The 72089-nt window shown below is 41.7% G+C and overlaps 4 protein-coding genes, 1 long non-coding RNA gene and 1 pseudogene across 5 annotated transcripts; 5 read left to right on the top strand and 1 right to left on the bottom strand.

The window, feature by feature from the left end:
* The first annotated feature begins 10396 nt into the window (after positions 1-10396).
* Positions 10397-16245, top strand: LOC129816018 (green-sensitive opsin-like; annotated as a pseudogene).
* Positions 16246-22543: 6298 nt separating this feature from the next.
* LOC129815286 (green-sensitive opsin-like) lies at positions 22544-37054 on the top strand. The gene is made up of 5 exons (XM_055868957.1): positions 22544-22965; positions 23349-23517; positions 34760-34925; positions 35111-35350; positions 35466-37054. The coding sequence occupies exons 1-5, from the start codon at positions 22602-22604 to the stop codon at positions 35568-35570; spliced, it is 1044 nt and encodes a 347-aa protein (XP_055724932.1). The 5' UTR covers positions 22544-22601; the 3' UTR covers positions 35571-37054.
* Positions 37055-41821: 4767 nt separating this feature from the next.
* LOC129815285 (green-sensitive opsin-like) lies at positions 41822-45823 on the top strand. Its single transcript, XM_055868956.1, has 5 exons — positions 41822-42243; positions 42639-42807; positions 43773-43938; positions 44124-44363; positions 44809-45823. The coding sequence occupies exons 1-5, from the start codon at positions 41880-41882 to the stop codon at positions 44911-44913; spliced, it is 1044 nt and encodes a 347-aa protein (XP_055724931.1). The 5' UTR covers positions 41822-41879; the 3' UTR covers positions 44914-45823.
* A 9973-nt stretch (positions 45824-55796) lies between these two features.
* Positions 55797-60488, top strand: LOC129815284 (green-sensitive opsin-4-like). Its single transcript, XM_055868955.1, has 6 exons — positions 55797-55815; positions 57479-57844; positions 58337-58505; positions 59676-59841; positions 59971-60210; positions 60387-60488. Exons 1-6 carry the CDS (start codon positions 55797-55799, stop codon positions 60486-60488), a joined length of 1062 nt encoding a protein of 353 aa, XP_055724930.1.
* A 1469-nt stretch (positions 60489-61957) lies between these two features.
* Positions 61958-63316, bottom strand: LOC129815974 (uncharacterized). Its single transcript, XR_008753501.1, has 2 exons — positions 62873-63316; positions 61958-62433 (listed from the first exon to the last, which is right to left on the bottom strand). It is a non-coding gene; the product is annotated as an uncharacterized LOC129815974 (long non-coding RNA).
* Positions 63317-67415: 4099 nt separating this feature from the next.
* LOC129815283 (green-sensitive opsin-2-like) lies at positions 67416-69012 on the top strand. The gene is made up of 5 exons (XM_055868954.1): positions 67416-67779; positions 67963-68131; positions 68276-68441; positions 68549-68788; positions 68911-69012. Exons 1-5 carry the CDS (start codon positions 67416-67418, stop codon positions 69010-69012), a joined length of 1041 nt encoding a protein of 346 aa, XP_055724929.1.
* Positions 69013-72089: the final 3077 nt, after the last annotated feature.

Raw genomic sequence — 72089 nt, 5'->3', positions numbered from 1 at the left:
GTCTTACAATTCGCTGGGTCTAATTACCAGCCTTGCTATTATCAATGTTCCTGAGAGGTCAATATTTCATTTGGGGCCAAGAGTAGAGAACCTAGACAAAGCTGTCTGGTATCTAACTCGTTTGACACTGTAACAATGGGAGATCAACTGATCTGCTGGTTTATTCTTGTGGGTTTTTGGTTTTAAGCAAGTTTGTTTTTACACTCTGGTCCATATACTCTTGTTTGTGCAAGTGTTAGTAATGTTGTGAAAATTCCAACACTAACCTGCAGCTGTGCATCAAGTTCTGCCTGTTGTTTGTAGTTGACCAATATAGTATAACCATGAGAGACTCTATGGGCTCTGGTGTAATACAGTAAGCCAACGTTATTCCTCTATGCAAGGTGGAAAACCTGTACCAGTAAAGATCTAAAGACTATACTGTACATAAGACATTTTCAAAAGCTAATCGTCTGGCCTCCTGTGTCTGACATTGTGCCAGCTAGTGACCACTGAACAACATGGAGAATCATTCCTGTGGAGGAAATTAACATGATACTATCATAATATCATTATGATCTGCAAAATCTTATATCACTGTAATAGTATATCATATGGCTTGCCCAATGAGCCTGAGCCATACAACTTTATTGCTGGGCCATCTAAATCCCATGAGATTAACAACACAAATTACAGTGCTTCACAGTGTTTACATTACCAATTAAAGTGCTTCACAGTCTTAACGACCAGACAATTAACAGCATTGGAGACTACCTTCACTAATCCAGTAATTGCAAAGTGTCAATAGGAGGCAAGGTAAAGCCTTTAGCTGATTAAACGTTCAAGCAAAGGGTTGGCAATCTAATGGTTCAATTAGACAGCCTTGCACTCTTTCCAAATCCAGACTTCTACTTCTGGGACAACAGTAATATCTTTAATATTTTGCTGACCATAACCAATTTTGTTGCATGACACCACTACAGAAAGAAAATAATAATAATTAAAGCTGCAAACAGCAATGCCGGGGTTCAAGCTGTTTGCACACTGTGCTACCATCAGGACAAATTGGACACATTGCCCTAGGATGAGATACTTCTGCACTTTAAAACGTATTCTTCTAAAGAAACGCTGGACCGATCAATACCAAATTTGGTGTATAACGTCTATGCATGCACATATTTTTCAAGACTCTTGCTCAAACAATATGGCCGCTATGAGCCAATTGTAACGGCAGATTTCCTCCTCTTCGTCTGAAGAGGAGGTGTAGCAGGGATCGGACCAAAGCGCAGCGTGGTTAGCGTTCATCATGATTTTAATTAAGACAATAAAGGTGAACACTACAAAATACGAAAACAACAAATGTGAAAAACCGAAACAGTCCTATCTGGTGCATAGACACAAAGACAGAAGACAACCACCCACAAAACCCAACACAAAACAGGCTACCTAAATATGGTTCCCAATCAGAGACAACACAAAACACCTGCCTCTGATTGAGAACCATATCAGGCCAAACACAGAAATAGGAAAACTAGACACACAACATAGAATGCCCACTCAGCTCACGTCCTGACCAACACTACATTTACATTTACATTTAAGTCATTTAGCAGACGCTCTTATCCAGAGCGACTTACAAATTGGTGCATTCACCTTATGATATCCAGTGGAACAACCACTTTACAATAGTGCATCTAACTCTTTTAAGGGGGGGGGGGGGGTTAGAAGGATTACTTTATCCTATCCTAGGTATTCCTTAAAGAGGTGGGGTTTCAGGTGTCTCCGGAAGGTGGTGATTGACTCCGCTGACCTGGCGTCGTGAGGGAGTTTGTTCCACCATTGGGGTGCCAGAGCAGCGAACAGTTTTGACTGGGCTGAGCGGGAACTGTACTTCCTCAGAGGTAGGGAGGCGAGCAGGCCAGAGGTGGATGAACGCAGTGCCCTTGTTTGGGTGTAGGGCCTGATCAGAGCCTGAAGGTACGGAGGTGCCGTTCCCCTCACAGCTCCGTAGGCAAGCACCATGGTCTTGTAGCGGATGCGAGCTTCAACTGGAAGCCAGTGGAGAGAGCGGAGGAGCGGGGTGACGTGAGAGAACTAAAACAATGAAAACACAAAAGAACTATGGTCAGAACATGACAGTACCCCCCCCCCAAGGTGCAGACTCCGGCCGCAAACCTGAACCTATAGGGGAGGGTCTGGGTGGGCATCTGTCCGCGGTGGCGGCTCTGGCGCATGACGTGGACCCCACTCCACCATAGTCTTTGTCCTCTTTAGTGTCCTCCTTTGAGCGGCGACCCTCGCCGCCGACCTTGGCCTGGGAACCCTACTAAATGGGCCCACAGGACTGAGGGACACTTCTGAACTGAAGAAGCAGCTCCGGACTGAGGGGCAGCTCATGACTGAGGGGTAGCTCATGACTGAGGGGTAGCTCATGACTGAGAGGTAGCTCAGAACTATGGTCAGAACGTGACACCAATGAGCTTACGTTATCACTTTGAGTCAAAATGTTATCACTTTGAGTCAAATAGACCAGGAGATATAAACATGTGGCTGTTATAGCGGCACCGTTTGGTGAACATAAATGTGCTCGCATATGTTCAGTCTTGATATTGTTTGGAACATGTGTACCAAGTTTTGTTAGAATACGAAAATCCATGCCAGACCACACCGACATGAATGTTTATTGGTCAGTAACAGCCATGTTGTTTGAGATGCTATCCTGCAAAAACATAATTTGAGAGAGCTTGGTCCATAGATACCATTTATCAAGTTTTTGCAGGTCGGTCATTCGGTGCCAGAGGAGTAGCACTTTAAGTGTTGTAAACAAAATTCTATATGGTGGAAAATCCATCATGGGTGTAACGGCAGCTTTCCCTCTCTTCACGAGAAGAGAGAGTGTAGCAGGGATCGGACGAACACGCAGCATAGCCAGTGCTCAACATGTTTAATTACGACAAATAAACGTGAACACTTACAAAATAAAATAACAAATGTGGCAAACCGATACAGTCCTTTCTGGTGCAGACAAAACACAAAGACAGGAAACAACCACCCACAAAATCCCAACACAAAACAAGCCACCTATATATGATTCTCAATCAGGGACAACGATTGACAGCTGCCTCTGATTGAGAACCATATTAGGCCGAACACAGAAACAGACAAACTAGACACACAACATAGAATGCCCACCCAGCTCACGTCCTGACCAACACTAAAACAAGCAAAACACATAAGAACTATGGTCAGGACGTGACAATGGGTCTTTAAGGCATATTGCTTCCTTGTGAGAAGAGTGATTTATGTACCGGATTTCAGGACTCAAACGGGTGAGGGGCATGAGAATTTCTAAATTATAATTTTCAATTGCTTGTTATAGCGCCACCATGTAGCCAATTGGCATGGCATTGCATGAGAGGGTGTGGCCCTTGGCCCTTTACCGTCATGCAAGATGGCAACCTCCTAGGCCTTACTATCTCACGGGAATTTGCATTTTTTTCAGCAATCGGCAGAAGAAGGTAAATAATAATAATCAACATCAACAAATACAATAGGGTTTCACCAGCTTCACTGTTGAACCCCTGTTAATATAATTGGAAGATAAAGCTCCTTCTCTAGGCCACCTGATATTCACAGGACCTGAAGAAACTGTATCACAAGACACCTATTGGAGTATTAACCCCTACTATTCTATAGTTCTGAGGACATTGCCAAACCATCAGAGTTGTCTACTGATTTCTTGAGCAATGTTATGGCAACAGGCGTTCCTTTGTTGAGACCCTCTCTGAGATAAAGATGAATTTTTGTTCAAAAAAACATTTTACCTTTATTTAACTAGGCAAGTCAGTTATTTTCAATGACGGCCTAAGAACAGTGGGTTAACTGCGTTGTTCAGGGGCAGAACGACAGATTTTTACCTTGTCATCTCGAGGATTCGATTAATGGCATACATGTATATGGTGATAACTTCTTCATTCCAATGTCCAACCAGAAATGTTACTTGTCAGGAATCGTTATGATTCCTGGGGTTCACAGTTCAGAACAAGAAAGTCCAACAACCTATCAACTTCCTGCTGGTCAACTTGGCCGTGGCTGGAATGCTTATGTTCTTTTTTCATTTCACAGTGGCCTATTATTTTTTTTTTTACATGTCTTTGGGATGTCAGGTTAATCAATCTGTGTATGTAGGTCCACCAGTAATCTTCACTTACAGCAAAGGAGCGTAGGAATGCAATGGACAATGCAGTCCAAAGGAAGAGATTAACCATTCCCTTTAGTGGAATGGCTGACAGATCTTAAATACTCTTAACCATGTAAGAATTCCTGCCTCTGTCTTGATTATATGTAAAGTGAGGTGGTCTTATATTCAGTAGAAAAATGACAGCACTCACTGTATAGTGTTGCAGCATTTACTTAGATTTGTTGTGTTTTCAGAAAGGTAGCATGTCCTTCTCAAGCACAACTGTCCTCAGCCAGATAACTGGTTATATTAAAAACAGGATACTGCCCTAATTAATGAAATTAAGCTAGTCTGGCTAGTAATTCACACAGAGCTAGTTAGCCAGATAGCCAAGACTACCTGAAGCTGTGTTGCCTACTGTCAATACGGGCACTGAGGCTGTGCTAGCTAGATCTGACTTCAATAATCCATTTAGTGAACCAGCCAGAAAACTGGTTATTTGAATATTAACTAACAGGATAGTGCCCTAATTTAATTAATTAATTAATTCAGTGGTCTTTAGTTGATTGGGTTGAGGCAATTAACACATTAATTAATTACAGGTCGTACCTGTCCCCGCAGCATCCTGTCGTCTCTGTCTGTTGGACAGTCAGACCGTCCCCCTATCAAACCTGTATAGACACAAGGCAGTTTCTAATATCTAATTGTACAGTTATTTTGCAGTTTCAATAGTTCAGGGAATTAAAAGAAAGTCTGTCTTATCACTTTATCACGTTTCCAATACTCAAAACGTTTACTTTTATGATCTTTAGATAGAAGAGAAGGAGCAGCCAACTCCCAGCACCAAAGCTTGCCCTTGCACATTGTGTGAGTGTTAGTTCCTGCAAATCTCAAATCTTACTCTGCATGAGTTGAAATGGATATCATATCACAGGTTATATGTGTAATCAACCTATTGAAATAGGTTTTGCCTCGCGCTTAATAGAAGACAGCAGATTGTTCAGACAACGTTCCAACATGTCCTAGACTATGGTAACATCATCTATATTCATCTACATGAATGCAGTTGCCACTTCATTAAAGCCGTTAGATGCTGTTTATCACATTGCTCTCCATTTTATCATGGGCGACAGGTATCGCACTAATCACTGCACTAATCACTGCATTCTCTATCAAAAAGTAGACTGGCCTGGTTGTGCAGATTATCATGGAATCATTCATCATTGAAATGTCATGTATACCATATACACTGAAAAACAATATAAATGCAACATGTAGAGTGTTAGTCCCATGTTTCAGGAGCTGAAATAAAAGATCCCAGTATTGTTCCATATGCACAATAAGCTTCTTTTTCTAACATTTTGTGCATAAATTTGTTTTCAAGTTAAATGTCACATGCACAAGCACAGTCAAATGCCTTTCTTGCAAACTCAAAACCCAACAATGCAATAATCAATAACAATGTATTACTAGAAAAAAGCACAATAAATAAAAATAAGAAATATGAAATACACAAAGTAAGTAAGCATACTATATACAAGAAATATTTTTAAAAAATGGTATAGTACTAATACCATATTTACATGTGCACTGATACTGGAGTGATGGAGGTAAAGATGTATAGGGGTAAGGTGACTAGGAAAAAGGATATAGGATAACTAGAGTAGCAGCAGCTTTCATGTGAGTGGGTGTGCGGGTGTGTAGAGTCAGTATCAACGTATGTGCATATTATGTGTGAGGGAGCAAATGATGGCGTTAGTGTTTGTGTGTGTGTGTGTGTGTGTGTGTGTGTGTGTGTGTGTGTGTGTGTGTGTGTGTGTGTGTGTGTGTGTGTGTGTGTGTGTGTGTGTGTGTGTGTGTTGGAGTCACAGTCAGTGTGTAGGGCCCTGTGAGTGTGAAAATACTGAAATAAAAGGTAAATAAAGATAATAAACTTGGTCTGTGTAGCTATTTTGTTAGCTTTTTATCAGTCGTATTGCTTGGGGGTAGAAGCTGTTCAAGAACCTGTTGGTGTCAGACTTGATGCACCGGTACCATTTGCCGTGCGGCAGCTGAGACAATAATCTATGGCTTGGGTGGTTGGGGTCTTTGACGATTTTCTGGGCCTTCTTTTCACACCGCGTGATATAGAAGTCCCTGTTAGTGAGCATTTCTCATTATGACTCACACCTGGACACCATTACCTTCATCTCCTCCCCTTTATACGTCACTCTCCTATGTTCACTAACCAGTTGGTATTGTTCTTGTGTATCGGCTTTCTGCCTTAAGTTAGTGTCGTGTTCTTGGTTTTGTTTTATTAAAACGTTGCACCTGCTTCCGACTCACCGCCCCATCATTACACAAATCAAGAAGCTGATTATACAGCATGATCATTACACAAATCAAATCAAATACAATTTTATTTGTCACAGACATGGTTAGCAGATGTTAATGCGAGTGTTGTGAAATGCTTGTGCTTCTAGTTCCGACTATGCAGTAATATCTAACAAGTAATCTAACCTAACAATTTCACAACAACTATCTTATACACATAAGTGTAAAGGAATGAATACGAATAGGTACATAAAATATATAAATGAGTGATGGCCGAACAGCATAGGCAAGATGCAGTAGATGGTATAGAGTACAGTATATACATATGAGATGAGTAATGTAGGGTATGAAAACATAATATAAAGTGGCATTGTTTAAAGTGGCTAGTGATACATTTAATTACATCAAGATGGCAAGATGCAGTAGATGGTATAGCGTCCAGTATATACATATGAGATGAGTAATGAGGGTATGTAAACATTATATAAAGTGGCATTGTTTAAAGTGGCTAATGATACATTTATTGCATAATTTTCCCCATTATTAAAGTGGCTAGAGTTGAGTCAGTATGTTGGCAGCAGCCACTCAATGTTAGGGATGGCTGTTTAACAGTCTGATGGCCTTGAGATAGAAGCTGTTTTTCAGTCTCTCGGTCCCCGCTTTGATGCACCTGTACTGACCTCGCCTTCTGGATGATAGCGGTGTGAAAAGGCAGTGGCTCGGGTGGTTGTTGTCCTTGATGATCTTTTTGGCCTTCCTGTGACATCGGGTGGTGTAGGTGTCCTGGAGGCCAGGTAGTTTGCACCCGGTGATGCGTTGTGCAGACCTCACTACCCTCTGGAGAGCCTTACGGTTGTGGGCGGAGCAGTTGCCGTACTAGGCGGTGATACGGCCCGACAGGATGCTCTCGATTGTGCATCGGTAGAAGTTTGTGAGTGTTTTTGGTGACAAGCCGAATTTTTTCAGCCTCCTGAGGTTGAAGAGGCGCTGCTGCGCCTTCTTCACCACGCTGTCTGTGTGGGTGGACCATTTCAGTTTGTCCGTGATGTGTACGCCGAGGATCTTAAAACTTTCCACTCTCTCCACTACTGTCCCGTCAATGTAGATAGGGGGCTGCTTCCTCTGCTGTTTCCTGAAGTCCACGATCATCTCTTTTGTTTTGTTGACAATGAGTGTGAGGTTATATTCCTGACACCACACTCCGAGGGCCCTCACCTCCTCCCTGTAGGCCGTCTCGTCGTTGTTGGTAATCAAGCCTACCAATGTAGTGTCGTCTGCAAACTTGATGATTGAGTTGGAAGCGTCCATGGCCACGCAGTCATGGGTGAACAGGGAGTACAGGAGAGGGCTGAGAACGCACCCTTGTGGGGACCCAGTGTTGAGGATCAGCGGCGCGAAGATATTGTTACCTACCCTCCCCACCTGGGGGCGGCCTGTCAGGAAGTCCAGGACCCAGTTGCACATGGCGGGGTCGAGACCCAGGGCCTTGAGCTTAATGACGAGTTTGGAGGGTGCTATGGTGTTAAATGCTGAGCTGTAATCGATGAACAGCATTGTTACATAGGTATTCCTCTTGTCCAGATGGGTTAGGGCAGTGTGCAGTGTGATGGCGATTGCGTCGTCAGTGGACCTATTGGGGCGGTAAGCAAATTGCAGTGGGTCTAGGGTGTCAGGTAGGGTGGAGGTGATATGGTCCTTGACTAGTCTCTCAAAGCACTTCATGTTGACGGATGTGAGTGCTACAGGGCGGTAGTCATTTAGCTCAGTTACCTTAGCTTTCTTGGTAACAGGAACAATGGTGGCCCTCTTGAAGCATGTGGGAACAGCAGACTGGGATAAGGATTGATTGAATATGTCCGTAAACACACCAGCTAGCTGGTCTGTGCATGCTCTGAGGACGCGGCCGGGGACGCTGTCTGCGCCTGCAGCCTTGCGAGGGTTAACTTGTTTAAATGTTTTACTCACGTTGGCTGCAGTGAAGGAGAGCCCGCAGGTTTTGGTAGCGGGCTGTGTCAGTGGCACTGTATTGTCCTCAAAGCGAGCAAAGAAGATTTTTAGTCTGTCTGGGAGCAAGACATCGTGGTCTGGTTGGTACAATAAATGCAGCCTCAGGATATGTGGTTTCCAGTTTACATAGAGTCGAATGAAGTTCTTTCAGGTCGGTCGATGTGTCTGCTTAGTGGGAAATATACACAACTGTGATTATGATCTTCTTACCAGAGAGATGCTTGTTTCTGTCGGCTCGATGTGGGAAGAAACCAGGTGGCTGTACCGACTCCGATATCGTGCCTCGAGTGAGCCATGTTTCCGTGAAACAAAGAACGTTACAGTCTCTGATGTCTCTCTGGAAGGCTACCCTTGCTCGAATTTCATCTACCTTGTTGTCAAGAGACTGGACATTGGCGAGTAGTATGCTCGGGAGCGGTGCGCGATGTGCCCGTCTACGGAGCCTGATCAGAAGACCGCTCCGTCTGCTCCTTCTACGGCGCCGTTGTTTTGGGTCGCCGGCTGGGATCTGATCCATTGTCCTGTGTGGTAGGCCAAACAGAGGATCCGCTTCGGGAAAGTCGTATTCCTGGTCGTAATGTTGGTGAGTTGACGTTGCTCTTATATCCAATAGTTCCTGCCGACTGTATGTAATAAAACCTAAGATTTCCTGGTGTAACATTGTAAGAAATAACACATAAAAAAACAAATACTGCATAGTTTCCTAGGAATGCGAAGCAAGGCGGCCATCTCTGTCGGCACCGGAAGTAAGTAAAGTGCACCTTGTGCTGTGGGACAATAAAAGGCCACTCTAAAATGTGTAGTTTTGTCACACAAATTTCTCAAGTTGAAGCAGCGTGCAATTGACATGCTAACTGCAGGAACGTCCACCAGAGCTGTTGCCAGAGAATGTAATGTTAATTTCTCTACCATAAGCCAACTCCAATGTTTTGGAGAATTTGGCAGTACGTCCAACCAGCCTCACAACCGCAGACCACGTGTAGCCATGCCAGTCCAGGACCTACACATTCGACTCGTGAGCGATTGTCTGAGACCAGCCAGCCGGACAGCTGATGAATCCATGGATTTGCACAACCGAAGAACTTCTGCACAAACAGTCTCAGGAAAGCTCATCTGCGTGCTCGTCGTCCTCACCAGGGTCTTAACCTGACTGCAGTAACCGACTTTAGTAGGAAAATGCCCATCTTCGATGGCCACTGGCACACTGGAGCAGTGTGCTCTTCACGGATGAATCCTGGTTTCAACTGTACCGGGTAGATTGCAGAATGTGTGTTTGGTGTTTTGTGTGTGAGTGAGTTGTTTGCTGATGTCAACATTGTGAACAGCATGCCCCATGGTAGCGGTGAGGTTATGGTATGGGCAGGCCTAAGCTATGGACAACAAACACAAGTGTATTTTATCAATCGCAATTTGAATGCACAGAGATTCCGTGATGAGATCCTGAGGCCCATTGTTGTGCCATTCATCCGCCACCATTCAGCACGGCCCCATGTCGCAAGGCTCTGTACACAATTCCTAGATCTGAAAATGTCCCAGTTCTTCCATAGTCTGCATACTTATCAGACATGTCACCCATTGAGCATGTTTTGGATGCTCTGGATCGACGTGTACGACAGCATGTTCCTATATATAGAACAGAACCCACTGAAACTGGATCCTAAATACTGTATATGTTTTGCAATAGGATCATGTAGGTGATTATGACAAGACCAACTATCCAAATTTCTCTCAATAAAATACCCCCCAACCGCCACGTGGTACCTTCCTTGATCGCCAGTTGATCGCTGATGAGTCTGCTTAGAAGGGTATATAGCCATACCTAAAGCATCCCTGACAACAATTGAGCCAGAAGACACTGCAGCTGGAGCAGATGGAGCAGATTCTCCACTTTTCATCTCAACCACTCCCTGGTTAAAGATGCAGAACGGCACTGAAGGAAACAACTTCTACATTCTCATGTCCAACATGACTGGACTTGTAAGAAGTCCCTTTGAATACCCTCAGTACTACTTGGCAGATCCATGGCAATTCTATCTGCTTGCTGTCTACATGTTTTTCCTGATCTGTTTTGGATTCCCCATCAACGGTCTGACCCTACCTTTTTTCCTGATATCCCCCACACACATCCAATACAAATATATTTTTTCCTACTAGCACAGACTTTTCTCATAACTTCTGTATTAAGGAAAACGTGTTTTCTAAGACTGTGATATGTGATTATCTCACTGGATAAAAGCTTATTTCTGTAATACAGCCAAACTAAATTAAATTATTTTTATTTTGTTGCTATATTTACATAATACCATTTATGTCTCAAGTAACCGACTAAAATAAGCAACCAATCCTGGTCTACAAAACGTTAATTGTTTGAGATACACACATTGATGGAGATGCTGGAAGCCAAATGGAAAACATGTTATAACTACTGTATTTCTCTCTTTCCTTGTCTCATTGAAGGTCAGGTTTCTCTGTGGTCTCTGGTGGTGTTGGCCATTGAGGGACACATTGTGGTCTGCAAGTCCATGGGAAGCTTCAAGTTCAGTACCACCCACCCTGGTGCCGGATATACATTCACCTGGGTCATGGCTATGACCTGTGCTGCCCCCCCCCCCCCCCCCCATTGGCTGGCTGGTCTAGGTCACTCAAAACTTTGATTAATAAGACGTCTCACAAATCTATACATTGCAAGGGGGTAACTGATGTTGAGCACCACAAATGTCAGTTTCTGTTATTTGCTAAAGAAACCATGCCACATCAGCCTTTATTGTGGAGAGGTGAGGAAGGATAATGCCAATTTTAGGCTAGAGATGATTGCATTGCAAGGATAGTATGAACATATTTCGAATTTAACCATGTCCAACCAGACCCAACCAGGCCCAATCTTGAGTAGTTTAGAAAATTATAGCCTTACCACGCTGCATTCCTTTTTTTGGCCAAGTATGTTTTGTCGAGGTAGTTCACTGAACCTTAGCTAAGACGTTGAGTTTGGGAAACCCTGGTCTGAGTTTGGGAAACCCTGTCTAATGTAGTCTTGAGGTGTGAGTACCACCAGGGATTGATACCTTGTTGATCACATTGGTGCAAATTCTAACTTCCATTTAAGTTTCACCTAGTCATTTTTTGATTTCAATGGGAGACTAATTGAACATTTTAGATAAGTGGAAATTAGGATTCATCCATAATGGATAGATAAATTACAAACTGTGCCAAATACCGAGTCTGATTAGTTAATTCATAATTGGATGAGAAGTAAATTATTGATATTGGTTTGGTACTGTATGTACACTGTAGAGAGGGCAGGCAAGCAATCTGCAGGCAATCTGCCACCCTTCCCCCATTTCAATAGATTTAGAGCTTAAGACTGGGAGAGTTTAAGTAGTTCTTTACTACAGTAATGTAGAGGAACTCTTGTCAGCCTCGGCCTCTCAGTTCTCTCAATTTGTTGTTTCAATGGTATTCATAAAACTTAACAGGCACAGTAAATTGACCACTTCCTCTTCCAAATAAGATGAAAATTGTATTTGGAATAATGAATTCCATTTACACCAGATATTTAAATCCTATCTGGTACTCCAAGATCCAATCATAGTGGCCAGGAATGTTTTGGTAAAGATTGTGTCCTGATTTGTTGAGACTACCCCCTGAGGTGGAAGTATACATATTGAGTTTGTGTTTTTAGGATGTTGACAATAGCCTCTCAACATTCTGCCCTTTGGGATTGGATTTGGCACTAAAACAGGGCAAAAACCATCTCATCTGCTAATACAGCATACATATAGTTAAACAGCATCTACGTCAATAATCTTATTAATACATTTGACAAATATAGTATTTATAGTAATGGCCCTTGAGAAAGAAGTTTAAAATGTAAAGACTTCATTCAAGGGATAACTGTGATAACCTTTTATACATTTTAAAGTAAAATATCTTAACAGGCTTATTTGTCTTTCCCACATAGATACATCCCGGAGGGCATGCAGTGTTCATGTGGACCTGACTACTACACAATGGCCAAAGGCTTCAACAATTAATCATATGTCTTGTACTTGTTCTCCTGCCACATCTGTGTTCCTGCCATCGCCATCGTCTTCACTTAAAAGGAAGCCTTGTCCTCACAGTCAATGCTATCAGACCTCAGGATAAGACCCAGATGCAGACAGTTTGAAGTAACAAAAGTTTATTACAAAAACAAGGGGCAGGCAAACGACAGGTCAAGGGCAGGCAGAGGTCAGTAATCTAGAGCAGAGTCCCAAAGGTACAGAACGGCAGGCAGGCTCACATTCAGGGCAGGCAGAGGTCAGTAATCTAGAGCAGAGTCCCAAAGGTACAGAACGGCAGGCAGGCTCACATTCAGGGCAGGCAGAGGTCAGTAATCCAGAGCAGAGTCCGAAAGGTACAGAACGGCAGGCAGGCTCACATTCAGGGCAGGCAGAGGTCAGTAATCCAGGGCAGTGTCACAAGGTACAGAATGGCAGGCAGGGTCAGGGCAGGCAGAATGGTAAAAAAAGGAAAACTAGAAAACGGGGACTAGAGAGAAAAACATGAGTACGGGAAAATGCTGGTAGGCTTGACGAGACAAGACGAACTGGCAACAGACAAACAGAAAACACAGGTATAAATGCACAGGGTATAATGGGGAAAATGGGCGACAAGCACAAGATAGGTGAAACAGATCAGGGTGTGACAAAAGCGGTAATTGTAGTACACTGCTCAAACACATCCACACAGACACACAGTATGTCTACCTTATTTTGCTACACATACCAAATCAATCAATCAGTATTTAGTGGTTGAAAGTAGTTTAAATACATTGAGTGTACAAAGTGCATGGGGGGGAGGGGTGGTCGAGGTGAGGAGGATTATTTAAGATAATGTTTGAAGAGGTAGGGTTTCAGATGTTTACAGAAGATAGACAGAGACCTGAAGTAGCAGAAGGGAGTGCTCAGTGTAGGGTTTGAGTATAGCTTGAAGGTAGGGAGTGGCAGTTCCTCTTGCTATTCTGTAGGTAAGCACCATGGTCTTGTAGTGGATGCGAGCTTCGACTGGAAAGCAGTGGAGTGTGCGGCGGAGCGGGGTGACATGAGAGAACTTGTTAAGGTTAAAAAACCAGGAGGGCTGCAGAATTCTGGAGAAGTTGCAGGGGTTTCATGGCTCAAGCGGGGAGCCCAGCCAATAGCGAGTTGCAGTAGTCCAGGTAGAGGACAAGTTCCTGGATTAGGACTTCCGCCTCTTCCTGTGTGAGATAGGACAGTACTCTACAATGGATGTTGTAGAGTATGAACCTGCAGTAGTGAGTCACTGCTTTGATGTTTGCAGCGAACGACAGGGTGTTGTCCAGGGTCACGCCAAGGTTCTTTTCACTCTGGGAGTGCGACACTGTGGAGTTGTCAACCGTGATGGAAAGGTCTTTGAGCGGGCAGGCCTTCCCCGGGAGGAAGAGCAGTTCTGTCTTGTTAAGGTTGAGCTTGGTATGGTGGGCTGAAATCCAAGTTGAGATATCTGCCAGGCACGCAGGGATGCGTGTTGCCACCTGGGTGTCAGAAGGGGGGAAGGTGGAAGGCAGTTGTAGAAGGGGAGAGAGTAGTGGGAGAGAGAGAGAGAATATTTCAATGGTGCATGACCATCTGGGTAGGGGCTGAGTGATTAGGGCTGGAGGATAGGGAGACAGAAAAGCAAACAATGTAATGATCAGAGACCTGGAGGAGGGTTACAGTGAGAATAATAGGCGAGCAGCCTGTAGTAAAGAGGAGGTCAAGCGTATTGCCTTTCTTGTGAGTTGTAGGAGACTTGGAAATGGTGAGATCAAAAGAGGAGAGGAGGGGAAAGAGAGAGTTGAAAATAAATTATTTGAAGACAGACATCGGGAGGTTGACGTCGTCAAGTACGAAGAGCCATCGTCAGGAAATGAGCTTATCAAGATGTCAAGCTCATTGAGGAACTCTTTAAGAGCACCTGGTGGGCGATAGATGACAATAATGTTAAGCTTGGGTAAACAAGTGACAGTGACAGTATGGAATTCAAATGAGGAGATGGACAGGTGAGAGAGAGAAAATAGAACATTTCCACTTAGGAGAAATGAGTAGACCTGTGACACCACCGCAATCACCAGATGCTCTCGGACAATGAGAGAAAACATAGCCAGAGGAAGAAAGAGTTGCTGGAGTAGCAGTGTTCTCTGAAGTGATTAATGTCTTAGTCAAGGCCAAAAAGTCAAGGGACAGAAGGACAGCATAGGCTGGGATGAACTCAGCGTTCTTGACTGCAGATCGGCAGTTCCAAACGCTGCCAGAGACCCTGCATTCCACATAGGATTTGTGTGCAGGGTACACTAAATTAGAAGGGTTGAAGCCAAGGGGTGGGGAGCGTATGTAATGCCTACCGGACAGAGGTGGGAACAAGTATAGAGAACACACACATAGTTGACAAAGCTGCAAAATCTGTAATCTGCAAACATCTAGGTGAGTGAGTCATGTCGCGCCTTCCTCTCATTCATTCCTCAAACAACTCGGCAGAATGTTTTGGCGATGGTCTTAGATTTGCAACAAAACCACCGCTGACACGACCACCACTTACACCTGTTGCTGAGAAACCAGGGGAGAATGAAGAACTAACACTAATTGTCTAGCAGAGGTGGAGTGTACACCTCCCTGTACTAATTGCTGATTGCTTAGGAGAGTTGAAACCACTTCCCCCAAATACAGCCACTGATTACCAAAACAAGTCACAAATTGCCCTGCCCCTTGATCCTGGTTGTGTCAACAACTATCTGCAAATTATGAGCAGCCAGCAGTCAGCAGTCAGCAGTTCACACTCCACGTCGGCAACTGGGAAGACAGGCAGCACTTAGTGTAGATGACCCTAGCTATTAAAAATATAGTACTAGACCACAACAGATAAAGACAAAAAAACACCTAACAACGGTGTGCCCCGCACCTACTACCATGCCCGGTTCAAAGACACTTAAATCTTTGTCTTGCCCATTCACCCTTTGAATGGCACACATACATAATCCATGTCTAAATTGTCTCAATGCTAAAAAATCATTCTTTATCCTGTCTCCTCCCCTTCAGCTACACTGAACAAGTGACATCATAGCTTCAAGGAAAGAGAATGTGTTCCTAATGTTTTGTACGCTCAGTGTATACTGCCCATACATTTTTTCAAACAATTACTTAATTACCTGATTTCATGTGTCTTTCCTTGTTTGTTTTCAGGCTGCAGCTTCCCAGCAGGACTCAGCATCTACCCATACGTGACACGTATGAGGTTTGTTATGGCTTGTTTCCTGATTGCCTGGACCCCCTATGCCAGCTTTGCTGCCTGGATCTTCTTCAACAAAAGAGCTGCCTGTACAGCGATGGCGAAACATATCCTAGTGGTTAAGAGCGTTGGGTCAGGAACTGAAATATTGCTGGTTCAAATCCCTGAGTCGACTAGGTGAAAAATCGGTCGATGTTCCCTTGAGCAAGGCACATAACCCTAATTGCTCCTGTAAGTCGCTGTGGATAAGAGCATCTGCTAAATGACTCAAATATAAATGTAATTACACTGCACACTTCAAAGCACCTCTACTCTTTCACATATCTGAACTGACTGTAATTTATGTTAAGACAGTGACATGCATACCAAATTAGGACCATTTTCCATTGCTTCATACAAAACCTTCTAATTGCTTTTCATAGCTAAGGTAGTAAGAAACCTACTGTGAAATGATGACCTTGGGATGACATAGTGAACTACTCTCATGTTTTGTCTTGAAGGATTGAGATTTTATTGGTAGAAAGTGAGAACACATACACTGAGTGCACAAAACATAAAGAACACCTTCTTAATATTGAGCTGCACTTTTGGTCCTCATTCTTTCAGTTTCATACATGCTGGCCATGTTGTTTTGTGGAAAGAACTCAATGGGTGATGAGGGGGCTTCTTCTGTGTCAACAAGCAAGACAGGACTCTTCTCTTCTGGGCCAAGTCTTCTGTTGTCTTTTGGGACTCTGAATCCTCTCTTCATTCTATTCTAAGCTGCTCTTATGTGTCTGACAGTCACTGTTGGTGTCAGATATCGGTGATTGATTGTGCTGACAGTGACACTAAGCTCTGTGTTTAACCTATAGTGTCACCAAGGATTTTCTCAATCAGCTAATGTATACACGGACAGGCCATATTAACGTTTTACTGCAGTGGGCTAAATCAGGGTCACACACAGTGTTTCTTGTTAGTCTTAAAGAAATCTACTTTGAAACAAAAGTATACACCTCACACACATGGTTATTGGCTTACAAAAAATAACACACCTGTACCATGTCAGATATATAATTGAAATGCATTCAATTTTGAGTTTGTATTCCAATATTACACTTTATATACATCACAGAAGACTGAAAAATAACAAAAGTGTTTGACATAGAAACATTTTTTTTGTCATAAAAAACTAAAAAACATGTTTATTAATGATTAAATAATGAAAAATATGAATAACATTCCACCCATGAGGCCAATAGGTCATTTAACTACAGGAGAGGGTTTTTGCACCACTCTGTAACTGTATATAAGAAGGTACACCCCAGGCCAGAAGCGTTCTTTTTAACGCTCCTCTAAAGGGTTGCTCAAACGAGTTGTTTTTACTTGGTGGTAAGACATATGTGGAACTTTATTTAAATGAACTTGGACGCATTAATACCTTCTGAGAAACCATTGAATATATCTTTATATTTATGTACTGTAACTGTTAGGCCAGAATCTAATAATGTACGTACTTTATTATAAAACATACAAATGTAGGTCGGGACAAATAAATGGATGCTTAAATCATGCATTTATTCAAACTTTTTTTGAAATGTATTTTTTACTTTGCTATTTCAATTTGTTTAGCTGATCACTTTACAAACGATTCGTCAGTGAAATCATGAAATGTTGTATCTGGAAATACACCCAAATGAGGGATCAAAAGCATAGTAATGTTATGATACAATCTCACTGACTTTTGACCATTTTCTTTTATAAATGTCTTCAGTGGTGGAAAAAGTACCCAATTGTCATACTTGAGTAAAAGTAAAGATACCTTAATAGAAAATGACACATGTGAAAGTCACCCAGTAAAATACTACTTGAGTAAAAGTCTAAAAGTATTAGTTATTACATATACTTAAGTATCAAAAGTAAATTGAATTGCTAAAATATACTTAAGTATCAAAAGTAAAAGTATAAATCATTTTAAATTCCTTATATTAGGCAATCCAGATAGCCCCATTTGTATATGTATGGATAGTGAGGGTTACACTCCAACACTCAATTTACAAATTAAGCATTTGTGTTTAGTGAGTCCGCCGGATCAGAGGCAGTAGGGATGATATGGGATGTTCTCTTGATAAATGTGTGAATTGGACCATTTTCCTGTCTTGCTAAGCATTCAAAAAGTAAAAGATGTCAAAAATATAAATAGTAAAGTAAAGTACACATATCCCCAAAAAAAGACTAAAGTAGCACTTTCAAGTATTTTTACTTAAGTACTTTACACCACTGAATGCCTTATAACAAAAGCCTTTCTCCTGAGGTCTTCATCCTTAATTTCAGAGGTGGTTCGGAGAAATCTTGCCTGAAGAGTTGTCTTACCTCCCAAAACTAATGTATAGGCTTTAGCTCAAGGGACTTACGCTCTCTTGTGGCATGTAGGAGACCCGGGTTGAACCCCAGTTGGTCACATGTTAGTGGTCATATCCTGTGTCTGTATCTAGTACCTTGTTCACTGATTTTTGGTTCTCATTCTCTCCCTTAATTTCCGTAACTGCATGCTGTGATCACCTTGTTCTGTAGCAAGAACCCATTGTGTGATGAAGAAGCTTCTTCTATGTCAAATAGCATGACATAGGTGCCTTCTGTGGACCCTGCATAGAAACATACAGTATCCTCATATATGTCCTCATTGGTGTCTGGCAACCATTGGTTGTGTCTGGGATTTGTATTTGTGATTGACAGTACTGACACTAAACTCTGTATTAATTAAGCAAGGATGGATATTCTCATGAAGCTAAGATGTACACCTATAGGTCATAGAGGCCTTTCCTGCAGTCAATGACCGAAACCAGCCGCTTTGGCTTCATGGGTGGAATGTTATTCATCATTTTTATCTTCTTTTTTTTTAACAATGGAAATCTGTTGTTTATTTATCAAGACACTGTTTTATTTTTAGTCTCCTCTGATTTAAATATATAAAACATAATATTGGGATGCAAACTCAAAATGTAATATATTTCAACTCTTTATATCTGACATGGTACAGGTCTCTTATTTTTTTTCCTTTCTTTTTTGTCCAAAACTATGTGTGTACTTTTGTTTCAAAAAGGATTTGTTTTTTAAACTACCAAGAATCACTCCATGTGACACTGATTTAGCCCACTGCAGTAAAAGGTTACTTTCACCACAACACAATAACTGTAAATAAGACGGTAAAGCCCAGTCAATACTTCACGAAATGACTGCTCTCAACTAGTTATCTGAACTGAGTTGTTACTCTGTTGTGGAATACATGTGGTAGTTAAGTTAACCATCTGAGTTGTTACTCTGGTTGTGGAATACATGTGGTAGTTAAGTTAACCATCTGAGTTGTTACTCTGGTTGTGGAATACATGTGGTAGTTAAGTTAAACATCTGAGTTGTTACTCTGGTTGTGGAATACATGTGGTAGTTAAGTTAACCATCTGAGTTGTTACTCTGGTTGTGGAATACATGTGGTAGTTAAGTTAACCATCTGAGTTGTTACTCTGGTTGTGGAATACATGTGGTAGTTAAGTTAACCATCTGAGTTGTTACTCTGGTTGTGGAATACATGTGGTAGTTAAGTTAACCATCTGAGTTGTTACTCTGGTTGTGGAATACATGTGGTAGTTAAGTTAACCATCTGAGTTGTTACTCTGTTGTGGAATACATGTGGTAGTTAAGTTAACCATCTGAGTTGTTACTCTGGTTGTGGAATACATGTGGTAGTTAAGTTAACCATCTGAGTTGTTACTCTGGTTGTGGAATACATGTGGTAGTTAAGTCAACCATCTGAGTTGTTACTCTGGTTGTGGAATACATGTGGTAGTTAAGTTAACCATCTGAGTTGTTACTCTGGTTGTGGAATACATGTGGTAGTTAAGTTAACCATCTGAGTTGTTACTCTGGTTGTGGAATACATGTGGTAGTTAAGTTAACCATCTGAGTTGTTACTCTGTTGTGGAATACATGTGGTAGTTAAGTTAACCATCTGAGTTGTTACTCTGGTTGTGGAATACATGTGGTAGTTAAGTCAACCATCTGAGTTGTTACTCTGGTTGTGGAATACATGTGGTAGTTAAGTTAACCATCTGAGTTGTTACTCTGGTTGTGGAATACATGTGGTAGTTAAGTTAACCATCTGAGTTGTTACTCTGGTTGTGGAATACATGTGGTAGTTAAGTTAACCATCTGAGTTGTTACTCTGGTTGTGGAATACATGTGGTAGTTAAGTTAACCATCTGAGTTGTTACTCTGGTTGTGGAATACATGTGGTAGTTAAGTTAACCATCTGAGTTGTTACTCTGTTGTGGAATACATGTGGTAGTTAAGTTAACCATCTGAGTTGTTACTCTGGTTGTGGAATACATGTGGTAGTTAAGTCAACCATCTGAGTTGTTACTCTGGTTGTGGAATACATGTGGTAGTTAAGTTAACCATCTGAGTTGTTACTCTGGTTGTGGAATACATGTGGTAGTTAAGTTAACCATCTGAGTTGTTACTCTGGTTGTGGAATACATGTGGTAGTTAAGTTAACCATCTGAGTTGTTACTCTGGTTGTGGAATACATGTGGTAGTTAAGTCAACCATCTGAGTTGTTACTCTGGTTGTGGAATACATGTGGTAGTTAAGTTAACCATCTGAGTTGTTACTCTGGTTGTGGAATACATGTGGTAGTTAAGTTAACCATCTGAGTTGTTACTCTGGTTGTGGAATACATGTGGTAGTTAAGTTAAACATCTGAAGAATGGATGTCTCAGCCTTGAGTTTGTGATCTGCACGTGGAGGCGTTGAAGCATCCTGACAGACCTTTTCCAATCTATGGTGTTTTTGTCAACTTTTTGGGGCCTTGAATCAAATGCTGTAGATATTTTGTAAAATCATAAAAATGTACAACAAATAAAGGTATGCATAATAATGTGTTTGGTGGTTTCGTTTTTTGTTGTTTTGCTTTTTGTATTTGTTCAGCTGATCAGTTGGCAAAAATATAACTTTATTAGATTCCTCAGGTTGATCAAGACCATTGAAATTGTATGATACAAAATAACTGACCATTGGTTTCAAGAATTTCCTTTTGTATATGATATAAACAAGTAATAGACTATTCCAATCATGAATTGTTCATGGGAAAGCAGTCTACTATATAGCTAGCTAACCGACAGACGGTTAGCTTGCCAGCAACAGATCTATAACAGTGCCTTCTATTGGTAACATTATGCAAAGTGAATATAATCCAATATTCTATTTTCATTATAAATAATAGCCACACACAGTACATACTGTATAGATTGTGACAAGCAGCAAAAACTATTAGTTATATTCAGTTATTAAATAGCTGTAACGACTTTCCTCTTCTTCTGACGAGGAGTAAGAGATATCGGACCAATATGCAGCGTGGTAAGTGTCCATTTTAATATGTAAAACTGAACACTACAAAAATACAAAATAACAAAGTGAATGAACAAACGAAAATCGAAACAGTCCCGTATGGTGCAAACCCAGACACAGGAAACAACCACCCACAAAACACAAAGGAAAACAGGCTACCTAAATATGGCTCCCAATCAGAGACAACGACTGACACCTGCCTCTGATTGAGAACCATACTAGGCCAAACACATAGAAAATCAGCTACAGAACAAAACATAGAAAAACAACATAGAATGCCCACCCCAACTCACGCCCTGACCAAACTAAAAATAAAGACATTAAAAAGGAACTTAGGTCAGAACGTGACAATAGCTACATATTGCTTTACTGAATATACTGTATGTTGCTTCTTGCTAGCTAACCTGCAGCATACAATACTGGTCTTGAGATTATCATAGTATATACAACTATTAAACATTAAACATGCAATTTTTAAACATTCAATGTAAATGGGTGTTTATCATTCAAAATACATTATTGATTGAGATGACAAGCAAGAACCAGTCAGAAAGGAACTGATAGTTGTACCAGAAGCAAAAAAACATATTTTGGTTGATCCTGAAAGCTGCAATAAATATACATATATACATTTTAACTATAAACCTTACTTTGGCTCAACATACAAACACACAGCGTGTAATGAATATGCTTCAATTTTACTTCAGCATCAAATCATTTTGATATTCTGGTACTCCTTTTGAAAACCATTAAGAGATAAATGTGTCTCTGGCTGATTGAGATAAAGCATTAAGCCCCATTTTCTCATGTGAAAGGTGCTGATCTTGTAACAACGTACTATGGTATCCTACTCAAATGACTTAGAATTGCAGTTTTGTTGCAGATGTTGGCATGAGGTTAACTTTATTTTCAGGTAATACAAACAGCAGAGATATTATATATCTCAACATGTTTTTTCACACACACACACACACACACACACACACACACACACACACACACACACACACACACACACACACACACACACACACACACACACACACACACACACACACACACACACACACACACACACACACACACACACACACACACACACACACTCTCAGTAACAGACTGTGTGTTTGTGATGGTGACAAATCAACTGCATCAGCTCAATCTGTCAGGCTCTGTGAATAAAACTGGTTTCTATATATAGAACAGAACCCACTCTGAACTGGATCCTAAATATATATGTTGTTGTGATAAGATCATCTAGGTGTTTATGACAAGACCAATTATCCAAATCTTTCTCATTCAAATCCCCCCCACCCCCCACGTGGTATTCTCCTTGCTCACCAGTTGATCCCTGATGAGGCTGCTTAGAAGGGTATATAAACATACCCAGAGCATCCCAGATAATAAAGGAGCCAGAAGACACTAGACTGCAGCTAGAGCAGATTCTCCACTTTTCATCTCAACCACTCCCTGGTTAAAGATGCAGAACGGCACTGAAGGAAACAACTTCTACATCCCCATGTCCAACAGGACTGGACTTGTAAGAAGTCCCTATGAATACCCTCAGTTTTACTTGGCAGATCCATGGCAATTCTATCTGCTTGCTGTCTACATGTTTTTCCTGATCTGTTTTGGATTCCCCATCAACGGTCTGACCTTGTATGTCACAGCGACAAACAAGAAGCTCCAGCAACCCCTCAACTTCATTCTGGTCAACTTGGCTGCAGCTGGAATGATCATGGTAATGTTTGGATTCACCATTACCTTCATTACCGCCATCAAAGGCTACTTCGTCTTTGGACCTATGGGCTGTGCCATTGAGGGTTTCATGGCTACAATCGGAGGTAAGAGAACATACAGTCACATACACACACCCCCCACACGCAAGACAGTTTTGTATTTTCCTACTAGCACTGACTTTGTTCATAATTACTGGATTATGGGAAAATGTACTTTCTATGGCTGTGATATCTGGTTGTCTCACCTGGTCTCACTGGATAAAAGCGTATTTGTGTAATACAGCCAAACGAAGTCAAATTTTAGTTATTTTGTTGCTACATTTAAATAATACCTTTGTGTCTCAACTTACGACTGAAATAAGCAACCAATCCTGGTCTACGAAACATTAATTGTTTGAGATACACACATTGATGGAGATGCTGGAAGAAGTCTCAGCTACCAAATGGACAACAATATATAACTACTCACTTTCCTTGTCTCATTCTAGGTCAGGTTTCTCTGTGGTCTCTGGTGGTGTTGGCCATTGAGAGATACATTGTGGTCTGCAAGCCCATGGGCAGCTTCACGTTCACTACCACCCACGCTGGTGCCGGATGTGCATTCACCTGGGTCATGGCATTGGCCTGTGCTGCCCCCCCATTGGTTGGCTGGTCTAGGTAACTCAAAACTTTGATTACAGTTCTTTTTTACAATCACTAGGACCCATTTCTCAATACTTAGGTCACCTTTTCAAAACTCTTCAAACAGTGAGCACAACAGCAGTCTATGTGGGCTAAACTGTGGATACTTTTTCATTGCTTTGGCACAACATGCATTCAATGACTACATCTTTCAAATTTCATGAATCATTTTCTCAGACACAATCACCACCAAAACTCTGTTTAGTTTACATACTCTTTTCAAAACTGTTAAACTTAAGTAAAAAACCTAACATAACACAAAATTGAATAAGACAGCAATTTGCTACATTTCTACAGTAATACTGTATTGAAATATATTCCAAATCTAAAAAATGAAATACTTTCAAAACAATTAGACCAACTACAGCTGATTCCCATTGTGGCTGAACACCTACCCGGGTGTTAGTCTTTCAATTTCATTACCATCTATACAAAAGTGGACATCTTAGGAATAATGCTGTACTGTAATGTAAACATGGACCCAGCCAGAGATAGAGAAGTGGCTGACAGAGGAAGAAGAGTGGCTGGGAGAGGGAGAGGGAGAGGAGTACGTGTGCGTGGTGGAAGAAGACTGAGTGGAAGATCAAGAGCTGCAGTCTCAGATGAGATTAGGGCTACTATAAGTGATCATGTAATAAATCATGATCTATCAATGAGAGAGGCTGGTCTGAGAGTGCAGCCAAATCTGCAACGCTCAACAGTGGCATCTATTGTGAGAAATTTCCGGCAAAAAACAGGTAAGATATGCATTCTGCAAGGGCATCTGACTGAACTGCACATTACAGAAGTAAATTGAGCAAAGCCTCCAAATCCACTTGTGTGCAATTGTATTTGTATTTCTGCTTAGAACCCAACAGTTACCTCCCACAGGTGGGAGAGGTAGGATTTTCACTGCTGTGCAGGAAACTGCAATCGTTGATATGTTCATCAGAAACAATAGCATAAAACTCACAGATTTTCGCGACAGAGTGTTGGCAGACAACATTACATTTGGAAATATTCACAATGTAAGCATAACAAATATTTCTAGAGTCCTGAAACAACATCAAGTCAGGATGAAGCAGTTGTACACTGTCCCCTTTGAGAGGAACTCCGAACGAGTCAAGCAACTCAGAAACCAATATGTCCAGGTAAGATGACTGTAAAATATAGAACTGGTTTTGAACAAAACCAAACAGGGCAGAGGCACACAATGGCATGTTTTTAGGTATAATGTAAACTACCGTTACATTATTTTAGAAAGTCATGGAGATTGAAGCCAGGCAAACACCCCACATATTCATCTTTGTGGATGAGGCTGGTTTCACTTGGCCAAAACACGGCAGCGAGGAAAGAATGTGATGGAATGTGATTGGGAAAAGAGCCACAGTGGATGTCCCAGGCCATAGGGGTGACAACATCACAATGTGTGCAGAAATATCCTCTGATGGATTGCTGTTACACAAACCGCTAATTGGGCCATACAACACAGAGCGTCTCATTTCATTCCTGGACGACCTCTATGGAAGGGTTGTGCCAGGTGAGGAAAGAGTTGCAGTGAGGCGAAATCGGCTAACGTTTGTAATTGTATGGGACAATGTGGCATTTCACCACTCCCGTGCAGTCAGAGTGGTTTGCAGCCCATCCCAGGATGGTGTCATTTTTCCTCCCACCTTACTCGCCATTCCTCAACCCCATAGAGGAATTATTTTCCTCATGGAGGTGGAAGGTTTATGACCACCATCCACATGATCAAATGTCCCTCCTGGATGCAATGAATGCTGGATGCCTGGACATATCTGCAGAAGATTGCCAGGGATGGACCAGGCATGCCAAAATATTCTTTCCTAGGTGTATTGCCCAAGAGGACATCAGATGTAATGTGGATGAGAACCTGTGGCCAAATGCAGAAGGCAGGGTTGACTAGTATTGCTACTGTATCTGTATCGGTGGATGGTGTATATTTAAATTATTGTATTTTGGAATGACTCAATGCCAAGAAATGAGAGAAAACATATTGAAGCATATTGCATCATGTCTGATTCATTCCTGTAACATACACTGCAGTAGATTCTAAACAGTAGAGAGGTGTCATTCTTGTTTTGTAAAGACATTTTACAAAAGAAAACATTGTGTAATGCTACGTGTTGTTAGTTTTTTTTAGGTCATTGTTTTATGAGTGACAAAGTGTGTTTTTTGGGTGACAACCTTTGCTAGTGTTATGGAAGAATGAGTTGATTTGAGACATGTTGTCACGATCGTGTTGACGTGAAAGAGAGGACCAAGGCGCAACATGACTTGAATACATCTTTTTATTTCAACGACGAAGATGAACACGTAACACTTATACAAACTAACAAAAACAACAAACGATCGTGAAACTTAAAACGCAAGTGCACACACAAACTACTTACGTACGACATATACAATGACCCACAAACAGCTAAAGCCTATGATCGCCTTAAATATGGTTCCCAATTAGAGACAACAGAAACCAGCTGTCTCTAATTGAGAACCCATTCAGGCAACCATAGACTCTCCTAGAAAACTCCACACAACATAGACACAGCTAGATACATACACTCAACACAAACCCATACACTACCACCAACACCCCCTCTACCATATAATACCCCAAACACACACATACCCCATGTCACACCCTGACCTAACTAAAATAATAAAGAAAACAAATAATACTAAGGCCAGGGCGTGACATAACCCCCCCCCTTAAGGTGCGAACTCCGGGCGCACCAACCCATAGTCTAGGGGAGGGTCTGGGTGGGCGTCCTTCCACGGCGGCGGCTCCGGCACTGGTCGTGGTCCCCACCCCACCTTAGTCACTACCCGCTTACGTAGCCTCCCCCAAATGACCACCCTCCACATTAACCCCACTGGATTAAGGGGCAGCACCGGACCAAGGGGCAGCACCGGACTAAGGGGCAGCACCGGACTAAGGGGCAGCACCAGGACAAGGGGCAGCACCAGGACAAGGGGCAGCAGCAGGATAAGGGGCAGCACCAGGATATGTGGCAGATCCAGGCTGGATGACGGCTCATGGCTGGCTGACGGATCTGGCTGCTCATGGCTAGCTGACGGATCCGGCTTCTCATGGCTGGCTGACGGATCTGGACGCTCATGGCTGGCTGAAGGCTCATGGCTAGCTTACGGCTCTGGCAGATCCTGTCTGGTTGGCGGCTCTGGCAGATCCTGTCTGGTTGGCGGCTCTGGCAGATCCTGTCTGGTTGGCGGCTCTGGCAGATCCTGTCTGGTTGGCGGCTCTGGCAGATCCTGTCTGGTTGGCGGCTCTGGCAGATCCTGTCTGGTTGGCGGCTCTGGCAGATCCTGTCTGGTTGGCGGCTCTGGCAAATCCTGTCTGGTTGGCGGCTCTGGCAAATCCTGTCTGGTTGGCGGCTCTGGCAGATCCTGTCTGGTTGGCGGCTCTAGCGGCTCCTGACTGACTAACGGCTCTAGCGGCTCCTGACTGACTAACGGCTCTGACGGCTCGGGACAGACGGGCGGCTCTAATGGCTCTGGACAGACGGATGGCTCAGACGGCGCTGGGGAGACGGATGGCTCAGACGGCGCTGGGGAGACGGATGGTTCAGACGGCGCTGGGGAGACGGATGGCTCAGACGGCGCTGGGGAGACGGATGGCTCAGACGGCGCTGGGGAGACGGATGGCTCTGGCCGGATGAGGCGCACTGTAGGCCTGGTGCGTGGTGCCGGAACTGGAGGCACCGGGCTAAAGGCACGCACTTTCAGGCTAGTGCGGGGAGAAGGAACAGTGCATACTGGACCCTGGGGACGCACATTAGGCCTAGTGCGTGTGGCCGGAACTGGTGGTACCGGACTGGGGACACGCATCTCAGGGCTAGTGCGGGGAGCAGCAACAGGATGCACAGGACTCTGGAGACGCACAGGAGGCTTAATGCGTGGTGCCGGAATTGGTGGTACCGGGCTGGAGACCCGCACCATAGGACGAGTGCGTGGAGGAGGAACAGGGCTCTGGAGACACACTGGAAGCCTGTTACGTGGTGTAGGCACTGGTGGAACTGAACTGGGGCGGGGAGGTGGCGCCGGAAATACCGGACCGTGCAGGCGTACTGGTTCCCTTGAACACCGAGCCTGCCCAACCTTACCTGGTTGAATGCTCCCCGTCGCCCGACCAGTGCGGGGAGGTGGAATAACCCGCACCGGGCTATGTAGGCGAGCCCTGGACACCATGCGTAAGGCTGGTGCCATGTATACCGGCCCGAGGAGACGCACTGGAGACCAGACGCGTTGAGCCGGCATCATGGCACCTGGCTCAATGCCCAATCTAGCCCTACCAGTGCGGGGAGGTGGAATAACCCGCACCGGGCTATGAACATGTACAGGAGACACCGTGCACTCTACTGCGTAATACGGTGTCCGCCCGTACTCCCGCTCTCCACGGTTAGCCTGGGAAGTGGGTGCAGGTCTCCTACCTGCCCTCGGCCCACTACCTCTTAGCCACCCCCCCAATACATTTTTGGGTAGTGCTCGCGGGCCTCCAGCCTTGCCTCCGTGCTGCCTCCTCATATCGCCTCCTCTCGGCTTTCGCTGCCTCCAGCTCTTCACGAGGGAGGCGATATTCTCCCGGTTGTGCCCAAGGTCCCTTACCATCTAAAATCTCCTCCCATGTCCATGAATCCTTAATGCCTTGATCCTGTTGCCGCTGGTCATGTTGCTTGATCCGGATTTGGTGGGTCATTCTGTCACGATCGTGTTGACGTGAAAGAGAGGACCAAGGCGCAACATGACTTGAATACATCTTCTTTTTATTTCAACGACGAAGATGAACACGTAACACTTATACAAACTAACAAAAACAACAAACGATCGTGAAACTTAAAACGCAAGTGCACACACAAACTACTTACGTACGACATATACAATGACCCACAAACAGCTAAAGCCTATGATCGCCTTAAATATGGTTCCCAATTAGAGACAACAGAAACCAGCTGTCTCTAATTGAGAACCCATTCAGGCAACCATAGACTCTCCTAGAAAACTCCACACAACATAGACACAGCTAGATACATACACTCAACACAAACCCATACACTACCACCAACACCCCCTCTACCATATAATACCCCAAACACACACATACCCCATGTCACACCCTGACCTAACTAAAATAATAAAGAAAACAAATAATACTAAGGCCAGGGCGTGACACATGTATGAAGTGTTTTGGTAGTTTTACTGCATTTTGGATGTGAAATGAATTACTGTGCCAGGCTGAAAGTTGGTTAGGAGAACTGATTGAAGAGTTTTTTAAAAGTGACCTAAGTATTGAGAAATGGGTCCTAGCGATGGTACAAACCTGTAATAAGAGGTCTCACAGAACTATACATTGCAAGGGGGTAACTCATCTTGCTCACCACAAATGGCCTTTTCTGGTTTTGTTCAGGAAACCTTGCCACATCAGCATTTTTAGTGGAGAGGTGAAGAGGGATAATGCCAATTTTAGGCTAGAAATGATTGCATTGCAAGGATAGTGTGAACAGATTTGAAATTTAACCATGTCCAACCAGACCTAATGAGGCCCAATCTTGAGTAGCTTAGAAAATGATAGCCAACAAAATAATGCAGGGTGTTAAGGCCAAGTATGTTTAGTCGATGTAGTTCAGTGAACCTTAGCTGAGACCTTAGCATGAACCTAAATACTCTCTCCCATAGGCTAGGCTAGACCTTAGGTCAGTGGGATAGCTTACATGATCTTGAGTAGCATAGGACAACCTGAGTTGGATATGTGGTTATCTGACTCAGATCACTTTACTGATGTTGTAACTGCAACATAGCTTGTCTGATTGGTAACTTCAAATCATTCTATAGCTAGAAGAATCCTGATATCTCCAGGAGTGATAAGTATCATGTTTTGGTCTTTTTCTCTCTAGTACTGTCTTCCCAGTGGCCTACTTGGTGTGTGAACTGCTGACTGCTCATCATTTGCCGACAGTTATTGACACATCAACCAGGATCAAGGGGCAGGGCAATTTGTGACTTGTTTGGTAATCAGTGGCTGTATTGGAGGGGGAGTGGTTTAATCTCTCCTAAGCAATCAGCAATTAGTACAGGGAGGTGTGCTCTGCACCTATGCTAGGCAATTAGCAATTAGTGTTAGTTTTTCAGTCTCCCCTGGTTTCTCAGCAGCATGTGTAAGTGGCGGTCATGTCTCAAAACTAAGACCATCACTGAAACATAGACGGTTCTGCGGCGTTCTTCTTCGAGAGAGGAAGGCTCCACACCACTCTGTCACTTGTGTATCTTACCTAGTTATTTACAGATATCCTTTTGCTCTTTGTAGCTTTGTCAACTGTGTGTGTATGTTTTCTAGACTTTAGACTTTACAGATGCTCCCCACCTCTTGGCTGCAATGTTTTGTCATTTCTCCTAAGTGGAGATATTTCCTTTTCTCCCTCTCTCATCTGTCCATCTCCTTATTTGAATTCCATGCTGTCATTGTCACTTGTCCACTCAAGCTTAACATTATTGTCATCTATCACCCACCAGGTGCCCTTGGAGAGTTCCTTAAGCTCATTTCTTGATGATGGCTAACCGCTCTTCATACTTGGTGACTTCAACCTCCTGTCGTCTGACCTTGTTTCATTCCTTTCCAACTCTCCTTTTCCCCTCCTTGCCTCTCTTGCCCTCTCCAGGTCTATGATCACTACATTGTTTCCTTTTCTGTCTACCTTTCCTCTAATCCCAACTAATCTTCCCCTACCTAGATGGTAATGCGCCATTGCAGTCTTCGCTCTCTCTCCTCTTCTACCCTATCATCTCCCCCTTCTGCTAAATCATTCTCCCTCCGGTCTCCTGATTCTGCCTCTTCGACTCTGCTCTCCTCCCTTTTCGCATCCTATATTTCGAACTGTCTCCTTTCTTTCTGGCCGGCTCAGCCCTCCCCTACTGCTCTGTGGCCGTTACAAGCAAAAATAGCTTACAGAACAGGGCAGCTGAGCGAATATGGAGAAAAACAAAAATTCTGGAGGACCTGTCATCCTTTCACTCCCTCCTCTGTATCCACTGCTACCATTCTACATTTCAAGCTTCAGTGTCTAACCCTATGAACCTCTTCTCCCTCCTTAATCCTCAACCCCTCCCTCTCCGTCCTCCTTCTCTGTGGATGACTTTGTCAACCACTTTGAAAAAAGGTTGACAACATCCGCTACTCATTCACTCAGCCTATTGAGTCCACTGGTCTCATTTACACAGAACTACCCCACGCCTTGACCTCTTTCTCTCCAGATGACATCCTGTGACTAGTGAGGTCTGGCCGCCCGACAACCTGCCCACTCGACCCCATCCCTTCCTCACTTCTCCAGACAATCTATGGAGACCTTCTTCCATTCCTCACTTCCCTCATCCTTGACCACTGGCTGCATCCCCTCTGACTTCAAACTGGCCCGAGTTGCTCCCCTCCTCAAGAACCAACACTCGACTCATCTTACATCAAAAACTATAGACCTGTATCCCATTCTTTTCTTTCCAAAACACTTGAGCGTGCTGTCTCAAATCCAATTATATTTGTCACATGCGCCGAATATAACAGTTGTAGACCTTACTGTGAAATGCTTACTTAAAAGCCCTTAACCAACAATGCAGTTCAAGAAATGGAATTAAGAAAATATTCACTAAATAAATTAACTAAAGTAACACAATAAAAAAGCAATACTGAGGCTATATACAGGAGGTACCGGCACCGAGTCAATGTGCGGGGGGTACAGGTTTGTCGAGGTAATTTGTATATGTAGGTAGGGTTAAAGTGACTAAGCATAGAAAATAAACAGCAAGTAGCAGAGTGTAAAAATAAAGTGATGGGGTTGGTCAATGTGAATTGTCTGGGTGGCAATTTGATTAATTATTCAGCAGTCTTGTGACTCATGGGTAGAAGCTGATAATGAGCCTTTTGGACCTAGACTTGGTGCTCCGCTTGCCGTGCGGTAGCTGTGAGAACAGTCTATGACTTGGGTGACTGGAGTCAAATTTTTTGGGGCCTTCCTCTGACAGCGCCTAGTATATAGGTCCTGGATGGCAGGAAGCTTGGCCCCAGTGATGTACTAGGCCATACGCACTAACCTGTCGTGCCCTCTTCACGACTGTCTTTGTATATTTGGACCATTATAGTTTGGTAATGTGGACACCAAGGAACTTAACTCTCAACCGCTCCACTACAGCCCAGTTGATGTGAATATTCGGCCTTCCTTTTTCTGTAGTCCATGATCATCTCCTTTGTCTTGCGCACGTTGAGGGAGAGGTTGTTGTCCTGGCACCACACTGCAGGTCTCTGACCTCCTTATAGGCTGTTTCATCATTGTCGGTGATCAGGCCTACCGCTGTGATGTCAGAAAACTTAATGAGGGTGTTGGAGTTGTGCTTGGCCACACAGTTGTGGGTGAACAAGGAGTACAGGAGGGAACTGAGCACGCACCCCTGAGGGAACCCTGTGTTGAGGATCAGCGTGGCAGATGTGTTGTTGCCTACCCTTACCACCTGGGGGCGGCCCATCAGGAGATCCAGGATCCAGTTGCAGAGGGAGGTGGTTAGTCCCAGGATCCTTAGCTTAGTGGTGAGCTTTGTGGGCACTATGGTGTTGAACACTGAGCTGTAATCAATGAACAGCATTCTCACATAGGTGTTCCTTTTGTCCAGGTGGGAAAGGGCAGAGTGGAGTGCAATTGAGATTGTGGATTTGTTGGGGCGGTATGTGAATTGGAGTGGGTCAAGGGTTTCTGGGATGATAGTGTTGATGTGAGCCATAACCAGCCTTTCAAAGCACTTCATAGAGACCGACGTGAGTGCTACGGGTCGATAGTCATTTAAGCAGGTTACCTTCGCTTTCTTGGGCACAGGGACTATGGTGGTCTGCTTGAAACATGTAGGTTTTACAGACTCGGTCAGGGAGAGGTTGAAATTGTCAGTGAAGACACTTGCCAGTTGGTCCGTGCTTGCTTTGAGTACACATCCTGGTAATCCGTCTGGCCCTGTGGCCTTATGAATGTTGACCTGTTTAAAGGTCTTGCTCACACCGGCTACAGAGAGCATAATCACACAGTCATCCGTAACAGCTGGTGCTCATGCGTGCTTCAGTGTTGCTTGCTTCGACGCGAGCATAAAAGGCATTTTGCTCATCTGGTAGGCTCACGTCACTGGGTAGCTTGCAGCTGACTTTCCCTTTGTAGCCCGTAATTGTTTGCAAGCCCTACCACATCCGATGAGCGTCAGGAACCGTGTAGTAGGATTCAATTTCATTCCTGTATTGACGCTTTGCCAGTTTGATGGTTCATCTGAGGGCATAGCAGGATTTCTAAAGTGCCCTCCTAGAGTGCGAAGAACCTTGGCATGACCCTCGACAACACCTCGACAAACATCAAAACAGTGACCCGCTCCTGCAGGTTCATGCTCTACAACATCCGTAGAGTACAACCCTACCTCACACAGGATGCGGCACAGGTCTTAGTCCAGGCACTTGTCCTCTCACGTCTGGACTACTGCAACTCGTTGTTGGCTGGGCTCCCCACTTGTGCTATCGAACCCCTGCATCTTTTCCAGAACGCTACAGCCCACCTGGTTTACAACCTTCCCAGGTTCTCTCATGTCACCCCACTCCTACGCACACTCCAACGACTTCCAGTCGAAGCTTGCATGCACTCAAGACCATGGTGCTTACCTATGAAACAGCAAGAGGAACTGCCCTACCTCTAAACATCTGAAACCCTACCTCTTCAAACAGTCTCTTAGATAATCCTCCTTGACCCCCCCCCCCCCCCCCCCCCATTCTAGATCTGACTGTACTGATAGTTAAGTTGAGGAACATTTGTATTTTTATGCCTGTGATATGAGGTTGTCCCACACAGCCATTTTAAAATTAATGCTCTAACTGTAAATTGCTCTCGATTAGAGCATCTGCTAAATGACTAAAATGTAACTGAGACGTTCTGGAGACCACTGTACTCAGAAATAATGGAGCATGAATAGGTCTTCAAACTAAAAAAAATATATTAAAGTCGTTTTACGTGGTTTATTCATTCAGCCTTAGTGGAAAGACTAGAAGAAACATGTTGGCCATATAGGCTTAAACCAGTGAATGCATCAGTGCAGCCTTGCCTTAGAACCGGAGACCCCAATGGTCTAATATAGTCTTGAGGCGTGAGTACCACCAGGGTGTGACACCCCGTTGATTACATTGGTGCGAATCGCAACTTCCACTTAGTTTCACTTTTTTGTGCATTGGTTTAAATAGGAGACTAAGTGAACATTTGAGAAGTGGAAGTTAGGATTCACCCTCAATGGATAGATAAATTACAAACTGTGTCAAATACCCAGTCTGATTAGTTAATACATAACTGGATGAGAAATTAAAGATTGGTTTGGTACTGTAGAGGGAGCAGGCAAGCAATCTGCAGACAATTTGCCAACTTTTCCCCACCCAATAGACTGGGGAAAGGCAAGTCAGTTAATAAGAACCAATTCTTATTTACAATGAAGGCATACCCCAGCCAAACCCGGACGATTCTGGGCCAAATGTGCACCGCCCTATGGGACTCCCAATCACGGCCGGATGTGACGCAGCCTGGATTCAAACCAGGGACAGTAGTATCGCCTCTTGCACTGAGATGCAGTGCTTAAGACTGCTGCGCCACTCGGGAGCCCACTTGAGTAGCTCTCTACTACAGTACTGTACAGTAGCTGTTTTCAGCCTTGTCCTCTCAGTTTTCTCCTTGTTGTGTTATTCATAACTTAACTGGCACAGTAAACTGACCACTTCTTTCAAATAAGGTGACACATTATTCTAGATTCAGTTATTTAATTTACACCTGAAGTTAAAATAGTATCTGGTTCTCAAAGATCCGATCACAGTGGCCAGGAAGGTTTTGGGAAAGATTGTGATCTGACCTTGTGACATTTTGAGTTTGTGTTTTTAGGATGCTGACAATAGCCTCTGAACATTCTGCCCTTTGGGATTGGATTTGGCACTGAGACAGGGCAAAAACCATCTCATCTGGTTATACTGCATAAGTATAGATAAACGGCATCTAAGTCAATAATCTGATTTTATACATTTGACAAGTATTGTATTCATAGTAAACTCCTTTCTGAAAGACTATCATTCAAATACTTAATTCAAGGCATAACTGTGATAACCTTTTATTTCAAAGTAAAATATTCCAATACAGGCTCATTTATTGTCTTTCCCATATAGATATATCCCAGAGGGCATGCAGTGCTCATGTGGACCTGACTACTACACCTTAGCCGAAGGCTTCAACAATGAATCATATGTGATCTACCTGTTCACCTGCCACTTCTGTGTTCCTGTCGTCACCATCTTCTTCACGTATGGAAGCCTTGTCCTCACAGTCAAGGCGGTATGACGGTTAATGCTAGTACACTACTGACAGACAGACAGTTTGTCTATCCCTTTTTCCTAAACACAACAAATGAATCCCTCTATATTCGGTGGTTGAACGTAGTTGAGATATACTGCCCATACTTTTTATCAAACAATTACCTGATTATCTGAGTTCATGTGTTTTCCCTTGTTTGTTTACAGGCTGCAGCTTCCCAGCAGGACTCAGCATCTACCCAGAAAGCTGAGAAGGAAGTGACACGTATGTGCTTCCTGATGGTTTGTGGTTTCCTGATTGCCTGGACCCCCTATGCCAGCTTTGCTGCCTGGATTTTCTTCAACAAAGGAGCTGCCTTTACAGCCACAGCCATGGCTATTCCAGCCTTCTTCTCAAAGAGCTCAGCCATCTTCAACCCAGTCATCTATGTGCTGATGAACAAACAGGTTGGTAACGTATTTTTTATCTCTCTCTTTTTGTGCATCAATAAACAATGCTTTATGTTGGGCAACTTGAGAACGCTAACAATCTATTCCTGTAATTATCCTTCTCTCTCTACAGTTCCGTAGCTGCATGTTGGCTGCTGTAGGAATTAGTTCAGGAGCTGATGATGAGACCTCTGTGTCAGCAAGCAAGACAGAAGTGTCCTCTGTGGGCCCTGCATAACAACTTCAAAGGATTACATTTTTTACATGGACTGGCATATTTTCAATTAGGTAGATTGATTTTATAATCAGAAGATGCCCTCTTACAGTACAGTCCTCAAAACATTGCATAATCAAACATAGCCCATTTTTATTCTGCATTTTATGTTGCAGTTTCTTAGATCACCGAAGCACAGGAGAACTTTCACACTGTGACTTTTCATTTTTTTCCCAGCAAGGTGAATCCTCAAGAGTTTTCATGAATAACCACTTGAAGGTTTGGTTTATGCTCCATAGCTTTGGGCACCCATCACATTGAGACACAATTCCCCTCTGAGCATCACCTGCTGTAAAGGACAGCAATACCACTAAAAGGCAAGTCATGCAGAAAGTGGATTCTTGCCAATTACAGGGGAGGGGGGCAGCAGGTAGCGTAGCGGTTAAGAGCGTCGGGCCAGTAACCAAAAGGTTGTTGGCTTGAATCCCAGAGCTGACTTGGTGAAAACTGTTGATTGAGCAAGGCACTTAACCATAATTGCTCCTATATGTCACTATGGATAAAATTGTCTGCTAAATTATTAGAGCGTAAATGTAATTACGCTTCAAGGCATCTCTACCCTTTCACAAATCTGCACTTGGTATACTGACTGTCATTCTTTTTCAAAAGAATACCACATACCACATTAGGACTCTTTTCCAATGTTTCACACAATACCTTCTCTACATAATTGCTTTCATAGCTGAGGTGGTAAGATGCCTGTTGTGAATGGATTACCTTGAAATGGCATAGTGAACTACTCTCATGCTTTTGTCTTGAAGGGTTGAGATTGAATTGGTACGAAATGAGGCTACATACACTGAGTGTACAAAACATTAAGACCATCTTCCTAATATTGAGTTGCTGATTGTGCCCCTAATGTCCCTTCACATGTGGGTAATCCAGGAAGAGAGAAGTCTCTAATAACAACTATGTGGATTGTTGGGAGTTTTAAATTGCTTAGGAGCCGACAACCATAATTGTTTTATTTATTACACATTTTTGCCCTCAGAACAGACTCAATTTGTCAGGGCATGGACTCTACAAGGTGTCGAAAGCATTCCACAGGGATGCTGGCCCATGTTGACTCCAATGCTTCCCACAGTTGTTTTAAGTTGGCTGGATGTCCTTTGAGTGGTGTACCATTCTTGATACACATGGATAACTGCTGAGTGGGAAAACCCCAGTAGCGTTGCAGTTCTTGACACAAACTGGTGTGCCTGTCACCTTGTACCATACCCTGTTCAAAGGGACTTCAATATGTTGTCTTGCCCATTCACCCTCTGACTGGCACACATACACAATCCATGTCTCAATTGTCTCAAGGTTTAAAAACCCTTCATTAATTAATATGTCTCCTCCCCTTCATCTACACTGATTAAGTGACATCAATAAGGGATCATAGCTTTTACCTGGATTCACCTGGTCAGTCTTTTTCATGGAAAGAGCAGGTGTTCCTAGTGTTTTGTACACCCAATGTACATGTGGCTTTTGTTGGCCACCTTTATGCAATAATTTGCTGAAAACATTTTATAAATACTTTTTAATGTTATTTTAGATTAATAAATGCATGCATCAAAAGGTTTTTGTGTCGTTGAATGTTTTTGAATGGATATGTGCAAAAATATAATTATATGAGAATTAATGTTTGGTTGTTTTGATCCCAGTTGGTCACACATGTTAGGCGCTACCAACAATATTAATTGATTTATACACAAGGTACTACCAAATAAGTAATTCATTTATTGCAAATTCATCTTAATTGCCATGTCCTATACAAGAGTCTGTATCTAGTCCCTGGCACGTGGTCCTTATTCTTTCTCTACAGATTCATACATGCTGGCCATGTTGTTTTGTGGAAAGAACTCAATGGGTGATGAGGGGGCTTCTTCTGTGTCAACAAGCAAGACAGGACTCTTCTCTTCTGGGCCAACTCTTCTGGGACTCTGAATCCTCTCTTCATTCTATTTACTTCTTCCTAAGCTGCTCTTATGTGTCTGACAGTCACTGTTGGTGTCAGATATCGGTGATTGATTGTGCTGACAGTGACACTAAGCTCTGTGTTTAACCTATAGTGTCACCATGGATTTTCTCAACAAGCTAATGTATACACGGAAAGGCCATATTAACCTTTTACTGCAATGGGCTAAATCAGGGTCACACACGCTGCTTATTGGTAGTCTTAAACAAATTTACTTTGAAACAAAGTATACATCTCACACATATAGGTATGGGCTTACAAAAAAGAAGACACCTGTACCATATCAGATGTAGAGTTGAAATATATTCAATTTTGAGTTTGTATCCCAAAACTTTATATACATCACAGAAGACTGAAATATAGCAAAACCATTTGACATAGAAACAATATTAATTGTTAAATTATGAAAAATATTAATGACATTCCACCCATGAGGGCACTAGGTTATTTGAATGCAGGAAATGGTTTTAAGATATGAAACACGTCTGAAATTCTACTCTAAACACAGCTAAGTACCACACTGTAACAATATGTAAGAAGTTACACCCCAGCCCAGAAGCGTCCTTTTTTAATGCTCCTCTGAGGTTGCACAACCGAGTTGTTTTTACTTGGTGGTAAGACATATGTGGAACTTTATTTAAATGGATGTCGCAATCTTGATTTTGTTGTCTGCACTTGGATGCATTCTAAGAGACCATTGAATTAACATGTATTTACAGTATATGTAACTTATAGGACATGAATCTAATAATGTACATACTTCATAAAAAAACTGACAATCTAGGATGGGACAAATAAATGGATGCATAATTAATGTATTTATTATACAGTTAATGATTTTTTTTTTTATACTTTGCTATTTCAATTTGTTTAGCTGATCACTTTACAAACGATTCATCAGCCAAATCATGAAACGTTGTATCTGGAAATACACCCAAATGATTGATCAAGACCATAGTAATGTTATGATACAAACTCACTGATCAGTGACCATTTTAAGAGATTTATTTTATAAATGCCTTATAACAAAATCCTTTCTCCTGAGGTCATCATCCTTATTTTCAGAGGAGGTTTGGGGAAATCTGGCCTGAAGAGTAGTGTTACAAACACAAACTGTAAAACAAAAGTCTTTCTCCTGAGGTCTTCGTCCTTATTTTCAGAGGTGGTTCGGAAAAATCTGTCCTGAAGAGTTGTGTTACAGTACCTCCCAAAACTAACGACGCTGTCTTGTGTCATGCTTGAGACCCAGGTTGAACCCCAGTTGGTCACATGTTGGTGGTCATATCCTGTGTCTGTATGTAGTACCTTGTTCACTGACATTTGGTTCTCATTCTCTGATACCTTTTCCAATGTATGATATTTTGTGAATTTTTGGGGGGGCCATGAATAAAATGCTGTAAATATTTTGTAAAAACATTCAAATGTAGGACAAATACAGTGCCCTCCGTAATTATTGGGACAGTGAAGTGTGTTTTCTTATTTTAGCTCTTTACTCCAAAAGTTTGAATCTGAAATCAAACAAAGACTATGAGGTTCAAGTGCAGACTGTCAGATAAAGTGTTGGGGTATTTTCATCCATATTGGTGAACCATTTAGAAATTACAGCACTTGTTGTACATAGCTCCCCCATTTTAGTGCACCAAAAGTATTGGCACAAATTCACTTATGTGTAATAAAGTAGTCAAAAGTTTAGTATTTGGTCCCATATTCCTAGCAGGCAATGATTACACCAGGCTTGTGACTCTACAAACTTGTTGGATGCATTTGCTGTTTGTTTTGGTTGTATTTCAGATTTTTCTGTTCACAATATAATTGAATGGTGAATAATGTATTGTGTCATTTTGGAGTCACTTTTATTGTAAATAAAAATATAATATGTTTCTTAACACTTCTAAGCTAATATGATTGATTATTGATTGATAGTCCTGAAGGAATCATGAATAATGATGAGTGAGAAAGTTACATACCCCCAAGACATGCTAACCTCTCACCATTACAATAACAGGGGAGGTTATCATTTTAGGAGGGGTATAGTATTTGTGCGTCTGTAACTTTTTTTATGTTACTTGTTGCTAGCTAACCTGCAGCATTCAAGATGAGAATTGAGATTATCATACTATATACAACCATTAAACATTAAGCATGCAATGTAAGTGGGTGTTTTTCATTCAAAATATGTTTTGGCTGTAGATAACAAGCAAGACCCAGTCAGAAAGGAACTGATAGTTGTACCAGAAACCAAAACCATATTTAGGTAGATCCTGAAAGCTGCATTAAATATACATATATACATTTTAACTATAAAGCCTACTTTGGCTCAACATACAAACACGCACTATGTAAAGAATGATAGTAAATAGGTTTGGAGTACCTTAAATTACATTTTTGGGAAAAAATACAACTCGCCTCCATCATTCATTGAATAAGGTGGCTCATTCATCACAAAGCCCACTGATATTGCCAACTACTTTAATTAATTTTTAAGTGGCAAGAAAAAACAAACTTAGGGATGACATGCCAGCAACAAACGCTGACACCACACATCCAAGTATATCTGACCAAATGATGATAGACAAGCATTGTGCTTCTGAATTCCGTAAAGTCAGTGTGGAAGAGGTGACATTTTTTGTTGTTGTCTATCAACAATGCCAAGCCACCGGGGTCTGAAAATCTGGATGGAAATTACTGAGGATAATAGCGGACGATATTGCCACTCCTATTTGCCAAATCTTCAATTTAAGCCTACTAGAAAAGGTAGTTAGGTAGTTGTCAAAAAAATTGGCTAACTGAATCTAAATCCAAATCATATAAACCTGTTCTGCTAACTGCCTGGCTGATTGAGATAAAGCATTATGCCCTATTGCTCTTTTGAAAAGTGCTGATCCTGTAACAGTATCCTATGGAATCTTACTCAAATTACGTATATTTGCCTTTTTACTGCAGATGGTGACATGTGGTTAACTTCATTTTTAGGTAAAAACAAACAGCACTATTTCCCTCTCAACAATATATTTTTGGCGACAGCCCTCAATCCCTAAATGTTAAACCCCCTCCCAAATTTGAAACTGGATACCAAATATGCAGTACCAGTCAAACGTTTGGACACACCTACTCATTCAAGGGTTTTCTTTATTTTGACTATTTCCTACATTGTAGAATAATAGTGAAGACATCAAAACTATGAAATAACACATATGGAATCATGTAGTAACCAAAAACAAATGAAAATATATTTTAGATTTTAGATTCTTCAAAGTCGCCACCCTTTGCCTTGATGACAGCTTTGCACACTCTTGGCATTCTCTCAACTAGCTTCATGAGGTAGTCACTTGGAATATTTTTCAATTGACAGGTGTGCCTTGCTAAAAGTGAATTTGAGCCAATTGTGTAGGGGTGGGATACAGAAGAAAGCCCTTGAAGCCTTTGAAGAATCTAAAATTTAAAATATATTTTGATTTGTTCAACACTTTTTTGGTGAATACATGATTCCAAAAGTGTTATTTCATAGTTTTGATGTCTTCACTATTATTCTACAATGTAGAAAATAATGAATAAAAAACCCTTGAATGAGAAGGTGTGTCCAAACTTTTAACTGGTACTGTATATGTTTTGCAATAAGATCATCTAGGTAATTCTGAGCAGACCAATTACCAGATCTCTCTCATTAAAATCCCGAATGACTGGCCACACACACACACACACACACACACACACAAACACACACACACACACACACACACACACACACACACACACACACACACACACACACACACACACACACACACACACACACACACACACACACACACACACATTCTCAGTAGGAGGCTGCGTGTTATGGTAGTGACAGAGTGACTGCATCAGCTCTGTCTGTCATGCTGTGTGAATAAAACTGGTTTCTATATATAGAACAGAACCCAAACTAGAACCCATACTTACCAAATTGATCAGTTCAGTGATTGCCTAAATTGAAAACACCTGGTCTTCCATGTCAGATAAATCAATAGCATGAAATGCCAGCGGCACTCCAGGACCAGGGTTGCCTACCCTTGATCTAGGTGATTATGACAAGACCAATTATCCAATCACTCTCATTCAAATCCCCCCGCCCGTCTCCCCACGTGCCCCCACCCCCTGCCTCCCCCCTCCACGTGGTACTCTCCTTGATCACCAGTTGATCCCTGATGAGGCTGCTTAGAAGGGTATATAAACATACCCAGAGCATCCCAGATAATAAAGGAGCCAGAAGACACTAGACTGCAGCTAGAGCAGATTCTCCACTTTTCATCTCAACCACTCCCTGGTTAAAGATGCAGAACGGCACTGAAGGAAACAACTTCTACATCCCCATGTCCAACAGGACTGGACTTGTAAGAAGTCCCTTTGAATACCCTCAGTACTACTTGGCAGATCCATGGCAATTCTATCTGCTTGCTGTCTACATGTTTTTCCTGATCTGTTTTGGATTCCCCATCAACGGTCTGACCTTGTATGTCACAGCGACAAACAAGAAGCTCCAGCAACCCCTCAACTTCATTCTGGTCAACTTGGCTGCAGCTGGAATGATCATGGTAATGTTTGGATTCACCATCACCATTACATCTGCTGTCAATGGCTACTTCGTCTTTGGACCTATGGGCTGTGCCATTGAGGGTTTCATGGCTACACTTGGAGGTAAGAGAACATCTAGTCACATACACCCCCCCCCCCACCCACACAAACACACATAAGACAAATGTGTATTTTCTTACTAGCACAGACTTTCCTCATAACTAATGGATTATGGGAAAATGTACATTCTATGACGGTGATATGTGGTTGTCTCACCTGGTCTCACTGGATAAAAGCGTATTTGTGTAATATCCAAACTAGGTCAAATTCTAGTTATTTTGTTGCTATATTTAGATCAACAATTTATTTCTGAACAAACCGACTGATATAAGCAACCAATCCTGGTCTAAAAATATTAATTGTTTGAGATACACACATTGATGGAGATGCTGGAAGAAGTCTAAGCAACCAAAATGAAAAACAAGTCATAATTACTCACTTTCCTTGTCTCATTCTAGGTCAGGTTGCTCTGTGGTCTCTGGTGGTGTTGGCCATTGAGAGATACATTGTGGTCTGCAAGCCCATGGGCAGCTTCACGTTCACTACCACCCACGCTGGTGCCGGATGTGCATTCACCTGGGTCATGGCAATGGCCTGTGCTGCCCCCCCATTGGTTGGCTGGTCTAGGTAACTCAAACTTTGATTAATAAGAGGTCTCACAGAGCTTTACATTGAAGGGGGTATCTCATCTTGCTCACCACAAATGGCAGTTGCTGGTTCTGGAATCGCAACTTCCACTTAAGTTTCACTTTGTCGTGCGGTGATTTCAATGGGAGGCTAAGTGAATATTTGAGATAAGTGGAAGTTAAGATTCACCTACAATGGATAGATAAATTACAAACTGTGTTAAATACCCAGTCTGATTAGTTAATGCATAACTGGATGAGAAGTAAATGATTGATATTGGTTTGGTACTGTTTGGTCCCTGTAGAGAGGGCAGGCAAGCAATCTGCAGGCAATCTGCCACCCTTCCACCATTTAAATAAAATGGGAGCGCTTGTTTAGTTCTCTACTACAGTACTCGACAGTAGCTCTTGTCAGTCTTTGCCTCTCAGTTCTCTCATTGTTGTTACAATGTTATTCATAAAACTTAACTGGCACAGTAAACTGACCACTTCTTCTTTCAAATAAGGTGAAAACTCTATTTGAAATAATGAATTATATTTACATCTGCATTTAAAATCGTTTCTGGTTCTCCAAGATCCAATCATAGTGGCCAGGAATGTTTTGGGAAAGATTGTGATCTGATCTGGTGAGATCACCCCTTGAGGTGGAAGTTATGTTTTTAGTGGTGAGTTTCATTTTTTAGCATGCTGACAATAGCCTCTCAATATTCTGCCCTTCAGGATTGGATTTGGCTCTGAGAAAGGGCAAAACAATCTTATTGGATTATACTGCATAAGTATAGTTATACAGCATCTAAGTCAATGATCTGATTAATACATTTGACAAGTATAGTATTTACAGTAATGGTCTTTCAGATGGGAGTTTACAATTAAAATACTTCATCAAATGAATAACTGTGATAACCTTTTATACATTTTAAAGTAAAATATTTTAAAACAGGCTCATTTTTTGACTTTCCCACATAGATATATTCCTGAGGGTATGCAGTGCTCATGTGGACCTGATTACTACACCTTGGCTGAAGGCTTCAACAATGAATCATATGTGATCTACATGTTCACCTGCCACTTCTGTGTTCCTGTCGTCACCATCTTCTTCACGTATGGAAGCCTTGTCCTCACAGTCAAGGCGGTATGACGGTTAATGCTAGTACACTGCTGACAGACAGACAGTTTGTCTATCCCTTTTTCCTAAACACAACAAATGAATCACTCGATATTCGGTGGTTGAATGTAGTTGAGATATACTGCCCATACTTTTTATCAAACAATTACCTGATTATCTGAGTTCATGTGTTTTCCCTTGTTTGTTTTCAGGCTGCAGCTTCCCAGCAGGACTCAGCATCTACCCAGAAAGCTGAGAAGGAAGTGACACGTATGTGCATCCTGATGGTTTGTGGTTTCCTGATTGCCTGGACCCCCTATGCCAGCTTTGCTGCCTGGATTTTCTTCAACAAAGGAGCTGCCTTTACAGCCACAGCCATGGCTATTCCAGCCTTCTTCTCAAAGAGCTCAGCCATCTTCAACCCAGTCATCTATGTGCTGATGAACAAACAGGTTGGTAACAAACACTGACTATACCAAACATCCCCCCCACACACGTGAAAATGTTGAGTGTGAAAACCCCAGCAGCGTTGCAGTTCTTGTCACAAACCGGTGCGCCTACTACCATACACTGTTCAAAGAAATGTAAATATATTAACTTGCCCATTCACCCTGTAAATGGCACCCACACAATCCATGTATCAAATGTCTCAAGGCTTAAAAATCCTTTGACTACATTGATGGAAGTAGATTTAACTAGTGACATCAAGAAGGGATCATAGCTTTCACCTGGATTCACCTGGACAGTCTATGTCATGGAAAGAGCAGGTGTATTTAATGTTTTGTATACAGTGTATTTTGGGCTCTCTCTTTTCTGCGTCAATAAACAATGCTTCATGTTGGGCAAAGTGAAAAATGCTAACAATCTATTTCTCTAATTATCTTTCTCTCTCTACAGTTCCGTAGCTGCATGTTGGCTGCTGTAGGAATTAGTTCAGGAGCTGATGATGAGACCTCTGTGTCAGCAAGCAAGACAGAAGTGTCCTCTGTGGGCCCTGCATAACAACTTCAAAGGATTAATTTTTTTACATGGACTGGCATATTTTCAATTAGGTAGATTGATTTTATAATCAGAAAATGCCCTCTTACAGTACAGTCCTCAAAACACAAAACTTTGCATAATCTAACATAGCCCATTTTTATTGTGCAATATATGTTGCATTTCCTTAGACCACCGAAGCACAGGAGAACATTCAAGTTGTGATTTTTCATTTTTTTCAGCAAGGTAAATCCTCAAGAGTATTCATGAATAACCACTTGAAGGTTTGGTTTTAGCTCCGTAGCTTTGGGCACTCTTCAAAGTGAGACAAACAATTCCTCTCTGAGCAACACCTGCATTAATGAACTGCAATACTACTAAAAGGCAAGTCATGCTACTGTGACACAAAGTGGATTCTTGCCAATTATTGGTGGGGGCAGGTAGCATAGCAGTTAAGAGCGTTGAGCGAGTACCCGAAAAGTCACTTGTCCGAATCCCTTAGCCAACTAGGTGAAAAATATGTCGGTGTGCCCTTGATTGAGCGACGCATTTAACTCTAATTCCTCCTGTACAGTAAGTCGCTCTGGAGAAGAGCGTCTGCCTAATTACTAAAATATAAATGTAATTACACTGCACACTTCAAGGCATCTCTACTCTTTAAAAAATCTGCACTTGGTATATTGACTCTCATTTATGTTAAGAGAGTGACATACATACCAAATCATAGCTGAGGTGGAAAGATACCTATTGTGAATGGTTGAGCTTGGAATGACATACTGAACTACTTTCATACTTTGACGATGAAGGATAGAGATTTAATTGGTACAATGCGAGGCTACATACGTGTGGCTTTTGTTGGCCACTTGTATATTATCATTTGCTGAATACATTTTATAAATACTTCTTATGAAAATGTTGTTCTAGATTAATAAATGCATGCATGAAAAGATTTCTGTGTCATTGAATGTTTTTGACTGGACTATGTACAAAAATATAATTATTCCTCAATGACAATTCATGTTTCTTCACAGTTGGTCACACGTTAGGTGCTACCAAAAATATTATTATTTATATACAAGGTGCAAGGTGCTACCAAAAAAAGTGTTTGATATAGTACTAATTCCTCTTAATGGTCAGGTCTGTACAATTCTGTATCTATTCCCTGGCTTTTGATCCTTATACTTTCTCTACAGTTTCATACACCCTGACAACTTTGTTCTATGGCAATAACTCAATGGGTGATAAGGGGGATTAATCTGTGTCAACAAGCAAGACAGGACTGTCTTCTCTGGGCCATGCACAGAGTCTTCTGTTGTCTTTTGGGACTCTGAATCCTCTCTGCAATCTATTTCCTCTTTCTAAGCTGCTCTTATGTGCCTGACAGTCACTGTTGGTGTCAGATATCGGTGATTGATTGTGCTGACAGTGACACTAAGCTCTGTGTTTAACCTATAATGTCACCATGGATTTGCTCAATAAGTTAATGTATACACGGAAAGGCCATATTAAGATACAAAACACGTCTAAGCACCACGCTGTAACTGTGTATAAGAAGGTGCCAGGTTTTCTCCAGACTTGACACTTGGCATTCAGCCCAAAGAGTTCAATATTTGTTTCATCAGACCAGAGAATATTTTTTCTCATGGTCTGAGAGTCCAAGTGGGCTGTCATATGCCTTTTACTGAGGAGTGGCTTCCATCTGGCCACTCTACCGTAAAGGTCTGATTGGTGGAGTGCTGCAGAGATGTTTGTCCTTCTGGAAGTTTCTCACATCTCCACAGAGGAACTCTATGTGGGACCTCATATAGACAGGTGTGTGCCTTTCCAAATAATTTACAATCAATTGAATTTACCACAGGTTTACTCCAATCAAGTTGTAGAAACATCTCAAGGATGATCAATGGAAACAGGATGCACCTGAGCTCAATTTCAAGTCTCATAGCAAAGGGTCTGAATATTTATGTAAAGAGTCAGCCCGAGAATTGAACCTTGTGGCACCCCCATAGAGACTGCCAGAGGTCCGGACAACAGGCCCTCCGATTTGACACACTGAACTTTATCTGAGAAGTAGTTGGTGAACCAGGCGAGGCAGTCATTTGAGAAACCAAGGATATTGAGTCTGCCGATAAGAATGCGGTGATTGACAGAGTCGAAAGCCTTGGCCAGGTCGATGAAGACGGCTGCACAGTACTGTCTTTTATCGATGGCGGTTATGATATCGTTTAGGACCTTGAGCGTGGCTGAGGTACACCCATGACCAGCTCGGAAACCAGATTGCTTAGTGGAGAAGGTACGGTGGGATTCTAAATGGTCGGTGATCTGTTTGTTATCTTGGCTTTCGAAGAATTTAGTAAGGCAGGGCAGGATGGATATAGGTCTATAACAGTTTGGGTCTAGAGTGTCTCCCCCTTTGAAGAGGGTGATGACCGCGACAGCTTTCTAATCATTGGGGATCTCAGATGATACTAAAGAGAGGTTGAACAGGCTACTAATAGGGGTTTTCAACAATTTCAGCAGATCATTTTACAAAGAGAGGTTCCAGATTGTCTTGCCCAGCTGATTTGTAGGGATCCAGATTTTTCAGCTCTTTCAGAACATCAGCTCTTTGGATTTGGGTGAAGGAGAAGTGGGGGGGAGGTGCTGCAGGGGGTGCGGAGCTGTTGGCCGGGGTTGGGGTAGCCAGGTGGAAAGCATGGCCAGCCGTAGAGAAATGCTTATTGAAATTATTGATTATCGTATATTTTTTCGGGGGTGGACAGTTTCCTAGCCTCAGTGCAGTGGGCAGCTGGGAGGAGGTGCTTTTAAATTATCTACATCATCAGAATATTTTTAATCTACCAGTTGGCGCTGAAACAGAGACGAATATGTATATACACTATTTAGATGGCTTTCTTCCATTAGCCCTATATTCTGAACCCGTGGTCTTGATGTATCTGTCGCCAAAAATTATAATTAAATGTAAACCGTATTTAAAGGGATGGCTTATGATAACCATGTTGAATGAACAGTCCATAAGAAAATCTGTTGACCAGCAAGTGGGAGGGTTTTCAACGGTTTAATTAAATGTATTCAGTGCTCGGAAGGGAACCACACTTGCAAAGCCTGTTATTTTTATTTATTTTTTATTTTACCGTTATTTTACCAGGTAAGTTGACTGAGAACACGTTCTCATTTGCAGCAACGACCTGGGGAATAGTTACAGGGGAGAGGAGGGGGATGAATGAGCCAATTGTAAACTGGGGATTATTAGGTGACCATGATGTTTTGAGGGCCAGATTGGGAATTTTAGCCAGGACACCGGGGTTAACACCCCTACTCTTACGATAAGTGCCATGGGATCTTTAATGACCTCAGAGAGTCAGGACACCCGTTTAACGTCCCATCCGAAAGACGGCACCCTACACATGCACCTGCATAAGGAAAATCGGAATACCAACTAATGAGAATAGCGTAGGAAAGATGTACATTTACTAAGTCTCAATCGGCCCTCTGATGGTTCTGTCTTGAGGGATTGAGACTTCATTTGTATAATGTGAGGCTAGAAATGACTCTGTTGGCCGCCCGTATGTCAACATTTGCTTTAAATATTTTATAAATACTGAAAATTTAATTCTAGATAAATTAATGCATGTACAAAAAGTGTCTGTGTCATTGAATTCTTGTTTTTGATTGTTTGGTGGTTTGTGCACTCAACAAGACAGTATTTGTAGTTCAAATGCACAAAATAGTAAAATGACCAGGTATGAACTGAGAAAGAACATGGTAAAATGGTAACAACAACCTAATAACCCAAAAATGTATCATAAAACATATGATTTTGTCACGCCCTGGCCTTAGTTATCTTTGTTTTTGTTATTATTTTAGTTAGGTCAGGGTGTGACATGGGGAAGGTATGTGTTTTTGTAGTGTCTAGGGGTGTTGTATGTGTATGGGGCAGTGTCTAGTGTAGTTGTCTAGGTAAGTCTATGGTTGCCTGGAGGGTTCTCAATCAGAGACAGCTGTCATTCATTGTCTCTGATTGGGAGCCATATTTAAGGCAGCCATAGGCATTAGGTTAATGTGGGTAATTGTCTATGTTGAACGTTTGTAGCTTGTGTATGCACTTACGTTTGTAGCTTCACGTTTGTTGTTTTGCAAAAGTGTTCGTTTTGTGTTTCGTCATCTTTAATAAAAGAAGATGTCTTCATATCCGGCTGCGCCTTGGTCTGCTTATTATGACGATCGTGACAGGTTTTGAAGTGTCTGTGCTAAATCAAGGAGATATAAAAAAAAAGATTGGGGCTTTAAACAACCATACCTCCATTTGTTTTTTAACCCTTGTGTGGTGTTCATGTTTTTGTTATTCACCCAATATTCGCAGGTCTGATGGACCCACAACATTATTGGGTTTTTAAAACAATACAGCCATAACAATTTAAGTAAAAATTCTTAATACTTAGATGTTGACTTATATCAATTACAAGCGATATAGACAGCATACACGTTTAATATTTGCCATTTACCTCTGCTCGATCACATTTATCAATAAAATCGCTGTTCATTTAAAAAAAAAAAAAATTGTAATCAAGAGATGGGTGGAATAAATCATGTTTATCTTGAACAAATATAAATGAAACAAGATTTTAATTACTATAGATATTTATTTTCTTTGAACTGAGCAAATTGGAAGAACAAATGTTACGTACAGTATTTTATGGAAATGATAAATGAGCCCCATTGAACGCAAATGAAGGCCGGTCTACACACCACATGAAGGACAGAGTTTTACTGTGTGTGTGTGTGTGTGTTGCAAATGTATTTCTTGCACTTGTGTACTGTGTCTTCCTGTCCTATTTGGGTCCACACACATCGCAGCGCTTCTTGTTGCTACCAGCTGCAATCTAGAATGATGAAAACATTTAGTTCAGGAATTTTGCTAACATCTCACTCACTCACTCACTCACATATATAGTTATAGCAGGCCAGGGTAGGAGAGTCAGACACAAACACATGCAACATCACACTTACTTCAGGTGTTGTTGGTTCTGTGGGTCGGGCGGATGGGGCACCAGCATCCTCCTCCTGAATCCTCCTCACGATGGCTGCAGAAGATTGTGTCCCTGGGATATGTTGCTTCCTCTGGATTTGAGGTCTTACCAATGCCTTGCCCAGCTCCTCGAGAAAGAGCCGTCTCCTCTGGACCTTCCCTCTGTTCCAATCTGGGTTCAATGCCATCCAGATTGCAAACGCGTTGTACACCGAGATGTCCAACATGTTGAAAACTATCACAAGTGGCCAGCTTAGGGTTCTGCTTTTGCAGCTGTAGCCAGTCCCCAGTTTGTCTAAATTGTCCACCCCTCCTGTTGTGGCATTGTAATCCATTATGATTTATGGTTTTTGATGTTCCTGGCCACATATTCTCCCATCCTTATGCAGTGTACTTTGCGGGAAGCACGGGGGATATGGTCACTAGTGTAACCAGGAGGTGAGGCCTCATTTAACACAGTAAATTCATCAGGCTTAAGCCATGTTTCAGTCAGGCCAATCACATCAAGATTATGATAAGTGATTAGTTCATTGACTATAACTGCCTTTGAAGTGAGGGATCTAACATTAAGTAGTCCTATTTTGAGATGTGAGGTATCACGATCTCTTTCAATAATGGCAGGAATGGAGGAGGTCTTTATCCTAGTGAGATTGCTAAGGCGAACACCACCATGTTTAGTTTTGCCCAACCTAGGTCGAGGCACAGACACAGTCTCAATGGGGATAGCTGAGCTGACTACACTGACTATGCTAGTGGCAGACTCCACTAAGCTGGCAGGCTGGCTAACAGCCTGCTGCCTGGCCTGCACCCTATTTCATTGTGGAGCTAGAGGAGTTAGAGCCCTGTCTATGTTGGTAGATAAGATGAGAGCACCCCTCCAGCTAGGATGGAGTCCGTCACTCCTCAGCAGGCCAGGCTTGGTCCTGTTTGTAGGTGAGTCCCAGAAAGAGGGCCAATTATCTACAAATTCTATCTTTTGGGAGGGGTAGAAAACAGTTTTCAACCAGCGATTGAGTTGTGAGACTCTGCTGTAGAGCTCATCACTCCCCTTAACTGGGAGGGGGCCAGAGACAATTACTCGATGCCGGCACATCTTTCTAGCTGATTTACACGCTGAAGCTATGTTGCGCTTGGTGACCTCTGACTGTTTCATCCTAACATCGTTGGTGCCGACGTGAATAACAATATCTCTATACTCTCTACACTCGCCAGTTTTAGCTTTAGCCAGCACCATCTTCAGATTAGCCTTAACGTCGGTAAACGTCGGCAGCCCCCTGGTAAACAGTGTATGATCGCTGGATGATTCGTTTTAAGTCTAATACTGCGGGTAATGGAGTCGCTAATGACTAGGGTTTTCAATTTGTCAGAGCTAATGGTGGGAAGCTTCGGCGTCTCAGACCCCGTAACGGGAGGAGTAGAGACAAGAGAAGGCTCGGCCTCAGACTCCGACTCGCTGGGGAAAACCGGTTGAAAGTTTCTGTCGGCTGAATGAGCGACACCGGTTGAGCATTCCTACAGCATTTTCCTCCAGAAGCCATGAGAAAGTTGTCCGGCTGCGGGGACTGTGTGAGGGGATCTATACTACTATCTGTACTTACTGGTGGCACAGACGCTGTTTCATCCTTTCCTACACTGAAATTACCCTTGCCTAATGATTGCGTCTGAAGCTGGGCTTGCAGCACAGCTATCCTCACCGTAAGGCGATCGTTCTCCTGTATATTATGAGTACAGCGACTGCAATTAGTCTATCGTTGTCTCTGATTGGGAATCATACTTAGGCAGCCTTTTTCCCACCTGTGTGGGTAATTATTTATTTTCCGTGAGTGTTTGTGTGCGCCTTGGTTGCGTCAAGTTCTGATTCTGTTTACCTGTTTTTTTTTGTGAAAAGGTTTCACTTCAATTAAAGATGTGGAATTACTTGCACGCTGCGCCTTGGCTCATTTATGATAGGGAGTTTGAAGGCAGCGAACGTGACAGCTTGAACCAATACTGTAAGATGTACTGGCTGGTATTATTAACCTGGATCTCTTAGTGTGTAACTTCAATTCATACTGCCCTCCAATGGCATGGTATGTTCATAGTCAACACTTTATTCCTATAGAGATGGATTGTGTCTACAACATACATGATGAAAACCATTTGCACCACCACCAAATGTTCATGGAGTAGCAGGAAAGTCTCAATTAGCTGTTACGAGTGGCGCCTGGCTGTAAACAGCTAATCATGTGTAATAATGCTTTTCTAATCAAGTAATATGTTTAGACGTGCAGATGTGTAGCAGCTGGTAACTCACAGACAGCGTTTGATTGTATTCATATATTTACCTTTCTTTATCACAAGAAAGTCAGTTAAGAAAATATTCTGATTTGCACTTGATTGTGACAAGTCACACGTGGCTAGTGTGTCACTAAATGGAAAAAAGCTATGTCAGTTAACCTGTTTGGGCTGCAAGCCCGATGTCGGTACACTTATGACAACATCCAGCTCAATTGCAGGGCGCGAAATTCAAAATCTATTTTTTTTAAATATTTAACTTTAACACATTAACAAGTCCAACACATCATTTGAAAGATAAACATCTTGTTAATCCAGCCAACGTGTCCGATTTTTAAAATGTTTTACAGCAAAAACACCATGTATATTTATGTTAGTTCACCACCAAATACAAAAGAGGACAGAGATTTTTCACAGCACAGGTAGCATGCACAAAGCCAACCTAACTAACCAAGATCCAACCAAACAAACCTAGAAACAACTTACTCAGATGACAGTCCTATAACATGTTACACAATAAATCTATATTTTGTTCGAAAAATGTGCATATTTGAGCTATAAATCAGTTTTACATTGATGCTACCATCATAGCTACAGTCAGAAATAGGACGGGAGTAGCCAGAGTAAATACAGACATCAACGTCAACTACCTAATTACTCATCATAAAACATTTCAGAAAAATTATATGGTGTATAGCAAAATGAAAGACAAAGATCTTGTGAATACAGACAATATTTCCGATTTTTTTAAGTGTTTTACAGCGAACACACAATGTATCGTTATATTAGCTTACTGCAATGGCTAACACACAACAGCATTGATTCCAAGTAATCGGTAGCGATAGCACAGCTCGACAGATATATGAAATAGCATCCCAAATTGGGTCCTTATCTTTGTTGATCTTCCATCAGAATGTTGTAAAGGAGTCCATTGTCCAGAACCTTCTTTGTTTGGATCCAGAACGAACTATTTCCCTCTTGAATTAGCAAGCACACTGGCCGTGCGGCGCTAACCTCTCCTTCTTGAAAAAATTCTTCCAACGCATCACGTCTAAAGTCCCGAATAAATTTCAATAATATAATTAAACTATATTGAAAAAACATACTTTAGGATGATATTGTGACATGTATCAAGTAAAATCGAAGCCAGAGATCATATTCACCTATAACGACGGTTTTCCAGGAGGCAATTCAAGGTCCAACTTCGCGCCTTCGAAACAAAAAATAATGGCGGACCTCTCACTCAAAGATGATGTATTCAATCCCTGAACGAGATATTCAAGTCATTTCTGCTCTCACTTCCGCATGACACCCAAGGGAAGGCGTATGACGTGTTTCTATGGTCCCAAGTGACATGCCCTTTTATAGACAAGCTCTTGAAAAAAGACCTCGCATTTGGAAATCTCACTTCCGGATAGGAAATGGGCTGCAGAAAGAGTTCTGGTTCACTTAGAGAAATAATTCAAACGGTTTAAGAAGCTAGAGAGTGTTTTCTATCCAATAGTAATGATAATATGCATTTTGTACGAGTAAGAATTGAGTAGGAGGCCGTTTGAAATGGCCACCTCTTTCCAGGTTACTCAGTGCTGCCCCTTGCAGCCATATTAAGTCTTTTACTAGATTTTACTGTTGACTTTTAGGTAACTTTTCCTTTAACTGACCTGAAATGGGGTCAGTTTCTGTTCAACTCACGTTCAAGCTAAATTCTATTCAATAATGTTTATTTGTCCTTGAGACAGTCAATTGCAAGTTGACCCCTCACCCCTGAGGCTTCAACACAGTACATTACAAATACATAACCAACAAGGTTGGTAGGCAACACACAACTACAAGATAGATACATAACCTTTAATATTCATAGACACACTTTAGCAAGAAACTCATACGAGTCAATATTGGTAGGCATGAAATCTATTCATACAATATTGAATTGTATCAGTTTCTTGCTAAACTATGTCTGAATTCAGACATATTAGTGATACTTAAAATATCGCTTAGCACTACAAGTGGTGACCCTGATGTGATATGCCACACCGCATCAAAGATCCACCACCATATTTTACAGTAGGCATGGTGTTCTTTGCATCCTTCGTTCGATGCCAAACCCACCAATGGTATGCATGGCGAAAGAGCACTATTTTCATGTCATACAACAAATGTAATCTACTGAAGTTTGCTGAACAGCATTGGCACTTGGATTGGAACTGGTGCTATGGTCAGAAGACATCAAAATAGAGCTCTTTGGCAACACACACCAGTTGTGGGTTTGACATCGAAAAAAGGATGCAAAGAACTACCTACTATGAAATATGGTGGTGAATCTTTGATGTTATGGAGATATTTTGCTTCCACTGGTCCTGGGGCACTTGTTAATTCAGGTCAATGGCATCATGAACTTTTTCACAGGTGCCAATAATTTCAGTAATGACTGTAGTTGTTTTTGGCTGTGGAGTTGAAAATAGTCAAACACATTGAAAAGTGTACTTTCAAATACTAATGCTTTACCCCTAGAAGCCCACACCCAGTTTGCCTTGCATTCAAATAAAGATGAGCCTAGGACAACAAGGGGGCTCCAACATACTAGTTTATGGATTTCTTTAATGTATTTCTATAGCAGAATATTTAATGGATATTTTAAATGTCTTTGAAAAACAATATTTAAAAATTGTTTCAATTACCATTGGAAGTATTTGGTAGACATTCAGAAACTTTGGCCAGTGTATTTGAAAATACTTAAATACACAGAAAATGAACTCAGCAAAAAAAGAAACGTTCCTTTTTCAGGACCCTGTCTTTCAAAGATAATTCGTGAAAATCCAAATAACTTCACAGATCTTCATTGTTAAGGGTTTGAACACTGTTTGCGATGCTTGTTCAATGAACGATAAACAATTAATGAACATGCACCTGTAGAACGGTCGTTAAGACACTAACAGCTTACAGATGGTAGGCAATTAAGGTCACAGTTATGAAAACTTAGGACACTAAAGAGGCCTTTCTATTGACTCTATAAAAACACCAAAAGAAAGATGCCCAGGGTCACTGCTCATCTGTGTGTATGTGCCTTAGGCATGCTGCAAGGAGGCATGAGGACTACAGATGTGGCCAGAGCAATACATTGCAATGTCCGTACTGTGAGACGCCTAAGACAGCGCTACAGGAAGACAGGATGGACAGCTGATCGTCCTCGCAGTGGCAGACCACGTGTAACAACACCTGCACAGGATCGGTACAGCCGAACATCACACCTGCGGGACAGGTACAGGATGACAACAACAATTGCCCGAGTTACACCAGGAACGCACAATCCCTCCATCAGTGCTCAGACTGTCCGCAATAGGCTGAGAGAGGCTGGACTGAGGGCTTGCTGGCCTGTTGTAAGGCAGGTCCTCACCAGGCATCACCAACCGGCAACAACGTCGCCTATGGGCACAAACCCACCGTCGCTGGACCAGACAGTTCTGGCAAAAAGTGCTCTTCACTGACGAGTCGCGGTTTTGTCTCACCAGGGGTGATGGGTCGGATTCTCATTTATCGTCGAAAGAATGAGCATTATACCGAGGCCTGTACTATGGAGCGGGATCGATTTGGAGGTGGAGGGTTCATCATGGTCTGGGACGGTGTGTCACAGCATCATCGGACTGAGCTTTTGTCATTGCAGGCAATCTCAATGCTGTGCGTTACAGGGAAGACATCCTCCTCCCTCATGTGGTACCCTTCCTGCAAGCTCATCCTGACATGACCCTCCAGCATGACAATGCCACCAGCCATACTGCTCGTTCTGTGTGTGATGTCCTGCAAAACAGGAATGTCAGTGTTCTGCCATGGCCAGCGAAGAGCCCGGATCTCAATCACATTGAGCACGTCTGGGACCTGTTGGATCGGAGGGTGCGGGCTAGGGCCATTCCCCCCAGAAATGCCCGGGAACTTGCAGGTGCCTTGGTGGTAGTGGGGTAACATCTCACAGCAAGAACTGGCAAATCTGGTGCTGTCCATGAGGAGGAGATGCACTGCAGTACTTAATGCAGCAGGTGGCCACACCAGATACTAACTGTTACTTTTTATTTTGACCCCCCTTTGTTCAGGGACACATTATTCCATTTTTGTTGGTCACATGTCTGTGGAACATGTTCAGTTCATCTCTCAGTTGTTGAATCTTGTTAGGTTCATACAAATATTTACACATGTTAAGTTTGCTGAAAATAAACACAGTTAACTGTGAGAGGACGTTTCTTTTTTTGCTGAGTTTATGTACTTGACATACAATATGTTTTTTTGCTGAGTTTATGTACTTGACATACAATATGTTTTTTTGCTGAGTTTATGTACTTGACATACAATATGTTTTTTTGCTGAGTTTATGTACTTGACATACAATATGCATGTATTTGAACCCAGGTCTGCACACTACTGAAGTTGCTTTGGATAAAATGGTGTACTAAATGGTATATATTATTTTGTATTATATATTAATGGTAATATATTATTATATATTATCAAGTGAACATAATATGACCCACATCTCACAATGTGGCAGAATTGAATAACAGTATAACGTGTAGATTTGATTTGAGAACACCAAAGAGCTATGCCCACTTTTTCTGCATACTGTACGTTGTGAATGCTTTTATAGGCTACTGTATATACATTTATCAGCTCAACAAACCACAGCATAAAGGACCCAGCCTACATGCAATCTTAGTTGCTGTATATTTTCACTTCATATTAGAATTTTAGTAGTGTTTTTGTGGACATATTTGACTGAAGTTATTTGTAAGATGTATAATTGGGTTTATAAATTAAAATGTGCAATCTCTTACTCAACTACAAGTCTATACATTGACCTTCGAGGTAAACTGACAATTTAGTGTGATTTAAATGTTTTGAAATGATTGTGTTTTAGGGGTGCTGAGTGCAAAAACAGACAAACAAATAAACAAACAAATCAATAAAATAAAGGGAATAATTGGGTGCATATTCAGGCTTTCTTTTCATTTTATACCAACCTGGGAAATGTCTCTACAACTTGTATTATCATAGACACTTCAAAGGTCTATGAATAAATATCCAAATCCCCTGGAATCAGAGGTTAGTAAACTATAAGACTTTGAATCGCATAATCCCAGACTAATCTAATTAACAGATTTTAAATCCCCTGAAAGCAGCCTCCACAAAACTGTATAAAATCAATCTCAAGACAACATTTGCATAAGAGAGCTGTTGCATCCAAGGAGACAGGGTTGACCAAATTAATCAACTTTTTATTCACCTTACCACCCGTCCATTTACTCAAAATGAACGGCACTGAGGGCAACAACTTCTACATCCCCATATCCAACAGGACTGGGCTTGTAAGGAGTCCTTTTCTATACCCTCAGTATTACTTGGCGGATCCATGGCAATTCTATCTGCTTGCTGTCTACATGTTCTTCCTGATCTGCTTTGGATTCCCAATCAATGGTCTGACCTTGTATGTCACAGCCACAAACAAGAAGCTCCAGCAACCTCTGAACTTCATTCTGGTCAACTTGGCTCTGGCTGGATTGATCATGGTCCTCTTTGGATTCACCATCACCATCACATCTGCTGTCAATGGCTACTTCATCTGGGGACCATTGGGCTGTGCCATTGAGGGATTCATGGCTACACTTGGAGGTGAGAAATATTTTGTGCAGGTTGTTGTCTTTGGCTAGCATGGATGCCAGTCTGTTTCTTATTGAATTGGCATTACAATGACAGGAATGAAGTTGGCGAGAGCATAAAGGTTCACTCTCCTGCTGTCCATTCTTCTCCCCATATGGTACATTAGTTAATTAGTGTTCACAGCAAAAGAGTTTTCTTGACTTCATTGTTTAACATGTGAAGAAGTAGTTTCAATAAAGTTCACGGATTGGGTATGCATTTAGATTTTTGTCAAATATACTTGGATAGTCTCAGTCAAGATTAAATAATTTAGATTTAATGAAATAATAGTCTGGTCATTTAGAAATAACGTTGTATCGTAAGATCCATTAAGTTACAGTCCATATTATGCAGCAATTAGATCCCCTTCTCTGTTGTTTGCATCTCCATGCTCCAACCTCTTTTACCTAACAAATGCAGGACAAGCAAAAACAAATCTCTTCTCTTTCCTATTCTCAATTCAAGGTCAGGTGGCTCTGTGGTCTCTGGTGGTGCTGGCAATTGAGAGATACATTGTGGTCTGCAAGCCCATGGGCAGCTTCAAGTTCAGTGTCGCCCATGCTGGTGCTGGTGTTGGATTCACCTGGGTGATGGCTGCCACTTGCGCTGTTCCCCCACTGGTAGGCTGGTCCAGGTACAGTGCATGTCATATGATATAAAAGTAAAACACAAAGATACTACATTTCTCTGATACAGATTAAGCTTAGTCCTGGACTAAAAAGCTATTTCAATAGAGACTCTTTATTGACCACACTTTCTAATCCAGTAGAAGGCTTAAGAGAAACCATCCCTTTATGTTGCAAGTTTCAATTCATATAATTGTCTGATCTTTTAATCACATCAATTACACAGTCATTATAAATGTAGGTGTAATGTCTATGAGATGAGATCAAACAATGATGTAAAGACAATAATAGGTTAGGTTTAATACAATGCATCACACATATAATGCATTTGGTCAATCATGGTATTCTCTAGCAAAGAAAATGGGCTTTTTTGTGTTGTTGCATTTTAGTGACATTAGCTAGGTTTCCATCCAATTGGCCACAGATTTCCATGCGAATATTATAAAATCTGCATTAAAACAATACACACATTTTCCCACCAATGATGTATTTCTATCAAATTGACTTGTTGCAGATAAAAGGTTCTGCGGTATGACGAAGTTCACATAAAATACCTTTTGCGGTTAAATTCCATGTTTGCCAAATAAAAAATACAAGTTAAATGGGTTTCCATCGCATTTTCAACTCTACTGATGTTTTTCTCACAAAAAATGTTGTGTCATATAATGAGTGGTATTGACACGCAGTTGGCTAGAGCACACATATAGCCTAAATGATGAGATTATTATTATTTGTCAAACGGCAGCCTAAGCATCAATTATCATGTCACCAGAATAAGACCTTTGCTATTTATTGGAAAGAAGCATCATGCTCATCACTTTGCGCTTTCACCACCCTCTGAAGTTCATCATCATTTATTGAATCTGTAACCTAATAAAGTGTATGCTTTAGCGATGAGTCATAGTGGAGGGGACCACACAACATGTCATTGCGTGAGTCCAAGTTTACTTCGATGGTTATTATATAAATATTTGCTTGTAAAAGCTTTTTCACTGGCATTTCTTCGTATAATTAATTTTACAGACACAAAAAGATCCCACATTGTCTCGTGTATTTTGTTTTGTCGACATACCAAAATATTTTCTGTAGAGATTTTGGTTGTTAGTCAAGGTTAACACTGATGATCTTCTAATAATGTATAATCTAAAACGGTCTCATCAACTGACTTTCCCTCATAGATACATCCCTGAGGGCATGCAGTGTTCATGTGGACCTGACTACTATACTCTGAGTCCAGGCTACAACAATGACTCATATGTCATATACATGTTTGTCTGCCACTTCATGGTTCCAGTCTTCATCATTGCCTTCACTTATGGAAGCCTTGTCCTCACAGTCAAGGCGGTATGTGGTTCTTAGACACAGAAAATGTAACTAGCAGACTCACAAAGTCGTAGCATTTGGATTCTTGTGCTAAGGATATGATTTCTAGTAAGTCACACAAGCATTTATCTTGCTTCTCTTCATTTTCAGGCGGCAGCTTCCCAGCAGGACTCAGCATCCACCCAGAAAGCTGAGAAGGAAGTGACACGTATGTGCCTCCTGATGGTTATGGGTTTTCTGATTGCCTGGACCCCCTATGCCTCTGTTGCTGCTTGGATCTTCTTTAACAAAGGAGCTGCGTTCACTGCCCAGTTCATGGCTGTCCCAGCCTTCTTCTCAAAGAGCTCAGCCATCTTCAACCCAGTCATCTATGTGCTGATGAACAAACAGGTTGGTACCATGGGATTTTGGTCTTTCCTTTTTAGTGTTCATCAAATAGGTTGGTCACAGGTCACCAACAACATAAGCCTACTTATATCATAAAAGTAATTTCTACTGTCTGTGCTAGTATTCCAGCATCTTGACTCTTCGATCTCTGACATTGTGGTCTCACTCTCTCTGTACAGTTCCGTAACTGCATGCTGGCTGCTGTAGGCATAGCAGCTCCTGAGGATGAGACTTCTGTGTCAACAAGCAAGACAGAAGTGTCTTCTGTGGGCCCTGCATAGAGACTTCCCTCATGCTGCACTTCCTGCCCTCTAATTTCTACCCTTGTCTAATGCTCTACATTGACTGCTTTTGAAGACACACTTCTTTCACCAAATGGACATTAAACTGTACTGAGATGTAATGATTGGGCTCTGTTGTTCTCTCTACGCTCACAGACTGTGCCACTTAATGTAGTTGAGAATAGACTTGACATACATTTTATACTCATCCAAAAGAAACAGCTGATTTGCCTCTTATAGGTGGTAACAAATGGATGAGTCTCAGACTTGCAAAACAGCTCTAATGTTTGTCTTGATGGATCATGAGATTGTATTTTTAGCTTATGGTGAAGCCAGCAATTATTTTGTTGTCATCATTTCCTGTGTATACAGTATTTTATAAATAAATCTAGTACTAGATAAATACATGCATGAAACTACTACTTTTTGTGTGTCATTTACATTTGTTTACTGATTTCTAGTCCAGATCATTAGCACTAATGTTGCATATTGTACACATTCCTAATATAGGCTAGCCAATTTTGACTTTGTGGCTGTGTTAACTAGTTCACACGCATATCTGCTTTCTCATTGTTTAGAATGATCCCACCTCATCTTGCCTCCCAAGTGCCTTGCTTTTTAAAATACATGTATTTTCATTGTTAGAGTATCTAGTCAATATACACTTAGTGTACCAAACATTCACGCTTCATGATTTCAATTCCACCCACTATTGCTGAGGTCTTTCCTTCGGAGATCCATGCTGACCCACTGTTGATCCAGTCTGAACTTGCTAATGTTATTTAAGCAATTATTTAAAATATTTTCAAATACATTCCAATTCTAAACTATTTGTATTTTCAAAGAAACTTTGTCAAATACTTGTTTCGAAATGTATTTGATACTAATTAAAATACAGTAAATAGTATTTGAACTCAGGTCTGATGGATTTGAGGTTAAAATGCAGTGAATTGCCCCTTTAACTACATTCCCATTACCTTGGTTATAGAGATCTACACATTTATCACACTATAACTCATGGAGCTGAGCTATCACTTTAAATACCATTCTATTACTACCTTGCCGTAGTTCTAGTGTGCCAGTCCATAATAAAGGCTATAGTCCTTTAGTGGCACAGTATTATCCCTATCCTGTTCCACTATTTATGCAAGATTAGTGTAATCTAGACACATAGGCTTGCAGAGCAGATGTAAAAATATCCCATGTGATTACACAAGGGAAGCTTAACCTCATCAATTGAGTTCACAATGTTTATTTCTGCATGGACAACCTTTTGTTAGAAATAACTTAAGTCATATAAGAAATCACAGCATATACACTCATTAGCCTCTTTGAGATTTTCAGACACTCATTAGCCATTTCAAATAAAGAAATAAAGGCCTACACCTTGACGTATATGGTGACTTGTAAACAGCTTAAGGAGATAGTTCAACTAGTTTGACCTTAAAGTGACCAAAACAAAAACATACTCAATCGCTAATCTTTTTATTGTCACAAGCAGACTTTGTGAACAAATGGTGGAAAGTACAACAATCAAATATTGGCCTCATGTAAATGTCCTTGTGTTACATCAGATTTACTGTTAAAACAGTTTTCTGACCAGAGTGTAGCTAGTCATGTAGCAGTGGTGTTTTATGAGTAATGGAAGGGCTTATGTAGCAACACAAATAAGACAGACGCACTTTGGTATTGACTTACTGTTCATTGTGTCATCAGCCTTAAACATGTATGTTTAGCTTTAAAAGTGTAACAGCTCTTTAGAACAGAAAAAGAGGGTGTAAAAGAATAACATGCCTAATAATGAGTATGCTATAGAATATCAGGAGAGTTCCATTCTTATCAGATAAAAGGAATAAAATGCATTTTCCTGGATGTGAATATCTTCATAGTTCCTTCATGGTCTGCAAAACCTTTCTTGTGGATCCAACTTTGTCCATCTCTCCACCTGAAATAGTCAAAACAAAACATAAGGATAACAAATAGTAAATTTAAAGTCACAATATGGAGTTTGAGTTTCAGCAAAATGGCAGCTTGAGTAATGCAACCTCAAAGTCATTGCTATGGATGTAAAGAAATACAGTTAATGAGTTTGAGATGATCGCTTTAATGCCGCAATCCTGAATTAGTTCAGTGCTTTTTTCAGCCAAAATGATGTCCTGCACCGATTTTCTATACAAATGAGGGATGGGGCTGGAGAAATGTTGGGCTATGAGTGTGAGTACTCACAGTCCATGAGATCATCATAATAATTTTAACCACATTTTGTAGTTATACGTTTGTTTACGAATACATTTTTTCACAGTTGTATTAAGATCATTAGTTATTTACAAGCCTATATTCTCCAAGAATCACAGAAGCACTAGATATTGCATACTATAGCCTACCTTTAGCTTCATGCACTTGTGGCACACCGTACGGATGTGTGTTTGGGAAAAAATGCTCATAATTTTCAGATGATCTGCGAGGCCCCAGAGACTATATATATTGTTCAGTATCGACCCGGAATAAACTTAACTCATGCTGTGCCGCCAAAACCCAGTGTAGTATCCATGTGGAGTGATATCTCTCTCAACGTTTCCATGACTTGTGTTTCTACAAAGTCCAAAAACATTCAGTAGTTTAAGGCTACTGAAAGTGACCGTCACATTTTGCATAGGGGCTCTGGAGCTTAAAACACTCTAGACCTGACATCATGTTCCGGACGGGATCAAAGGTCGCCAGCATAGTCTTCCGAACAGAGTATGTGAGCGGAGCTGGAGCGAGAAGCGTGCCTAATTTGACTGGAGCGCAGAGCGAGTTTCCCAAAGGCTGCAGCGCCGGGCATTCTCGCCCTCTCCAATTTCGCTCCAGTGCAGCTCCAGTAGAGCTCACTTCACATCAGGAGCTCAGGGCATGCTTGGCCCAGCATGCACTTTTCAATTAGCTCGCAGTCTCAAATCAGAATTAGACGTTCATCCATTTCTGTCAAACTTCGAAATTGTTGCAAATGTCAAATGTCGAAATATTTAAGGTTACGTTTAGGCATAAATTCTGAATTTTTTAGGTTAAGTTTACACATTACCTCCAAAATCTTAAGGTTAAGCATTAAATCCGAACGGTTATTAAGGTAAGAGTGAAGGTTTGGGATAGGTTTTTTAAAAAATGCCAAAAAAACATTCTATCCCTGGACTTGAACTTGCAATTTTTGGAATCAGAGGCAGATGCTTAAAAACCTCTAAAGGATCCGCCCCTTTTTTCAATCTTCGCCTAAAATGACCCAAATCAAATTGCCTGTATCAAATCAAATCAAATTTTATTGGTCACATACGCATGGTTAGCAGATGTTAATGCGAGTGTAGCGAAATGCTTGTGCTTCTAGTTCCAAAAATGCAGTAATATCTAACAAGTAATCTAACAAATTCACAACTACCTTATACACACAAATGTAAAGGATGAATAAGAATATATACATACAAATATATGGATGTGCGATGGCCGTGCAGCATAGGCAAGATACAGTAGATGGTATAGAGGATTATATTCGGGCGGCAGGTAGCCTAGTGGTTAGAGCGTTGAACTTCTAACTGAAAGGTTGCAAGATCAAATCCCTGAGCTGTCAATGTTGAAAGTTGTTGTTTTGCCCCTGAACAAGGCAGTTAATCTACTGTTCCTAGGCCGTAATTGAAAATAAGAATTTGTTCTTAACTGACTTGCCTAGTTAAATAAAGGTAAGGTAAAAAAATAAATATACATATGAGATGAGTAATGTAGGATTTGTAAACATTATTAAAGTGCTGTTATTTACAGTGACTAGTGATACCTTTTAAGTCCATTTATTAAAGTGAACAGAGATTTGAGTCTATGTTGGCAGCAGCCTCTCTATGTTAGTGATCTGATGGCCTTGAGATAGAAGCTGTTTTTCAGTCTCTCGGTCCCAGCTTTGATTCACCTGTACTGACCTCGCCTACCGGATGATATCGGGGTGAACAAGCAGTGGCTCGGTTGGTTGTTGTCCTTGATCTTTTTGGCCTTCCTGTGACATTGGGTGCTGTAGGTGTCCTGGAGGGAAGGTAGTTTGCCCCTGGTGATGCGTTGTGCAGACCGCACCACCCTCTGGATAGCCTTGCGGTTGAGGGCGGTGCAGTTGCAGTGATACAGCCTGACAGGATGCTCTCGATTGTGCATCTGTAAAAGTTTGTGAGTGTTTTAGGTGACAAGCCACATTTCTTCAGCCTCCTGAGGTTGAAGAAGCCCTGTTGCGCCTTCTTCACCACACTGTCTGTGTGGGTGGACCATTTCAGTTTGTCCGTTATGTGTACGCCGAGGAACTTAAAACTTTCCAACTTCTCCACTACTGTCCCGTTGATGTGGATGGGGGGGGGGGGGGGGGGCCCACAAGTCCTCAGTCATCTCCTTTGTTTTGTTGATATTGAGTGAGAGGTGTTTTTCCTGGCACCACACTCCGAGTGCCCTCACCTCCTGTAGCTCAGGCCCTGAAGCAAGGATATGCATATTCTTGGTACCATTTGAAAGGAAACACTTTGAAGTTGTGGAAATGTGAAAGGAATATAGGAGAATATAACACAATAGATCTGGTAAAAGATAATACAAAGAAAAAAACAACCGTTCTATTGTATTTTTTTTTGTACCATCATCTTTGAAATGCAAGAGAAAGGCCACAATCTATTTTTCCAGCCCAGGTGGAATTGAGATTTTGGCCACTAGATGGCAGCAGTGTATGTGCAAAGTTTTAGACTGATCCAATGAACCATTGAATTTCTGTTCAAAGTCTAGGCATTAACTCCAAATGTTTAAGGTTTAGCCATTAACTATAAATCTTAAGGTTAGGCATTAACTGTGATGGTTAAGGTATGGGTTAAGTTTTGGGATAGGCTTTAAACAAAAATCTCAAAAACAACTTCTTATTGTTAGATTCAAACTTGCAACCTTTGGCAGTTGATTTCTTTCTTTCACTGGATTCAAAATTGCATCCTTTGCAATGTCCACAACTAAAGAATCATTGTGAAATCTGAAAATACATTTATCCCGAAAGCATGATGGTGTACTATATGCACTTGCTAACAGAAAGGAAGGAGGTGGTTAGCTTGCGAAGTGTGTCATTTTAGCAAAGTAATTATAAACTAAAAATCAGATCTCTTAAAAGTTTCGTTCATTTTCGTTCTATTTTCTATACAATAGGTTATCATTGATTTTGGACCAATAGGCCTGACAAATTACCTCTTTCAAGGAGTTTTTGGTTTTGATTGAGTTATTTTGCCAAATCTTTTAAAAACCACTCCGCATCCATAACCAGCCTGGCAAGAGTGGCCCAAAGGGTGTTTTGCATCCCCAGTGGCTCTGCATGTGCAGAAAGGGAATTCTACGCTGCTTGCCTCATCTCCAGACACCATCGTATGAGCCTGAAGCCACAGACTCTGTCCAAACTTGTGTTTCTAATAGTGAATTAAAAGGCACTGGCGACTGAGCCTAATAAGGCATTTTTTGTTTCATATTTAAGTCTAAGTAAGTCACAGCCTACATGCGCAATTTATAAACTATAATGATTTAATACAACAAAATGTTGTTTAAATGCTGGGTAGTTCATGTTCCTGCCATCCCAAGGAGTTGCACTCATAAATGCTTCACAATTTATTTATTTGTAGGCTCCCATTCAAATCATATGGTTAGGTTTCAATACTTCAAAACCAAATGGTGGGTCGAGGTAGACACAAAAATAGATAGGTGTGATTTTGTTGATTTTAATTAATGGATCGAATTCGGAGTGGCAGTTTTTTTTCCTGTGAGTGAGGAGTGGTTTTTAGCGGAGCGGTTGGAAAGAACCAGGAGCTCTGGAGCACAAGCACCGCTCCGTGAGCGTTGAGTGGGATTTCCAACAGCTCAACTCTGCTCACATACTCTGCTTCTGACCGTTGCCAGGAGCCATTTCAGACAGATCATTGCAGACAGTTGTTGTGCTATCTAACCTAAGACAATGGGGTCGCCAGATGCTTATAAATGTCTCTCTTTTTCTGGAAAAAAAGGGCTTAGGTGGTGGGTGTGCCATGGGACGTAGCAAGGGGCGTGGCAATAGGCACTGTCAGCCCCTTGGTACAGCTGGATTTTTTCAAATAATTATTAGGCCCACATCTTGGCGTAGTATAAACATTTTGAAAATGCAAGCCAATTTCCTGTAAATTCTGGATGGAGCTGAGAGAAAATGTTTCCATTTTTAAGCTAATTTCCTGCATTTCTATGCATTTTGCCATGGCTAATCCTGTGTTCTTTTGCTCAAACATAACAACAAAATTAATACTGATACATTCACTGTTTTCGGAATTTTCATGTCTCTCTGACTGTCTGGTTTTTATTTTGCCGATTGTTAGTTCTCAAAGATGATATTATTATTTTTAAACAATATTTTTACTACATACTCGATGTCTGGTTTTAGTCATTTAGCCCCAAACAAGAATTTAAATAATATCACATTATATAATATTTTTTACACTGTTCGAACATACGCATCCTGAAAAACACTGACGCGGTAACTGGGTGCAAGCAGAGGCTATAGACTACCTATCCATACTTAGCTACATTATCCTGCAGAGGTATAGTAATAAAAAACAAACAATAATAAAACATGTTTTACATTAAAAACAAATGTTTAAACAAGGTCAGTGTGATAATCTTTATTCCCTGATGAGTTAGACAAAATCCACAGTGATTACGTGTTATAAACCCTTCCCTAATATCTGAGGATAAGATCAATTAACGAATTAGTTCGTAACAACCCCGCCTAAGCTAATTCAGCCAATTTTAGCCAATGACATAGGGCCCCAAAAGGGTATAAAACTCCCTGCCAGGACACCCTAGCATAGGCAAAAGGTTCACAGCCAGATCAGATCTCATCTTGCCTTTCTCTTGCATTCATTGGACATCCACTGAGTAAAGATGCAGAACGGCACAGAAGGAAGCAACTTCTACATTCCCATGTCCAACCGGACTGGGCTTGTAAGGAGTCCCTTTCTATACCAACAGTACTACTTGGCACCTCCATGGCAATACTATGGTCTTGCTGTCTACATGTTCTTCCTGATCTGCTTTGGATTCCCCATCAACGGTCTGACCTTGTATGTCACAGCCACAAACAAGAAGCTTCGGCAACCCCTTAACTTCATCCTGGTCAACTTGGCTGCAGCTGGAATGATAATGGTCCTCTTTGGATTCACCATCACCATCACATCTGCTGTCAATGGTTACTTCATCTGGGGACCATTGGGCTGTGCTATTGAGGGCTTCATGGCTACACTTGGAGGTGAGAAATAAAAAAAATACAGAACCTATAGAAACCACTTTAGATTAAACGGATGTAAATTAATGATAAGCTGTATCCAAAGCAATTGTTAATCAATTTGGAACTAAAAGGACTGCACTAAAAGTTATTTAAATCCATTTAGAACTGAAGTAACTGACTTTGGATTGTGGTTTCATTCTCCAGGTGAGGTTGCCCTGTGGTCTCTGGTAGTGCTGGCTGTCGAGAGATACATTGTGGTCTGCAAGCCCATGGGCAGCTTCACGTTCACCTCCACCCACGCTGGTGCTGGTGTTGCATTCACCTGGATAGCTGCTATGGCTTGTGCTGCTCCCCCACTGGTTGGCTGGTCCAGGTAAGCTGTAACCAGTGTAACCAGTGTAGAAAATGTAAAGTAGCATCAAATGTTATTCACATGCTATTCAAGTCATGCTCCATCCATCACCAATCCTACTCACTCACACACAATGATACTTTTGTGCATTTCTATTTTTCTTAGGTACATCCCAGAGGGCATGCAGTGCTCATGTGGACCTGACTACTACACCTTAGCCGAAGGCTTCAACAATGAATCATATGTGATCTACATGTTTACCTGCCACTTCATCATCCCAGTCTGTTTGATTGCCTTCACTTATGGAAGTCTTGTCCTCACAGTCAAGGCGGTAAGTGACTTATTACACAAACCACATTTATCTAGCAGTTCCACATAGTGTGCATAGTACAAAATGATAGTTCTCCACTCTGATGTCTTGATTATCTTCATTTTCAGGCTGCAGCTTCCCAGCAGGACTCAGCATCTACCCAGAAAGCTGAGAAGGAAGTGACACGTATGTGCATCCTGATGGTTTGTGGTTTCATGATCGCCTGGACCCCCTATGCCACCCTCGCTGCCTACATCTTCTTCAACAAAGGAATTGCCTTCAGTGCCCAGTCCATGGCTATACCTGCCTTCTTCTCCAAGAGCTCAGCCTTGTTCAACCCCATTATCTATGTGTTGATGAACAAACAGGTTGGTAACATTATACATTTTTTACCTTTTCTATTTACTCTTTGAGTTTGACCTAGCAGCAACATAATATATTGTTTGCTTAATGTGTCATGCTCAATGCTTTTCATTTGTTTCCCTCCCAGTTCCGTGGCTGCATGCTGGCCGCTGTAGGGATGAAAGCAGAAGAAGATGAAACTTCTGTGTCAACAAGCAAGACAGAAGTGTCTTCTGTGGGCCCTGCATAGACTTTCCCTCATCCTGCACTTCCCACCCTCTGATTTCTACCCTTGTCTGATGCTCTACATGGACTGCTTTTGAAGACACACTACTTTCACCAAATGGACATTATACTGTTTTGAGCTGTAATGATTGGGCTCTGTCACTCCAAATAACACAGAAGTGACAAAAGCAGGGCAGTGTATTGACATTCATCTGAACCCATCTCTTGTTCTCTATGATCTCACCTGAGTCGACAGACAGTCCATTGGATAGTTTGGAGGGCTATAATTGGCAATGATGAAATCTTAAGCCGAGCTCAACAATAAGACAAAATCTAGTCAACCCAGTTCACAAGGCAAATCTATACACTCACATACTGTGTCACTCATCCAAAACAAACAGCTGATTTGCCTCTCATAGGTTGTAACAAAAGGATGAAACTCAGACTTGCAGAACAGCTCTCATTTTTGTCTTGATGTATCATGAGATTGTATTTTTATGTTATTGTGAGGCTAGCAATTATTTTGTTGTCATCATTTCCTGTATATATTTTATAAATAACAAAAAATTATAGTACTAGATAAATAAATCCATGCATGAAACTACTACTTTTTTGCTGTTATTATTTTCATTTGACAACTGATTTGTCCAATCCACATCAAATATCATAACATCTCATTAGCACAAATTCACAAATTCTAGTATGTAGTATACATCTTATCAGCTACAACTATACACTACTTCCAATCAGTAGATCTTAAAGCTGAAAATGATCATGAAACATCAGCGCATTGCTACTGGAAAACACTGTCACTGCAGTTTATTTAAAACCAAGCCATTTTACAGCATCAATGCCATTCTAACAGATGTGAGGGACTTGTCAATGTAATAATACATGTGAGTCAACATCTGAATCTCTCCAACATTTCACTAATGCAAATATTCCAATGCAAATTAAAGAAACACTGTTACAAAAGCCTTTCACTTACACTACATGACCAAACATATGTGGACACCTGCTTGTCAAACATCTCATTCCAAAATCATGGGTATTAATATGGAGTTGGTGCCCCCTATGCTGCTATAACAGTCTCCACTCTTCTGGGAAGGCTTTCCACTAGATGTTGGAACTTTGCTGCGGGGACTTTCTCCCATTCAACCACAAGAGCATTAGTGAGGTCGGGCATTGATGTTGGACGATTAAGCCTGGCTCGCAGTCGGTGTTCCAATTCATCACAAAGGTGTTTGATGGGGTTGAGGTCAAGGCTCTGGCAGGCCAGTCAAGTTTTTCAACACCGATCTTGAAAAACCATTCCTCTATGGACGTCACTTTGTGCACGGGGGCATTGTCATGCTGAAACAGGAAAGGGCCTTACCCCAAAATGTTGCCACAAAGTTGGAAGCACAGAATCATCTAGAATGACATTGTACGTTGTAGCGTTAAGAATTCCCTTAACTGGAACTAAGGTTGACCGAACTATGAAAAACAGCCCCAGACTACTATTCCTCCTCCACCAAACTTTACATTTGGCACTATGCATTGGGACGGGTAGCGTTCTCCTAGCATCTGCCAAACCCAGATTCATCCGTCGGACTGCCAGAGAATGCATTTCCACTGCTCCAAAGTCCAATGGCGGCGAGCTTTACACCACTCAAGCCAACGCTTGGCATTGCACATTGTGATCTTGTGTGTGGCTGCTCGGTCATGCAAACCGATTTCATGAAGCTCCCGAAGAACAGTTATTGTGCTGGCGTTGCTTCCAGAGGCAATTTGGAACTCGGTAGTGAATCTTGCAAACGAGGACAGACAATTTTCACGCGCAACTTACTTCAACACTCGGTGGTCCCGTTCTGTGCGCTTGTGTGGCCTACCACTTCGGCTGAGCCGTTGTTGCTCCTAGATGTTTACACTTCACAATAACAGCTGACCGGGGTAGCTCTAGCAGGGCAGAAATTTGACGAACTGACCTGTTGGAAAAGTGGCATCCTATGACGGTGCCCCATTTAAAGTCACTAAGCTCTTCAATAAGGCCAATCTATTGCCAATGTTTGTCTATGGAGATTGCATGACTGTACGCTCGATTTTATACATCTGTCAGCAACAGGTGTGGCTGAAATAGCAGGATCCATGAATTTAAAGGGATGTCCACATACTTTTGTATATACTAGTGTATGTCTTCATCCCTATTTCATGGCTGTAGATTCACAGGTGGACTAAGGTATCCATTCAGAGTGGAATTATGCAGGAATAGGGCACCATGCTCTTCCCATAACAAAGTCATTCAACACACGTTCACGATTTTGATACTGGAGTATGCACTGGAGTCTACCACTCACTGTTACCCTTTGGGTACGCACCTTCCACTGTTGTGATTCCACCCAATGTTGCCCTCTGCTGCTGATGTCTTTCCTTCTGAGATCCATGCTGGCATGCTGTCGATCTGGTCTGAACTCATCTTCACCCTGTATACAGTGCATTCGGAAAGTATTCAGACCCCTTGACTTTTTCCACATTTTCTTACGTAACAGCCTTATTCTGAAATGTATTAAATCATTTTTTTCCTTATCAATCTACACACAATACCCCATAATGACAAAGCAAAAACAGGTTTTTATAAATGTTTGAAAATGTAAAAAAAAAATTGAAACCTTATTTACATAAGTATTCAGACCCGTTAACATGAGACTCAAAATTTATCTCAAGGGCATCCTCTTTCCATTGATCATGCTTGAGATGTTTTACAACTTGATTTGAGTCCACCTGTGGTAAATTTACTTGTGATTTGGAAAGGCACACACCTGTCTATATAAGGTCCCACATTTGACAGTGCATGTCAGAGCAAAAACCAAGCCATGAGGTCGAAGAAATTGTCCGTAGAGCTCCAAGACAGGATTTTGTCAAGGCACAGATATGGGGCAGGGTACCAAAGCATGTCTGCAGCATTGAAGGTCCCCAAGAACACAGTGGCCACCATCATTCTTAAATGGAAGAAGTTTGGAACCACCAAGACTCTTCAGGGGAGAAGGGCCTTGGTCAGGGAGGTGACCAAGAACCCGATGGTCACTCTGACAGCTCCAGTGTTCCTCTGTGGAGATAGGAGAG

This window comes from Salvelinus fontinalis, chromosome 18, assembly GCF_029448725.1.
Source record: "Salvelinus fontinalis isolate EN_2023a chromosome 18, ASM2944872v1, whole genome shotgun sequence".
In the NCBI taxonomy this organism is placed as follows: domain Eukaryota; kingdom Metazoa; phylum Chordata; class Actinopteri; order Salmoniformes; family Salmonidae; genus Salvelinus; species Salvelinus fontinalis.
The sequence above is the reverse complement of the archived record's forward strand: the minus strand, read 5'-3'. Positions and strand labels throughout refer to the sequence as shown.

What these genes read in the sequence shown, in the direction of transcription:
- LOC129815286 (XM_055868957.1), top strand. Translation starts at nt 22,602, where the DNA reads ATGCAGAACGGCACTGAAGGAAACAACTTCTACATCCCCATGTCCAAC. An exon ending in TTTCATGGCTACAATCGGAG is followed by an intron (nt 22,966 to 23,348) that starts GTAAGAGAACAT and finishes GTCTCATTCTAG; the next exon opens with GTCAGGTTTCTCTGTGGTCT. An exon ending in TTGTCCTCACAGTCAAGGCG is followed by an intron (nt 34,926 to 35,110) that starts GTATGACGGTTA and finishes GTTTGTTTACAG; the next exon opens with GCTGCAGCTTCCCAGCAGGA.
- LOC129815285 (XM_055868956.1), top strand. Translation starts at nt 41,880, where the DNA reads ATGCAGAACGGCACTGAAGGAAACAACTTCTACATCCCCATGTCCAAC. An exon ending in TTTCATGGCTACACTTGGAG is followed by an intron (nt 42,244 to 42,638) that starts GTAAGAGAACAT and finishes GTCTCATTCTAG; the next exon opens with GTCAGGTTGCTCTGTGGTCT. An exon ending in ATGTGCTGATGAACAAACAG is followed by an intron (nt 44,364 to 44,808) that starts GTTGGTAACAAA and finishes CTCTCTCTACAG; the next exon opens with TTCCGTAGCTGCATGTTGGC.
- LOC129815284 (XM_055868955.1), top strand. An exon ending in TTGTCCTCACAGTCAAGGCG is followed by an intron (nt 59,842 to 59,970) that starts GTATGTGGTTCT and finishes CTTCATTTTCAG; the next exon opens with GCGGCAGCTTCCCAGCAGGA. An exon ending in ATGTGCTGATGAACAAACAG is followed by an intron (nt 60,211 to 60,386) that starts GTTGGTACCATG and finishes CTCTCTGTACAG; the next exon opens with TTCCGTAACTGCATGCTGGC.
- LOC129815283 (XM_055868954.1), top strand. Translation starts at nt 67,416, where the DNA reads ATGCAGAACGGCACAGAAGGAAGCAACTTCTACATTCCCATGTCCAAC. An exon ending in CCACTGGTTGGCTGGTCCAG is followed by an intron (nt 68,132 to 68,275) that starts GTAAGCTGTAAC and finishes TATTTTTCTTAG; the next exon opens with GTACATCCCAGAGGGCATGC. An exon ending in ATGTGTTGATGAACAAACAG is followed by an intron (nt 68,789 to 68,910) that starts GTTGGTAACATT and finishes TTTCCCTCCCAG; the next exon opens with TTCCGTGGCTGCATGCTGGC.